The sequence below is a fragment of the Miscanthus floridulus genome, chromosome 12, assembly GCF_019320115.1.
Source record: "Miscanthus floridulus cultivar M001 chromosome 12, ASM1932011v1, whole genome shotgun sequence".
Taxonomy (NCBI): domain Eukaryota; kingdom Viridiplantae; phylum Streptophyta; class Magnoliopsida; order Poales; family Poaceae; genus Miscanthus; species Miscanthus floridulus.
The window spans coordinates 63081024-63153112 of NC_089591.1; the positions used below are offsets into that span (position 1 = coordinate 63081024).

Consider the following 72089-nt stretch of genomic DNA (forward strand, 5'->3'; position numbering starts at 1 on the left):
CAGTGGGTGAGTTCTTTTCTATTTGGGACAATTAGTGACTTAGAGATTCAGAGGGAATAGGAGAGAGAGAAAGGAAAATGTAGGAACATCTGACCGTCGGAGGGGTTGGAGGAGCTCCCTGTCTTCAGCTAGTTCGCCGGTGATGATCTGCGCTAGGGCAGCGACGGGCGATGAAGTAGCGGTGGAGACCGGCGGTGGTGGTAAAGGCAGTGGCGCTTCCCGCCGCTGGCGGTGCCACCCTCTGGATCGGATTAGGGTTAGGACCGTGGGGCTGTGGCGGCGGTGAACCTCGTACCGAGAGCCATTTGCCCCACCTCCTTTTTATAGGCACTGTGCGACGGGGGCCCACCAATCAGTAGTTGGCTGGACGTCCCCGATCAGGACACGGTCAAGGGGTCCGTCTTGACCGTTGGGTCAAGACGGATGAGATCAATTCTAATATTCTCCCCCTTGATCTCAACTCATACTTTAACTTTAAACTTTGACTTTAATCCCTTTCACTTTTATTTGTTCCATCACGGATTAGTGCATAGAGCATGCTTCATCGTCACGGTCAATCGCCGATAGACTTAACAGCTACAATATACGTCTCTGTTCTGAAACAGATTCTTCATCTTTTGGGCCCTTTATTGTCCGGAAATCATAGGTTATACCATAAACCCATGTCGACTGTGTGTTCTCTAAACACACTGGGTGGTAAGCCTTTTGTACGCGGATCCGCAAGCACTTGCTTGTTACTTTTATGTTCAATACTTTTAGTATGATTCCGGACTTTCTCCTTCACAACGTATAACTTTAACATCAATGTGTTTGACAGCACATTTGACCGTTGTTATAGGAGCGAACTACTTAAATGGTTATTGCTGTTGAATACCATTATCAATTCCGGGTGTAAGTTCTTTTAACCATTTCGCCTGTCCTTAAGCCTCATAACAAGCTATACCATGGTTATGCATCTTTGATGACACCACAACTGTTTCTTTAGAGCTTTTCCACAATAAAACTCCAACTGCGAGTGTTAGCTACTATGTGGGTTTCACTAAACATCTCGCCAAAATTTAACTTTTATACCCACAACTATTTAAGAGTACTTATTCTTTCTTACTCACCATGAGGCCTATAAATCTTTGCACAATTGCAAAATATTCTCAACTCCATTCCAGTGATATACCTCTGGACTGGACTTCTGCCAAAACATCCCGGATACATAAACTGTGTAAGGGTAAGTTCTTGCTTATAAGCATTCAGTAAGCTTCCAACAGCTGAAGCATATATGACGTCCATTTGATCAATCTCACATTTATTCTTGGAACACTGAAAGTTCCGAAAACTATTACCCTTGACTATAGAAACAGGCGTAGGTCTATTCACATATATACTTTATTTCTTTAGAATCTTCTCTAAGTATACACTTGAGATAGTTCTAATACCCCTTTTCCTTTTATCTCGGTAAGTTCTAATTCCTGGAACGAATGATGCTTTACCAAGACCATTCTCATTGAAACTTGAGGACAAGAACTGCTTCTTCTCCAACAGTAGATTAACACCACTACTAGCGAGTAAGGTGCTACCCACATGCAGGATTAGGAAAATAAATTTTCCATGTTTAAACTTTGCATAAATACAATCGTCCTCTGCATTCTCTTTAAAACCCAAACTTTCTTATTGTACTGTCAAACTTTAAGAACCACTGTCTTGAAGCTTGCTTTAATCCATAAATGGATTTCTTTAAGAAACATCCCTTTATGTTCTTTTCCTTCCACGACAAAATCTTTTGAGTTATGCCATGTAAACTTTTCCATACAAATCCCCGTTGAGGAATGTGTCTTTACATCCTTCTGATGTAACTGTAAATCGTAATGTGCCACTAATACCATTATGATTCTAAAAGAATCCTTGCATGCTCATTATAATCTATTCCTTCTCTTTATGTAAATCATTTCACCACAAGTGGCGCTTTATAGCTTTCCATATTCCCTTTGGAGTCACATTTGTCTTGCAGACCCATTACAACCTACTGTTTTGGCTCCATTGGGAATTTCTTCTAAGTCCCTAACATCGTTGGTATTTATCGATTTCATTTCATCTTCCTTTGCTTCTTGCCATTTAGACGAGTGAACGCCTCTCATTGCTTCTTCAAATGAGGTGAAATCACTCTCTATTTGAATTTCTTTCTTAACATTGACTCCTTAGTCACCAGAAATATCTGATTTTCTTATTCTTTGAGACTTTCTGGGGCCTCGTGGCACTTCTTTCATATAGGGCTATTATTACTCTTCATTGCCAAAAGGCAATTATTCTATAGCCTCCTATATCACAAGATCCTTGTTTACTTATTCATCTTCTTTAAGTATGTCATACAACATCAACATGTATTAAGCAATTTATTGCTCTAAAACACTGTAGTGGATATGTAATCCCACTTCTATTCAAGCTTTAGGTATCTACATACCATGCTCCCCTAGATTACTCCATCCTTTTTAAAGATGGTGTATCTTTAAATTTCTTATTTTGGGTTTAATTTTTCAAAACTCGAATGGTGCTTTAAGCACCGCCTTAATAACTTTGAGACTCGTCCAGTATGAATACTAGCCGACTATGTATCGGGACTGTAAAAGGTCCAGGAATTTAGCTATTTCTTTACTTTAGGGGTATCGTTATTATGACCGTCTTACTCCCTTAACGATCACATTCATCTTTTATAGATCACTTTTACCTTCAATGCATAGTATGCATTGCATTATCTGAAGTATGGGGAAGTATCTTTCTTAATTGTCTTTCTTAATTAATCTTACATTTCTCTCCCTCGAAATGTGGTATGAACTTTTCTACCACAATTTCGAAACATTCAGAACTCTTGTGAATGAGGAAACTTTGATTACTTACTTCATCCACATGATTACATCATGCAAACAAAATTCGTATGGGAGTACATTTTCCTCATTACACTTCAAAACTCAACATAGTCTATTATTATCAATACTTCTGCAAGTCACACTTGCATATCATTCTTATCTTTTGGTTCACATGCAACTTTCTTTTGTTCTTAAACTCATTGAGTACTTAATGACCATGACACAATCAGAGTGTACGGTCAATACTAGGATAGCATAAAAGCTACCTCAAACTTCTCTCCATGTGCGGGATACACTTAGAGCACATGAGTCATCACATCCTTCTTCCGCCATGCGGGATAAGTACTATGCCAAACTCTCCCGCCATGCAGGATTGGTTAACATATGTACTATGCCAACTTTACCCCACCATGCGGGTATTTTCTCAAACTTTTCCCGCCATGCGGGTACTATCACAAACTTTTCCCGCTATGCGAGATGATTCTCTTGAACAGACATAATTGCCAGGATTGGCTCGTGTTCAATCATCAAATTCAGAAATAAATCCGAATATTCTTTTAACACACATGTTTAATCCAATGTTAGTCAAATTAAACATGTATATGACTTTTACAACTCTCATAAGTGAAACTGAAAATAAATTCTTCTCCACAGAGAGTACATAAAAGACATTTCTCAATGAAGACTCTCATTGATCTATCTCTTTTCTTGGATCAATATCCTAGAATTCTTTTCTTTTGAAGCCATTCTTCAAAGAGAACACAGTCCCTTAAACAATGGTATTCTTTCATACATAACTTGCCCTTAGGTATTTCATCATCTGAGTTACAAGTACCCAGCTCATTTCTCTTACTGCCTTCAAGAATGAAAGCATGGAGGTCTTTTGTCTGAAAAATATTCAACAATAATGCTCATTAAACTTTAAAAACTTTATGTTCTATTCTATATCACCGTTGGGCAGAAATAGAATAAAACGTCATTCTTCTACATTAATTCCACATCACCGTTGGGCAGAAATGGAATAAAACATAGAACTGCTCCTCAAAATTAAATTCTCCCGTTGGTTCGAATTTAATTAGAAGACAATCAACTCCATTGCAGCGGAAACATAAAAATACATTTCTCTAGTTTAAGAGCATTCCTTGATCTTTATCATTTCTCTGAAAAATTGATCACTTTGATGCAAAAATTCATCAGAGATTTAAACTTTAAACATAAGACTCATAGAATTATAATATTGTTATTATCAACGTTGGTCAGAAAATAACAATGCTATAATTTAACTTTAAACTATCAACCGACTATTCCTCCAATTAAAATTTTTCCGTTGGTTCTAATTTTAACTGGAGGATCAACTTTTCATCATTTATTGAATAACTATAACTGCTCTTTAAATTAAATTCTCCCGTTGGTTTGAATTTAATGAGAAGACAATATTCTTTAACTTTGTAGCGGTAGCATGAAAATTCTTGAAAATAATACTAATTCAGAAGCATTTTTACTTTACTCATCTGTTCTCCAAACAAATTATCACGTTGGATCAAATTTGAGTAGAGATAAAACATTTAAACTTAACTTTATTCATTCAAAATAGCTTCTGAAAAAAATAAACTGAAAACATCTCCTTGTTCATTTGGCCTGGAGGCATGCTTGGCCCGAAGGCCTGATTGCTTGTTCGGCCCAGCAGCCGCTCGCGCAGCGCGCACCCGCGCCCAGGCCGCAACCTGGGCCTAGGGCGGGAAAGTGGCATCCCGCCTGGGCCGCTTTCGACCCGACCGTGCTCAGCCGTCGATGGAGATCGGACGGACCGTCCGCGCCCAGCGGAGGATCAAAATGCACCTGCGGCCGCCGTTCCCCTAAACCCTAGTTCATAACTTCCCTCCCCTTCTCTCTCTCGCGCCGCACGCTCGAGCTTGTCCGGCTCCCTTTCCTTTCTCTCCACTGCGCCCCAGATAGTAGCCGCAGCAGCCGACGGTGAACCGTACGACGATGGCGGCTCGAACTCGCGACGCAGGAGGAGATGGCGCCACCGTGGCGCCCCTCGCCGGTGCATGCGTGCGGCCTGAGCCGCGCGCGGCGCCGTCGAGCGGTACCGTGGTGGTGCCCTTTTGGGACCCCGAGCTCGTACGCACGGTGCAGCGGAGCGCCGACGAGGTGGCGGCTCGGCACTTTCTCTTTGCTCTCGCACACACAGACACTACGGTGACCCGAGGCAGCGACGACCACCCGAGGCGGCCGGAGCGGCAATGGCGTCCGCGCGTGGTGACTCGGCTCGATCCGCCCGCGCGATGGCGGGCCTTCTTACCACTCTACGGTGGTTCTCTCCCGCGCTACGGCGGTGGTGACGGGGTGGAAGAGACTCGCGTAGGTCCCCTCCCTTCCGTCCTTCCATTTCTTTCTTTTCTTTTAGGGTTAGGATTCTGATTCGCTTTCGGATTTGATTCGAGATCGAATCCCTTCTTTCCCAAGCCTTTCTTTTCTTTTAGGGTTAGGGTTACGGGTACCCCTCCCCTTTCTCTCTATTCTTTGCTTTTGATTCGGAAAAACCCTAGATCTACACCCTAGGGTGGCGAACTGCTAGGGTTAGGGTTCTTTGGGGTAATCCGAATCGAATTCGAATCCCCTTCTTCCTTTTCTTTCTATCACCCGATTAGGGTTTAGGATTCGATGAACCCTCTGTATTTCTTTTCTTTCGATCCGAACCGGATCTAACCTATCTTTTCTTTTCTAATCGTTTTCTCGCCCCTGACAAGATCCACGCCTAGGGAAAACCGGCTCCGATGCCATTGTTAATAACTTTGGATCATCTAGGTGCGGATCCAGTGGGTGAGTTCTTTTCTATTTGGGACAATTAGTGACTTAGAGATTCAGAGGGAGTAGGAGACAGAGAGAGAGAGAAAGGGAAATGTAGGAACATCTGACCGTCAGAGGGGTTGGAGGAGCTCCCTGTCTTCGGCTAGTTCGCCGGTGATGATCTGCGCTAGGGCAGTGACGGGCGATGAAGTAGCGGTGGAGACCGACGGTGGTGGTAAAGGCAGTGGCGCTTCCCGCCGCTGGTAGTGCCACCCTCTAGATCAGATTAGGGTTAGGACCGTGGGGCTGTGGCAGCGGTGAACCTCGTACCGAGAGCCGTTTGCCCCACCTCCTCTTTATAGGCACTGTGCGACGGAGGCCCACCAGTCAGTAGTTGGCTGGACGTCCCCGATCAGGACGCAGTCAAGGGGTCCGTCTTGACCATTGGGTCAAGACGGATGAGATCAATTCTAACAAAGAAAAGGCCACCATCGCTGTTTCTGTATCTATCAGGAAAAAAAAAGATCTTGTGAATAACGTCAGCAACGCAGCTTACGTATCCTACCGGCGTTTGTGAGCCGGGGCGATAACACCTTTCACCGTGACGGTGGTACCTCATCAACTGTGTAGGTCGACGAGAGAAAAAGGAGACAGCCCCGTTCAGATTTCAGAGGAGGTGCATGCCCAATCAACCCGCTGATCATCTAGCATCTCACTCTGACTCGGAGCACAATCAGCCGGCAGGGGAAAGCAGAAGCAGCCGTACCATCTCGACCTAATTGCGCTCAATAATAGTAAATATAAACCGAACCGATAATGCGGTCGCTGGCCGGCCATCCACACGCAAAGCGGCGCCGGAGGCCCGGCCGCCCGGGGCAGTGACCCAAAAGGCCAAATACCTAACAGCTGAGCTAGCTTATCAGTAAATCACTCCACTGATACTCTCGTTTGGGCCATCGATCTCGCCGGTCCCTGTAGCCCACCACCGGCCCCACCGGCCCCACAGCATTTCTCGCTAGTAACCACATGCGTTTGGATTATGCAGGGCCCTTACTAAATATCTGGATAAGAGGCAGCCCAGCCCCTCGTCCTCGTTGGTACTGACGACGATACACGCTCCTGCACGCTGTCAAGTTAGTAGTATCAGTCTCCGTTTTAGTCATTGCTTTCGTATTACTGCTAATGGATCGATTAGCTGATGCAATCGCGGGCTCTTACTGGCCGTTGTTAATACGCGGGAACTCGAGTTGATCGGTGTCGTATGCCGGGACGCCGACGTCGCCGGGTGATATTCCGGCGGAATTTCTAGTAACCCGAGCCGCTCCGCTGCGCGGGAGGAGATCTTCTTCTTTGCGCGCTCCGGAACGCGACAATCCCCAGGCATACGGCGTGTCCCGTGTCCGGCCACCGCTGCCCTCCCGACCTTGTGAGACTGACGTGGACCCTCGCGGCGATAATTTATAAGCCCCCGGCAAGCGTCGTGTGGAGCTCAGCCATTCGCACGACGGTATCCGAGCAGGTGGTTGGTTCAGCGATCAGCTCAGTGCCCAGCCCAGTAGGCAGACACAATCACACAACGGCTGTTTCGGTATCGCAGTAGCTAAGCTAGCTTGTAGCTAGTATCTCAGTGTTCCCAGCAGTCTGCTGCTGCCTCGAGCTCTCGTCGCGGAGTGTCCAGTCTCGAGTCCAGCGGAGTATAGAGAGCAGCTTGGTCGACACCGTCGCGGCTGCCGGTCTTTGCCCGGCGGCGGCCGCGCGCCGCCGCGCCGGGAGCACGGCCAGCTTCCTCAGCTGCTCCAGAGGTACGTGCATCGTTTAGACACCGCAGTTTGTTTCCGGATTGGTCTCTGGCTTCAGCTTCAGTGCTTCACCAATCGTTCTTGGCTCGATCTCCCTCCAGACTGCAGGGTGAGCGCGTCGTACTCCCACTCCATCAGCCGGATGCTGAGCGGGGTGCGGTCGGCGGCGCGCAAGAAGCTCTTCCAGACCGACCCGGCGGCCGACCTGCTGGGCATCGCCAACTGGTCGGATGAGACGAGCCGCGGCGACGGGGGCCAGCAGCAGCAGCAGCACTGGTGGACGGCGCTGGAGAACAACTTCGTGCTGGAGGCCACCGACGACGAGTACGGCGGGGTCGTCGTCGACGCCGACAGGCTGCCCGACGACAAGGCCGCCTTCGCGCGCTCGCTCGCGGCGTCGCTCTCTTACTGGAAGTCCGTGGTACGTACGGCTCGGCCCCATTTCTGATCTCTCTCTCGTCCATCCAATCGATCAAGAAACCTTCGGAAGGTTTCAGTGTTCAGTGCTGAAGGAAGGCAGCAGTGTCATTTTGCTGATTTGCTACGGTGTTTACGGTGCTGCAGGGGAAGAAAGGGGTGTGGTTGAAATTACCGGTGGATCGAGCCGAGTTCGTCCCTTTAGCAGTGAAGGTACAAATCTGGTCTTCAGAATCTCAGTCCCAGTAATGAGTTCTGCAATGCTTTCCGACATGTGCAACGGAGACTCCAAACCAATAGAATAGAATCCAACTTTTTTTTTTCTTTACACAGTAAAATTCAGAGTTTTTCTGTCTGAAACTGTGTCTGCAGGAAGGTTTCAAGTACCACCACGCGGAGGAAGCCTACCTGATGATGACGTACTGGATCCCCGATGAACCGAATATGCTCCCAGCAAATGCTTCTCATCAGGTTGGAGTTGGGGGTTTTGTGATCAATGACCAAATGGAGGTGAGTGGGGCCCATGTATATACATGCTTCTGTTTCGATGGGAAAAGACAGACAGCTGAAAAAAAAGCTAGCTTTTGTATTTCTGAACTCTGATGGCATTCTCTTGAACAATTTCATCAGGTCCTAGTGGTGCAAGAGAAGTATCGCGGTTCGTCGCTGGATGGCGTGTGGAAACTCCCCACAGGCTTCATTCTTGCGGTAAGAATACATGCCCAAGGTCGTCAGCGATTGGTGTGTGTACAGTTTTTTGTTACTGAAATCTTGTTCTGTCGCAGTCAGAGGAAATCTATACGGGAGCCAGCAGGGAGGTGAAAGAGGAAACCGGGGTAAGAAAATGGAACTCGCTGGAAGAGTACTAGAACCCAGTAGATTCTTTCCAATCCATTTTCCTCCTCGTAGGGATCGATTCTCACAAGTGCTGTGATTGCGATACCCTATGCAGGTCGACACCGAATTCGTTGATGTCGTTGCTTTCAGGTAGTTAAGTTACCTTCTTTGTTTCGGTGATTATCCCGATAGCTGTATCTTAGTATCCTCGAACTGTAGGCTGAATTTGTCCTACGTATGGTTTGTTGCCAGGCATGCCCACAACGTGGCGTTCCAGAAGTCCGACCTTTTCTTCATCTGCATGCTGAGGCCTGCGTCGAGTGAGATCAAGATTGACGAGACAGAGATTCAGGCAGCAAAGGTGCGTCGTCATCTTTCTTCAAAGGGGATTTTTATGTTTCCTGAAACGAGCCTGCAAACTGAAAAGAAAAACATTTCAGACTCCATTTCACGATATTCAGAGCATGAAGTTCGAGACTGCGAACACAAGGTTGACAAGTACCCTTGTGTGTTCGTTTTGTGATGAGTGATTGTCAATGTGATCCACGAAGTAGGTTGAGTGGTGACTAATCCTACCATGGCGAAAGCTATGTGTGCGACATGTCTTTTGGCTTGTGTTGTGCAGGTGTGGAGCTCGGATGCGGTGGTCGACGGCGAGGTGAAGGTCAAGGAGGACGTGCCATGCCGACAGACCGGGAGCGGTGAAGGACGGACGTGAGGCTTGGACCGAGGGACCCAGAGGCCGGGTGACTAGCCACAGTGGCTGACACTTGGGACATCGACAAGTGCAAGAAGACATGGAGTGACGGTGTTGACCGGGTCAAGACGGCGGACGCGTGAGTCGAGCGAGGCTCAGGAGGACTTGGCGGGCCGACCGGTCGAGGACGGCGGTGATACGCGTCGGATGGCGGGGGACGCGTATGGAGTACGCTACTCGCGGACGGTTTGATGGTTTGGACCTCAAAACCATCGGATGGACGGTTTACGGGTTTGGGCCTCAAAACCCGGGCGGAGGTTCCGAGGAGGGACGGACGGCACGTGGCGGCATCGGGGAGTTCGCGTCGAGGCGAAGCTACCGGTGAGAAGGCGCGGTGGCCGTCGGATCAAGATTACACCGGGTTGGACAACAACGCCCATAGGTACAAAGTGGGTTTACAAGAACAAGCAGAGTGAGGATGGGGTGGTGGTGAGAAACAAGGCAAGATTAGTGGCTCAGGGTTTTTGCCAAAAAGAGGGAATAGACTATGAAGAAACCTTTGCTCCTGTTGCCCGTCTAGAAGCCATTAGGATTCTTTTAGCATTTGCAGCTTCAAAAGGGTTCAAGCTGTATCAGATGGATGTAAAGAGTGCCTTCTTGAATGGGTACATAGAGGAAGAGGTTTATGTGAGGCAACCCCCTGGCTTTGAAAATCCAAAGTACCCCAACCATGTTTTTAAACTCCACAAAGCCTTGTATGGTTTGAAACAAGCCCCGAGAGCCTGGTATGAGCGTTTGAAAGCTTTCTTGCTTGATAAGGGTTTTAGGCTGGGTTCCGTAGATAAGACTTTGTTCCTCCTCAAGCAAGGCACAGACATCCTTTTGGTTCAGATATACGTGGATGATATAATCTTTGGTGGCTCTTCTCATGCTCTTGTTGCCAAGTTTTCAGATACTATGAGCAGGGAATTTGAGATGAGCATGATGGGCGAATTGACTTTCTTCCTTGGGCTGCAAATCAAGCAAACTCGTGAGGGGACGTTCGTGCACCAAGGCAAGTACACCAAGGACGTGCTCAAGAAATTTGATATGGGTGAGGCCAAGCCTCTTTCGACGCCCATGTCAACCACGACGGCCCTGGATGAGGACAAGGAGGGAGAAGCCGTGGACCAGAAGGAATACCGAAGCATGATCGGGTCCCTGCTGTACCTAACGACGACGAGACCAGACATCCAGTTCGCAGTCTGCTTGTGCGCGCGCTTTCAGTCTTCGCCGCGCACGTCTCATCATCAAGCCATCAAGCGGATCCTCAGGTACCTTCGTTTCACACCCGAGTTTGGTCTTTGGTTTTCAGCTTCCTCCTCTCTTTCTCTTTGTGGGTATTCTGATGCAGATTATGCTGGTTGTCGTGTTGAGAGGAAGTCCACTTCGGGGACTTGTCAGTTTCTTGGATCTTCTCTTGTGTCTTGGTCTTCTCGCAAGCAGTCTAGCGTCGCCCAATCCACCACAGAAGCTGAGTATGTTGCTGCTGCTGCTTGTTGTTCCCAGTTGCTTTGGATGATAGCTACTCTGAGAGACTTTGGGTTAGAGTTTAGGCGAGTGCCTTTGTATTGTGACAGCACCAGCGCCATAAGTGTAGCCAAAAATCCAGTCCTTCACTCAAAGACAAAGCACATAGAAGTTCGCTTTCACTTCTTGCGTGACCACTATGAGAAAGGTGATATTGATCTGCACCACATTAATACCCAAAACCAGCTCGCAGATATCTTCACCAAACCACTTGACCAAACCCAGTTTGCTCGCTTGCGAGGGGAGCTTGGAGTTTGTTTCCCTTTTTAGAGGAGGGGAACTTTGGTTGTTGTATTCTAGTTTTGCTTTTCTTTGTAGTTTAGTCTTTGTTTTTGTTTTTATATCATACTTGCATATCATATCATCATGTATCATATTGCATCCTAAGCTTCATCCTTATAGTAGCTAGATTGACACTATGCTCTTGTTGGGGATGTTATGGATATACATGATGTGCTTTTGGCTTAGGCTCCTCTTGATCAATTGATGCATGTTATGAGCTAAGCTTATTTTCCAAACTGTGAACTTGATTAAAACTTGTTGAAACATGAAATGTGTTCACCACTACTTGTGGCACTAGCATGTGTAGAATGTGTTGAGATCTTTTTCTTGCTTCATGTATATGCTTAGTTGCTACGGCTCATACTTTGAGTTACACACTTGCTTGAGAAACTTGAATTTGTGCTAAAACTTGAAAATCAAACTAAGTGAATTGAAAAGATCGGGATGGGTCTGTACTATCCTATGTCAGAGTATCGAGACAGCTCCAAATTGCACTTATTGGTGAACTTGAGCTCTGTAATGGATACCGAGATCATTGTCTTAAGCTTCTGATTGCTTTTGGCATAGGCTTGACATGGTCGCTAAGTCAGGTTTTGGTGGCACAGATAACCTCCCGCACACACTTGTCTGACAAACTTTGGTAATAAGCTGCATAACTCTGATAAATTTCAATTGGTGTCTAAAATTTGATCAAACCACAAGTTTGTCTCATGACATGATGTGTGAACTTTGTTTGGGGTAGTTCACTTTGCATACATGTGTAGCACAAGGTCGATCTCCTGTCTATTTTTGCTATGTGCTCCTTTGGTGGTGAACCCTCTTTTAAAATTGCTCAAACTTGATCAAAATTGCTTAAATGCCATATTTCGTCTCATTTGGTCACCTTGAGCATTTGCTAGCACTTGTATGTGTTGCTATATATACATGACAGCATCAACTAGAGCCTCTTTTCAATCTACTTACTATAATCTTGAAGCTTCTGCATTCGTGCATTTCTGTATTCATAGCATAATTTGAGGGGAAGATGCAATCTTTGGGCTCTAGCTGGATAAGTGCATGTGTCAACAAGGGGGAGAAGTTTCCACACTCACAATGTCACCTAAAGTTGAGCGATATGCATTCATTTGAGAGAGATTGCACTTGTTCAGGGGGGTTGCATTTGAGGTGTTTTGCTAGATGTGTTGAGCCTTTGCCTCTTCTGGAGGGTCTAGCAGTTTTGCATTTGAGGTGTGTTGCTAGATGTGTTGAGCCTTTGCCTCTTCTGGAGGGTCTAGCAGTTTTTCGGCTTTTCGAGCTTTGCTAGTGGCGTTGAGCCCGTTGCCTCTTCGTGAGGGCTAGTTTTGTTTTACTTGGTTGCGTCGAGCCATTGCCCATGTCTTTGGGGACCAAGTTTTTGCTCACCTTCAAATGACCCAGTTTTTGGCTTTTCTTTGGCTTTTGGTCATTTGGGTGAGTTCTTTCTTTTCTCTTCTTTTTCTTTTTCTTTTGCTCAAGCTGTTCGTGTATTGGTGTTGACAATGCACTCATCAAGGGGGAGACTGCGAACACAAGGTTGACAAGTACCCTTGTGTGTTCGTTTTGTGATGAGTGATTGTCAATGTGATCCACGAAGTAGGTTGAGTGGTGACTAATCCTACCATGGCGAAAGCTATGTATGCGACATGTCTTTTGGCTTGTGTTGTGTAGGTGTGGAGCTCGGATGCGGTGGTCGACGGCGAGGTGAAGGTCAAGGAGGATGTGCCGTGCCGACAGACCGGGAGCGGTGAAGGACGGACGTGAGGCTTGGACCGAGGGACCTAGAGGCCGGGTGACTAGCCACGGTGACTGACACTTGGGACATCGACAAGTGCAAGAAGACATGGAGTGACGGTGTTGACCGGGTCAAGACGGCGGACGCGTGAGTCGAGCGAGGCTCAGGAGGACTTGGCGGGCCGGCCGGTCGAGGACGGCGGTGACACGCGTCGGATGGCGGGGGACGCGTATGGAGTACGCTACTCGCGGACGGTTTGATGGTTTGGACCTCAAAACCATCGGATGGACGGTTTACGGGTTTGGGCCTCAAAACCCGGGCGGAGGTTCCAAGGAGGGACGGACGGCACGTGGCGGCATCGGGGAGTTCGCGTCGAGGCGAAGCTACCGGTGAGAAGGCGCGGTGGCCGTCGGATCAAGATTACACCGGGTTGGACAACAACGCCCTTGGGCTTAGTGGTTCAACTCATTTGTATCCAGGGGCAAAACTGGGAATGTGTAATAGCCCTGTTAAATAGGATGAGGGAGCCCCCATCTCCCTCACCTCCTCCAGTTTTCATTTTCTCCTTTAGGGTTTCTTCCTCTAGTTTGCTTCCATGTATGAGAGAGGTCCACAACTCAAATTGTGACTTGGTTTTGAAGGAATCGGTGGCCGTAACCACCGTATGTCCTCCAGGATTCATGATTTAGTTGTGTTCTTGATGTGATTTTGGTGTTCTTCACGAGCTCCTTTTGTCCCTTCTTGTTTCCCCTCTCGTTTCTTCGATTTGGGACGGTTTTGGTTTGTTCTTGTTGCCTTGGATCGATCAGTGACATGAGTAGAAGCTTTCCACCGAAGGAAATCCACTAATTCCTCACGAGATCGCAGATCCGGGCAATTTTAGTTCTTGACCTATTTCTTGGGGGTTTTCTTCAATTCCTTCGATTCACGGAGTTAGAGTTTGTCTCGGGCTATGATCTTTTAGAGGTTGCCTTTCTACTTGCTTGTGAACTCTTGTGCAAAATTTCAAGTCATTTGGAGTTGATTTGATCAAGTTATGGCTTGATTTAATTTTTCCCGAGAAACTGCTCGTTCATACCGGACGTGTCCGATATCATACCGGACGTGTCCGATATTTCTCACTTTGGAGTTTTGAGCTGAAATTTTGTGGAGACCTTCCCTTGGTGTCTAAAGAGCTATGGTTAAAATTTCATGATTTTTGGACATCGTTTGATGGGGTTTTGGATTTTTCTCTTTTGGTCAGCTTGCTGCTGAAAATCCCGGACGTGTCCGATATCATACCGGACGTGTCCGGAAAATACCGGACGTGTCCGATATAATACCGGACGTGTCAGATATTTGCAGGAGCAGTGCTGTTTTCTCTTGGGAGTTTGCTCGTTTGGGCTTTGATCTGTGTTCCGTTTGCTCTGTGGTGACCCACTGTGTTCTGAGGGAGCATCCACCCTTCTCTAGGGTCGTGGTCATCAAGTATTTCGTGTATGCTTTTTGGGGATTGATGTTGGGACAGTGGTCGAAGATTTCGAAAGAAATTTGAGGCTCCCATTCACCCCCCCCCTCTGGTCGCCGTTTCCGGTCCTTCAATTGGTATCAGAGCCGGTTAAGGATCATTCCACCTTAATCGGTCCGTGATCCACGAAGGCGACATGGAGCGTGGTTCTGGCAAACCACCGCACTTCGATGGGTCAAACTATCCTTATTGGAAGATCCGCATGTCTGCGCATCTCCAGGGGATTGATTGGCTCGTCTGAGAAATTTGCGAGGATGCTACTTACGTTGTGCTCCCTACCGCGGCCCGTACCACCCAGGATCACAAGGATCGACACAACGCAAATAGCAAAGCTCGCAGTGTGCTTTTCTCGAGTCTTTCGCTTTCTGAGTTCGAGCGTGTCTCCGATTGTACTACAGCTCGAGAGATCTGGGTGAGGCTTCAGAGCTATCACGAGGGGACCACACAGGTCAAGACCAGACTCTACGAGACGTACAAGCGCGAGTACGAGAACTTCTCTCAGCTTGATGGCGAGTCCATCGATGCCATGTTTTCCCGCTTTCAGACTATCGTCAACAAAATGAAAGCGAACAAGGCCAACCTACCTTATAGTGATCATGAGAGGGCGCTCAAGCTTCTCTATGCCCTTGATCGAAAGGTATGGGATGTGAAGGTGTCGGCGATCATCGAGTCCGCCAACTACGACACCCTCACCGTTGATGAGCTTTTCAGCAAGCTCAAGTCCATAGAGATCGACTACCAAACCCAAGCCAAGCTCAAGAATCCCTCTGCACCAACCATGGCTTTGGTCTCAGGTAGTGGTTCAAGTTCATTGACTAACCCTTCACAAGCTTCTTTCTCTTTGTCGTGCTTGATGTCAGTCACAGAGGAGCAGCTGGAGTCTCTTGGGGATGATGAGTTGGCACTCGTCATCAGTCGGTTCTCTCAGTTTCACAACAACCGTTTGAATCGCCGACACAGTGGTGGCCCGAAGGAGGGATGCTATGGATGTGGAGATCCAGACCACTTTGTCATGCACTGCCCCAAGAAGAAGCCCTTCATCAACAAGTACGACTCCAGCAAGCGCAAGGATAAGCGCGACTACACCTCTGGCAAGCACAAGGCCAAGGGCGGGTTCGACAAGGAGGCGATCAAGAAGGCGTACCGCAGGAAGGCCAAAGCTCAAGAACGCGCCTTCCTCGCCTCCCTCAGCGACCTCGACGACGACTCCGATGATGATCACTCTTCTTGTCCCTTGACCGACGATGAGTCCGAGAAGAAGCGCGAGGACAAGCTCAACGGTCTCTGCTTTGTCGCCGGTGCAAACCGTGGTGGGTTTTGCACTATGGCGGTTGACGGTGGAGCAAAGCTCAAAAAGGACGTCGACGTCGACGACGACGAAAACGAGGTACCGCCCACACTTGACTCACTTATGCTTGAGCTTGATACTATGAATGATACATTGATGAGCCAAGATAAGTTGCTTAAGCGTGCTGCCCGCGAGAGGAAAGAGTTTAAGGACCAGCTAGAGGTTGCTTTGAAGGAGTTGGAGCTTGCCAAGAGTGGTGTAGTGGTGTCAGAGGAGGGGGAGTGCGATGAGTGCGCTATACACATGTCTAACCTCTCTGACTTGCAATCCAAGTATGCTGTTTTGCTTGATGAATGTTATGAGTTGAAGTCTCGTTCTGGGTTGCTCGGTGCGTGCAAGTCCTGCTCAGGCTTGCAATCTAAGTTGGCAGAGAAGGTTGCCAAACTTGCTAAGTTTGAGAAGGCCAACTTAGATAGCATCACCACTACATGTGTTCGATGTGAAGCTTTGGTGTTGGAGCTTGAGTCCTGCAGGCACGACAAGATGGGAACCGAGGAAGAAAACACACAACTTCGATCCATCTTGAGCTGGGTGTCATGCAGTGAGCCCCAGTTGGGCATGATGGTGAGCCAGTTCAGGCGGGGAACTGACTCATCGGGAGTAGGCTTTGCTATAGGTGGGAAGGGTGAGCATGTCTATGGCAAGGTTGGTGAACATAGTGGTTTGAACCCAAGTGAGAAACCCACCAACACTCCCAAATTGATCAGGATCCCTCCACCAGAGCCTACCAAGCCTATGATCAAAGATAGTGTGTTTGAAGAACCACCAAAAGCTCCACCATCCAAGCAAGTTTGGGTTCCCAAACCGAACCACTTTTGGAACTCACTCGATACTCTACCCAACATCTCTAGTGCACCCCTTCCTAAAGCCAAAAAGCCTCAGAGAGTAAACCACATCCACAAGAGAGTGAGTCAACCACCATCCAAGAGAGAGGTGAGGTACCACTGTGACTATTGCCATAGAGATGGTCATTTGGCTGAGTTTTGCTTTAGGAGGAAGAGAGATGAGCGGCGTGAGTACGAGTTGAACAACCAGAACATGTACCGTCCTCCCCATGGCGTACATGTACCGCCTGTTCAGAGGCACAGTGTTAGGCCTAGAGGTGCAATGCCTCAGGTGGCGAGACCACGTGGTGGTCGTGCCCGGCGTGGCCCAAGTCATGATCTATATGACTCTGGACCTCGCGACGGTGGCTTTTAGTCCCACACTCCTAGCGGACTACGTTTTCCCCCACGTGGTGATCGCTTCTCTCTAATGGGACATGGCATGTATGGTGTTTTTCCTAACACTTTTCTAGGGCAAATGACTCAACACTGGTATTCTCCTCATTTCACTAACCCCAGTGTTGTGCCATTTGCTCACCCCCTGTCTTTCTATTGATGTAGAGCAGAGGCCTGGAGAACACGTGGCTTGTTGATTCCGGCTGTTCGCACCACATGACCGGAAGTTCCAAATGGTTCTCCAGCCTCGACCCCATGCAATACAAGGAGTACATCACATTTGGGGACAATAGCAAAGGTAAGGTGCTGTCTCGTGGGACCATTCGGGTCAATGAGTCTTTTATCTTGAAGGACGTTGCTTTGGTTTCAAGCCTGCATTTTAATTTGCTCTCTGTTTCGCAACTCCTTCAAGATGGGTTTGAGGTGCGCTTTAAGACTGGACTTTCTCGTGTGCTCGATTCTCAGGGACATCTAGTTTGTCAGATCGTTCCTTTTGGCCGAGTTTTCAGAGCTGATTTCTCTCAGTCTTTCGGTTCTCCTCGTTGTTTGGTTGCTGGATCTTCTTCTGATTTGTGGAAGTGGCATAGGAGACTTGGTCACTTGAGCTTCGATCTCCTAGTGAGGTTGAGTTCTCTTGACATGATCCGAGGATTGCCCAAACTTAAGTTTGAGAAGGATCTGGTATGCCATCCCTGTCGCCACAGAAAGATGGTGGCTGCTTCCCATCCTCTAGTGACTCAGGTCATGACCACGAGACCCGGTGAGCTACTCCATATGGACACTGTTGGTCCGGCTCGGGTTCGGTCAGAGGGAGGGAAGTGGTACGTTCTAGTGATCGTGGATGATTTTTCTCGTTATTCTTGGGTGTTTTTCATGGAGGGCAAGGACGAAGCGTTTTCTCATGCTCGTGACTTGATCTTGAGGTTGCAAACTGAGTTACCAAAGAATGCCATACGAGCTATCCGCAGTGACAATGGCACTGAGTTCAAAAACTCTCAGTTTGACACCTTTTGTGCTTCCTTGGGTCTTGAACATCAGTTTTCTTCGCCCTATGTCCCTCAGCAGAATGGTGTTATTGAGCGCAAAAATCGGACTTTGGTTGAAATAGCCAGGACGATGCTCGATGAGCATAGGACTCCTAGGCGTTACTGGGCCGAAGCCATCAACACCGCCTGCCATGTTTCAAACCGCATTTTTCTTCGTGCTTTCTTAAAGAAGACATCCTACGAATTGCGGTTTGGGCGTCCACCCAAGGTGAGTCATTTTCGAGTCTTCGGTTGTAGGTGCTTCATTCTTAAGCAAGGTAATCTTGACAAGTTTGAATCTAGATCTTCGGATGGTATATTTCTCGGTTACGCTTCTCATTCACATGCGTACCGTGTGCTTAATCTTGAGACTAACCGTGTCGTGGAGACTTATGAAGTCACCTTCGACGAAACCATGCCCTCTTCTATTTCGGTCTTTGAACATGCAGGTGATGAAGAGATGGGTGATAGCATTTTTGTTGAGGATGACGATGACGTCGATTGGGATGATCCCAAGCCATCTCAACCGGCTGCCCCGATCGAGCCAGCTTCGACCACTTCGGCTCATGGCCCCGAGCCCTCCACCTCTACTTCATGGGGTCCGTGCGAGCCGCTTCCTCAATCGACTGAGGAGGCCCCAGCTGTGGATGAGGGGGAGGCAACTTCGTCTTTGGGTGCACCTCGACATATTCAGCGACGCCATCCTCCTCAGACCATGATCGGCGACATCGACGAAAGGGTAACGCGTTCCAAGTCTTATCATATTTCCCATTTCGCTCATTCTGCTTTCGTAGCTTCTTTTGAGCCTCGAGATATTGGACACGCACTATCTAATGCCGATTGGGTTAATGCTATGCACGAGGAGTTAGAGAACTTTGAGCGGAACCAAGTGTGGGTTTTAGTTCCACCTCCACCAGAGTGCCACCCCATAGGTACAAAGTGGGTTTACAAGAACAAGCAGAGTGAGGATGGGGTGGTGGTGAGAAACAAGGCAAGATTAGTGGCTTAGGGTTTTTGCCAAAAAGAGGGAATAGACTATGAAGAAACCTTTGCTCCTGTTGCCCGTCTAGAAGCCATTAGGATTCTTTTAGCATTTGCAGCTTCGAAAGGGTTCAAGCTGTATCAGATGGATGTAAAGAGTGCCTTCTTGAATGGGTACATAGAGGAAGAGGTTTATGTGAGGCAACCCCCTGGCTTTGAAAATCCAAAGTACCCCAACCATGTTTTTAAACTCCATAAAGCCTTGTATGGTTTGAAACAAGCCCCGAGAGCCTGGTATGAGCGTTTGAAAGCTTTCTTGCTTGATAAGGGTTTTAGGATGGGTTCCGTAGATAAGACTTTGTTCCTCCTCAAGCAAGGCACAGACATCCTTTTGGTTCAGATATACGTGGATGATATAATCTTTGGTGGCTCTTCTCATGCTCTTGTTGCCAAGTTTTCAGATACTATGAGCAGGGAATTTGAGATGAGCATGATGGGCGAATTGACTTTCTTCCTTGGGCTGCAAATCAAGCAAACTCGTGAGGGGACGTTCGTGCACCAAGGCAAGTACACCAAGGACGTGCTCAAGAAATTTGATATGGGTGAGGCCAAGCCTCTTTCGACGCCCATGTCAACCACGACGGCCCTGGATGAGGACAAGGAGGGAGAAGCCGTGGACCAGAAGGAATACCGAAGCATGATCGGGTCCCTGCTGTACCTAACGGCGACGAGACCAGACATCCAGTTCGCAGTCTGCTTGTGCGCGCGCTTTCAGTCTTCGCCGCGCACGTCTCATCGTCAAGCCATCAAGCGGATCCTCAGGTACCTTCGTTTCACACCCGAGTTTGGTCTTTGGTTTTCAGCTTCCTCCTCTCTTTCTCTTTGTGGGTATTCTGATGCAGATTATGCTGGTTGTCGTGTTGAGAGGAAGTCCACTTCGGGGACTTGTCAGTTTCTTGGATCTTCTCTTGTGTCTTGGTCTTCTCGCAAGCAGTCTAGCGTCGCCCAATCCACCACAGAAGCTGAGTATGTTGCTGCTGCTGCTTGTTGTTCCCAGTTGCTTTGGATGATAGCTACTCTGAGAGACTTTGGGTTAGAGTTTAGGCGAGTGCCTTTGTATTGTGACAGCACCAGCGCCATAAGTGTAGCCAAAAACCCAGTCCTTCACTCAAAGACAAAGCACATAGAAGTTCACTTTCACTTCTTGCGTGACCACTATGAGAAAAGGTGATATTGATCTGCACCACATTAATACCCAAAACCAGCTCGCAGATATCTTCACCAAACCACTTGACCAAACCCAGTTTGCTCGCTTGCGAGGGGAGCTTGGAGTTTGTTTCCCTTTTTAGAGGAGGGGAACTTTGGTTGTTGTATTCTAGTTTTGCTTTTCTTTATAGTTTAGTCTTTGTTTTTGTTTTTATATCATACTTGCATATCATATCATCATGTATCATATTGCATCCTAAGCTTCATCCTTATAGTAGCTAGATTGACACTATGCTCTTGTTGGGGATGTTATGGATATACATGATGTGCTTTTGGCTTAGCCTCCTCTTGATCAATTGATGCATGTTATGAGCTAAGCTTATTTTCCAAACTGTGAACTTGATTAAAACTTGTTGAAACATGAAATGTGTTCACCACTACTTGTGGCACTAGCATGTGTAGAATGTGTTGAGATCTTTTTCTTGCTTCATGTATATGCTTAGTTGCTACGGCTCATACTTTGAGTTACACACTTGCTTGAGAAACTTGAATTTGTGCTAAAACTTGAAGATCAAACTAAGTGAATTGAAAAGATCGGGATGGGTCTGTACTATCCTATGTCAGAGTATCGAGACAGCTCCAAATTACACTTATTGGTGAACTTGAGCTCTGTAATGGATACCGAGATCATTGTCTTAAGCTTCTGATTGCTTTTGGCATAGGCTTGACATGGTCGCTAAGTCAGGTTTTGGTGGCACAGATAATCTCCCGCACACACTTGTCTGACAAACTTTGGTAATAAGCTGCATAACTCTGATAAATTTCAATTGGTGTCTAAAATTTGATCAAACCACAAGTTTGTCTCATGACATGATGTGTGAACTTTGTTTGGGGTAGTTCACTTTGCATACATGTGTAGCACAAGGTCGATCTCCTGTCTATTTTTGCTATGTGCTCCTTTGGTGGTGAACCCTCTTTTAAAATTGCTCAAACTTGATCAAAATTGCTTAAATGCCATATTTCGTCTCATTTGGTCACCTTGAGCATTTGCTAGCACTTGTATGTGTTGCTATATATACATGACAGCATCAACTAGAGCCTCTTTTCAATCTACTTACTATAATCTTGAAGCTTCTGCATTCGTGCATTTCTGCATTCATAGCATAATTTGAGGGGAAGATGCAATCTTTGGGCTCTAGCTGGATAAGTGCATGTGTCAACAAGGGGGAGAAGTTTCCACACTCACAATGTCACCTAAAGTTGAGCGATATGCATTCATTTGAGAGAGATTGCACTTGTTCAGGGGGGGTTGCATTTGAGGTGTTTTGCTAGATGTGTTGAGCCTTTGCCTCTTCTGGAGGGTCTAGCAGTTTTGCATTTGAGGTGTGTTGCTAGATGTGTTGAGCCTTTGCCTCTTCTGGAGGGTCTAGCAGTTTTTCGGCTTTTCGAGCTTTGCTAGTGGCGTTGAGCCCGTTGCCTCTTCGTGAGGGCTAGTTTTGTTTTACTTGGTTGCGTCGAGCCATTGCCCATGTCTTTGGGGACCAAGTTTTTGCTCACCTTCAAATGACCCAGTTTTTGGCTTTTCTTTGGCTTTTGGTCATTTGGGTGAGTTCTTTCTTTTCTCTTCTTTTTCTTTTTCTTTTGCTCAAGCTGTTCGTGTATTGGTGTTGACAATGCACTCATCAAGGGGGAGATTGCGAACACAAGGTTGACAAGTACCCTTGTGTGTTCGTTTTGTGATGAGTGATTATCAATGTGATCCACGAAGTAGGTTGAGTGGTGACTAATCCTACCATGGCGAAAGCTATGTGTGCGACATGTCTTTTGGCTTGTGTTGTGCAGGTGTGGAGCTCGGATGCGGTGGTCGACGGCGAGGTGAAGGTCAAGGAGGACGTGCCGTGCCGACAGACCGGGAGCGGTGAAGGACGGACGTGAGGCTTGGATCGAGGGACCCAGAGGCCGGGTGACTAGCCACGGTGGCTGACACTTGGGACATCGACAAGTGCAAGAAGACATAGAGTGCGGTGTTGACCGGGTCAAGACGGCGGACGCGTGAGTCGAGCGAGGCTCAGGAGGACTTGGCGGGCCGGCCGGTCGAGGACGGCGGTGACACGCGTCGGATGGCGGGGGACGCGTATGGAGTACGCTACTCGCGGACGGTTTGATGGTTTGGACCTCAAAACCATCGGATGGACGGTTTACGGGTTTGGGCCTCAAAACCCGGGCGGAGGTTCCAAGGAGGGACGGACGACACGTGGCGGCATCGGGGAGTTTGCGTCGAGGCGAAGCTACCGGTGAGAAGGCGCGGTGGCCGTCGGATCAAGATTACACCGGGTTGGACAACAACGCCCTTGGGCTTAGCGGTTCAACTCATTTGTATCCAGGGGCAAAACTGGGAATGTGTAATAGCCCTGTTAAATAGGATGAGGGAGCCCCCATCTCCCTCACCTCCTCCAGTTTTCATTTTCTCCTTTAGGGTTTCTTCCTCTAGTTTGCTTCCATGTATGAGAGAGGTCCACAACTCAAATTGTGACTTGGTTTTGAAGGAATCGGTGGCCGTAACCACCGTATGTCCTCCGGGATTCATGATTTAGTTGTGTTCTTGATGTGATTTTGGTGTTCTTCACGAGCTCCTTTTGTCCCTTCTTGTTTCCCCTCTCATTTCTTCGATTTGGGACGGTTTTGGTTCGTTCTTGTTGCCTTGGATCGATCAGTGACATGAGTAGAAGCTTTCCACCGAAGGAAATCCACTAATTCCTCACGAGATCGCAGATCCGGGCAATTTTAGTTCTTGACCTATTTCTTGGGGGTTTTCTTCAATTCCTTCGATTCACGGAGTTAGAGTTTGTCTCGGGCTATGATCTTTTAGAGGTTGCCTTTCTACTCGCTTGTGAACTCTTGTGCAAAATTTCAAGTCATTTGGAGTTGATTTGATCAAGTTATGGCTTGATTTAATTTTTCCCGAGAAACTGCTCGTTCATACCGGACGTGTCCGATATCATACCGGACGTGTCCGATATTTCTTACTTTGGAGTTTTGAGCTGAAATTTTGTGGAGACCTTCCCTTGGTGTCTAAAGAGCTATGGTTAAAATTTCATGATTTTTGGACACCGTTTGATGGGGTTTTGGATTTTTCTCTTTTGGTCAGCTTGCTGCTGAAAATCCCGGACGTGTCCGATATCATACCGGACGTGTCCGGAAAATACCGGACGTGTCCGATATAATACCGGACGTGTCCGATATTTGCAGGAGCAGTGCTGTTTTCTCTTGGGAGTTTGCTCGTTTGGGCTTTGATCTGTGTTCCGTTTGCTCTGTGGTGACCCACTGTGTTCTGAGGGAGCATCCACCCTTCTCTAGGGTCGTGGTCATCAAGTATTTCGTGTATGCTTTTTGGAGATTGATGTTGGGACAGTGGTCGAAGATTTCGAAAGAAATTTGAGGCTCCCATTCACCCCCCTCTGGTCGCCGTTTCCGGTCCTTCAGAGACATCAATCAAGCTTACTAAGTTACTAACCCACGAGACATTTGTTTCAGTGGATGGCGCTGGAGGAGTTCGTGAAGCAGCCCTTCATCCAGGAAGACCACATGTTCCAGAAGATCATGGACATATGCATACAGCGCCTGCGCAAGTGGTACTGTGGCCTGACGCCGCACCACCTCGTTTCCAAGTTCGACGACAGAACGTCCACGCTCTACTACAATGTCGCCGAGCCTGAGGACGTCAACTGCAGCGCTGCCTGATTGATTTATATGATGGGAGGGATAGCCACCCAGCATCTAGTCTAGCTTTTGCTGCGCAAAGTTTCATGATGCAGCAGTTGCGATTGCTGAGAGTGAAATACTAGTAACAGATTGCGCAAGGCAACAGTACTGTTGCCGAGCCTGTACATAAACGTGTAGAGCATAACTAGAGAGAGCTGTATATCGGTAGCTCTGTCGCGTGTTCTGATAAATGATGGAGCCATTTGATCTGTTGCGACTTGCGAAACGAATTCTGCATCTAATCAAACGCAGCACTCGAACCACCTTCTGTCCTCCTGGCCATCCTCGCCGCTAGAGGCACTAGAGCCGAACATCACCATGCTAACAAGTTTTGTTTGTTTTGGTAAAACCGATTATGTGGCATCACGATTCACGACTATACCTAGTTAATACAACAAAAGAACACTCACGAAAGACTCCATCCATCCAAGCGATTTCTAGACAAAATAAGAATCTTGGCAAATACTACCTTGCCCCTCAGTAATTAGGATGGACTGATGGAAGGACTAGTTCAGTAATTATTTTCTTTAGTTACTCGTTGGCTGTCTATTTTGGATGACACCAAGTCTAAAGTGATCTCAATATTTTCTAAAGAAAAGACAAAGGAGAGAGAGAGGAGGTTGAGAAACTATAATACCATGTATTTTGATATACACTACATCCCTTATATTTTAGGACAGAGGGAGTGCAGCCGAAAACGTAAACTTAACATAATGCTAATTTCAGTTACAGTTTATCAATGATACTATTAACTTGGACAAAAATACCATGGAACGTTACCACAGAGCACTCAACAATAGACCACAGCAAGCGCTGTAGGGGCGCCAAAGCTAGATGTCATGGCATCAATGGAGGTGATGGGGTTGGATTTATTTTTTCTAACCTGACATTCCGATTCTGGACCGAATTTCTAATGCGTGTCATTAAATCATGTCTAGATTGTACATAATTTTTATAGACTTTACAGGTTCCTAAAATTTCATCCTAACCGAAATTTTTGAGAATTGTCTATCTAGCACAATAACAACTAGTTTTGGAAGGTTGGGTATTTATACACCCTCATGCTCTTCTCTTGCTGGTGCTCTTCCACCATCGAAAAACGCATTTGTAGAGGCCAAAGAAACTCTTCCCACTTCCTCTTACTGAGAATTGATTTATTCTTGTGAGATATGGATAGATGGGTTGAAAGATTGGGTGATTGATAGTAAGAGAAAGCATTCCATCCTTAAGTATTTGTGGATTTCGTTAAGCTATTAGTGAAATGTTGGTTACTCTTGGGATGAAACCTCCTAGATGGCTAGGCATTACCCAGTGAGCTCTCAAGTTTGTGGTGAGACACGGGAAGTTTGTGAAGGTTTCGATTTCGCCTCCGCAAGGGAAGAAATTAAAGTGAAGGGCAAGATCGATCTTTGGGGTCTCTTTGGTGAGGGTAAATGGTTGACAGGTTGAGAGGAACACGACGCCTTTGGGAGCTCCTCAACAAAGAATTCACAAAGGTGAATCTTTGGTAAACAAATCGTATGTCATCTTTACTTGTTTTTGTGTTCTTATTGTTCAAATTGACTTCTAGATGATTGGCTCTGATCTATTTATTCTTGTGTTTTTTTTGGAGGAATCAACTCACGATATGTCTAGCAACCCTTAGTAACAAAGTAGAACCAATTAAATATGCGTAATCTTTGCTGACCTATGATTTCACGTTACCCAGTCCAAGAAATTCTGGTCAAGACAAGAGATATTGAGTTTGGTCTAAAAGTGTTAGTCCTTTAATCAGCTACCGTCGGGGACCTAATACCGGGGTACCCAATGAGGTGGAACTAATAACCATTGAACGTTGACACTTTCGGTCAGACAAGAACGCTACTGCGCTTCTTGTCCCGAACGACGGAAGATTGGTTCCACCTCGCCCGACCACCAAGGGCTAGACTCCGCCTCGCCCGACGTCCAAAGGGCAGGCTCCGCCTCGCCCGACGTCCGAGGGCGGGCTCCACCTCGCCCGACGGCTAAGGGCTAGACTCCGCCTCGTCCGACCCCCGAGGGCTAGACTCCGCCTTGCCCGATGGCTAATGGCGGGCTCCGCCTCGCCCGACGGCTAAGGGCTAGACTCCCCCTCGCCCAACGACTGAGGGCTAGCTCCGCCTCGCCCGACAACTGCACCCTGATCCTTTATAAAGACGAGCACAGGGTACGACAGGACATTCGAGTCAATCGCGGTATCGAGGGGCATGCCCTGTACGCATGTGGGAAGGCACCGCCAGGAAACGATGGGATAGGCGCTTTAAGCCCTTTCTAACCTAACAGTGCCCGAACAGTGTTGTAGGCGCCGACTTTTGTCCCACAGTGTTGTGGGCGCCGTCATCAGTCCTCGGACGCGGATACTAACACAAGCTTGCCACAACCACTACGATCCAAGGCAGAATTCACATCGCCTACAGTGACGGACGTAGGGTCACTTCCCCGCCTACTCCCCGAAGGGTCACAGCTTGGCCCTCTGATACGCCGCACCATCCGCCGACGAACGATGGGACGCACCCACTTGCTGACAGAAGCCAGGGCATGGCCCTATAAGGATCGGCGAAACACACCATCTCTGACACTGGTCTGCCATGTTAGTAGGGCAGGCAAACGGGAAAAGGAAGACCCGGCTCCCCCGAAGGACCTTCTCTACCTTTGGTTTTTTCCTCTTTCTCCCATCTGTAACCCCTGCTCCCCCTTGGTCTATAAAAGAGAGGGCAGGGCACCCCACTAAAGGGACCAACTTTTTGATAGATTAGTTCGACACACAACACATCACTCATACAGCCAAGCAGCGGCCGAGCTCTTGGTGCCCTTTCGACCATTCCATCAGAGACTTAGGGACCTGTCCCTCTCTCGACCATTTGTACCCCCTACTACGAACCTTTTTTGGTACTAATAACATGAGCAATAGCAGAATGGACGTAAGGACATTCAATCCGAACCAGTATAAACCTTGTGTTCTTTAGTGCACCATCCGGGCCTAACGCGTAACAATTATAAATTTACTAGCTGATGTTTGTTCGAAACACCAATAGTTGGCGCGCCAGGTAGGGGCCTTTGCGCGTTCCAAATCAAGCCTCGGATGGCTAGCCACGCAATCAGCTAGGTCCCGAGCGCATACGTGCGTTTTGGTGACCTAGACTTCATTGTCACGGTGGGAGGAGAGTTGGCGTTGGCCCACGCCGCCATCCAGTCTCTCCCCTCCGTCAGCTTCAACTACGGGAAGCTTGAGTGCTAGCCCGGCATCTCCCCTGGACCCTAGCCATCTAGGGAGGACCCACGCCACCTCACCCCCTCTCCGGAACACTCCGCACGGAGTGCCCCGATGGCGCTTCCATTTGGTCTCCACAACGCCGCGGCGACCATTAGCCACCTTGTGGCACAACGCATGATCCCGCCCCCCGTGAACAATGAGTTCGTGGGGATGATCGAAAAGCGTCATGGAATCCCTCCATGGCCTCCTTGTGGAGGGACCAGGGTTGGACTCTGGCTCTGACTCTAGTAGGGGTAGCCATCACTCCTCCCAGGAATGTTTCATGATGGGTACCCCCGAGGGCCACGTCAAGAGTGTCTCCACGGATGACGCTACCCTGGCAGGCAACCTCGACGATGGAACCAAAGGGGGGACAGTGGCCCCACCTCATGTAGGGGTAGAGCAGCTAAGAGCCCGAAAGCGGGAGATAGACGAAGCCGGACAATAGCTTGTTTGGGAGTATGCGGAGGTCGACCAGGAGATCGAGCGCTGCGGAGACAGTGGGCGCGCACACGCCATGGCCCACGACGTGCACCGAAGGATCTTCGCCAATGATGAAACCCTTCCTCACTTCACTCGGGCAAGCCAGAACATCACCGCAGCAACAGCTTTGCTCCATGGCCTTCCAGAGGCCGCAACGCCCGACGATCGTCGGGCCCACCGTGAAATTCGCACGCTACTTGAGTATGCGGCAGCGCAGCAGGCAAAAAACTCATTGTCTCGGCGACACGAGCTCAACACCAGCCAGCGTACGCCCTCGATGCATCCCGCCAGGGACGCATCAGTCCACCAAGCACCACAAGGCGGTGGGAAGCGCGCTACGATCCTAGTACATTAATGTCTCGGCTGCAACCGCGACGCATGCAGCACCATCGACGCCAGTAGACATGCCTGCAGCGACCCAAGGGAAGGAGCCTGCCATGGCTATCATCCTTGACGCGGCGGATGCTACGACAGTGGTGAGGACCGAAGCCCGAGCCCTAGCCTCCCAGGGCCTTAGGCCTTCAGTCGGCACATCCTCAACGCTGCATTCCCGCCAAGGTATCCACCACCTACCAATATCCCTAAATACTCTGGGGAGACAAACCTCGCACTTTGGCTTGAAGACTATCAGCTTGCTTGTCAAGCCGGTGGTGCGGATAATGATGACTTCATTATCCACAACCTTCCACTGTTCTTGGCCGATTCGGCCCGAGCGTGGTTGGAACACCTGCCATCCAACGCAATCTAGAGTTAGGCGGATCTGAAGGAGATCTTTGTGGGAAACTTCCAGGGCACGTACAAATGCCCTAGGAACCCATGGGACCTTAAGAACTATCGTTAGAAGGCCAGGTGAGACCCTCCACGGGTACATCCGGCGCTTCTCTCGATAGTGCAACGAGCTCTCCCAACGTTGTCGATGTCCGACGTGATAGGAGCTTTCCTGTCCAGGACGACCTGCGAGTCCTTGGTTCATAAGCTAGGACAGCAAAGGCCCACTGAACCACCAAGGAGCTGCTGGACATTGCCACCAGCCACACCTCAAGAGAAGAGGCGGTCGGAGCGATCCTTCGATCACCTCGAGGGCAAGTCAAGGAGGGACGAGGGTGACAGCGAAGGCACCTCTAATCGTTCCACCAAAAGAAAGAATAAGAAGCAATGGCACGAGGACTCGCTCAGTGGCTGCTGTAGACCGCAAGGGTGGTTGGAAGCTCACGGAGGGCGCTCTGAACCACTTTGAAAAAAATGCTCGAGGGGCCATGCCCAAACCATGCCTTTCCCATAAAGCATCCGCTCAAGGACTACAGCCTCATGCAGAAATTCTTGTCTGAAAGCTCCAACAAAGGGGAGCAGGGGAAGGAACCTACCCCCACTACTGACGATGCCGAGGAGAAGGACGACGACTTTCCAATGCTAGATGGCTGCCTCATGATCTTCAGAGGATCAATGACCTACGACTCCAAACGTCATCAGAAGGTCACACGCCACCAAATCTACACTATCCAACCAGCCACACCTCCTTTTCTCTGGTGGTCAGAGTCTGCCATAACCTTCGATCGGACCGACCATCCGGATGTCGTCCCGCACCCGAGAAGATATCCGCTTGTGGTCGACTCGATCATCGGTCCAAAGCATCTCACCAAAATATTGATGGACGGAGGCAGTGGTCTCAACATCATGTACGCAAAAGACGCTCGACGTGATGGGCGTCGACCGAAACGCACCTCCGCCCAATCCGAGCGCCTTTCCACGACGTCGTTCCCAGGAAGCAGGCCATGCCACTCAGGCAGATCGATCTGCCCGTTACCTTTGGGGACCAGTTCAATTACAGGACTAAGACCCTCACCTTCGAGGTGGTTGGGTTCCCTAGAACCTTCCACATGATCCTAGGACGACCATGCTTCCTGAAGTTCATGGCCATCCCCAACTACACATACCTCAAGCTCAAGATGTCGGCCCCCCATGGGGTCATCACCGTCGGCACCTCCTTCCAGCGGGCCTACGAGTGCGAGGTCGAGTGCTGCGGCCACGCCACAACAATCGTCGCCTCCTGGGGAACTCGCCGCCCTCAAGGAGGAGGTCGCCGAAGAAGCGCTCGACATGAAGAAGTCGACTAGGTCAGTTCGAATTAACAGAGGGCTCCAAGGAGGTCCTCATAGATCCCAGTAGCTTTGAGGGTAAAATAGTACGCATTGGTACCACGCTCTCCTCCGAATAGGAAAGCGTGCTCGTCGACTTCCTCTACGACAACAAAGACATCTTTGTGTGGAAACCCTCGGATATGCCAGGCATTCCGAGGGAGGTCGCCGAGCATATCTTGAAAATCCATCTAGGCTCCAAGCCGGTGAAGCAAAGTCTACGTCGCTTCGATGAGGAAAAGCATAGGGCCATCGGCAAAGAGATAGCAAAACTGTCGGCCACCAGATTCATTAGGGAAGTACACCACCTAGAGTGGTTAGCTAATCCTATTTTTGTATGAAAGAAGAGTGGGAAATGGAGGATGTGTGTTGACTATATGAGCCTCAACAAAGCATGCCCAAAGGATCTGTTTTGTTTACCACGCATAGACCAAATAGTCGACTCTACCTCGGGGTGTGAAACCCTCTGCTTCCTTGATGCATACTCCGGCTACCATCAAATCGCGATGAAAGAGTCCGACCAGCTCATGACATCTTTCATCACCCCCTTCGGATCGTACTGCTATGTCTCAATGCCATTCGGTCTGAAGAGCGCTAGGGCTACGTACCAGTGCTGTATGCTTAGATGCTTCAGGGACCTCATCGGGCGGACCATTGAGGACTACATCGATGACCTCATAGTTAAGTCCAAACGGGCTGATCACCTCGTCGCTGATCTTGAGCAAACCTTTGTGAAACTCTGAGCAAATGGCATCAAACTCAACCCCAAAAAATATGTTTTTGGGGTCCTAAGGGGCATGCTGCTGGGCTTCATCGTCTTCGAACGTGGCATCGAAGCTAACCTGAAGAAGATTTCGGCCATCACAAGGATGGGCCTAATTCAGAACATAAAGGGTGTTCAGCAAATCATAGGGTGCCTCGCTGCCCTCAGTCGATTCATCTCACGCCTCGGCGAATGAGGTCTCCCCTTTATCGACTCCTGAAGAAAGCCAACAACTTTGAGTGGACGTCAGAGGCCTAGGAGGCACTTGACATGGTCAAACTGCTTCTAATAAGGCCTTCGATCCTAGTTCCTCCAAGTAACGGAGAACCCCTCCTGCTATACATAGCGGCCACCACGCAAGTAGTCAGCGCCGCCCTGGTAGTGGAGCGGGAGGAAGAGGGGCACGCACTTAAGGTGTAGCGCTCTATGTACTTCATCAGCAAGGTACTATTTGACTCTAAGACCTGCTACTCCTAGATCTAGAAGCTCCTATATGCCATCCTCATCACCAAGAGGAAGCTACGTCACTACTTTGAGTCACACCCCGTGACGGTCGTGATGTCATTCCCCCTCGGCGAGGTCGTCCAGAGCCAGGACGCCACGGGAAGAACCACGAAGTGGGCACTCGAGCTGATGGACCAAGGCATCACATATGCCTCCTGAACGACGATCAAGTCCCAGGTGTTGGTTGATTTCATCGTGGAATGGACCGAGGTCCAGACACCATCAGCGGTCGTCGATCAAGAGTACTAGACGATGTACTTCGATGGGTCGCTAATGAAGAAGGGCATCGATGCAGGGCTAGTCTTTGTATCACCCCTCGGGGTCCACATGAGGTACATGGTTCATCTCCATTTCCCCTCATCAAATAATGTGGCCGAGTATGAAGCGCTCATCAATAGCCTACGAATCACCATCGAGTTGGGCATCCTACGCCTCGACATCCTGGGGTGACTCCTAGCTGATCGTTAACCAAGTCATGAAGGAGTCGAGCTGCCACGATGCCAAGATGGTTGTGTACTACTAAGAGGTCCGATGGCTGAAGGACAAATTCGACTGGCCTCAAACTCAATCACATCCCAAGGCGCCTCAATGAGGTGGCCGACGCACTTGCAAAGGTAGCGTCCGGTCGAGAACCGGTGCCAACGGGCGTCTTTGCCAGCGACCAACACAAACCCTCAGGTGCGCTATGAAGGGTTAGAGCACGCTGACGATGGCCCATCTAATCTAGTCTCAGGGGATTGACCAACCGTTGGCTCCACTCGGCCCCGATGTCATGGAGTTTGAAGAGGATTCAGTGATAGAGCCCGACCCCCTGGATGACTGGAGAACACTCTACCTTGACTACCTCCTCCAGTGACACGCTGTCGATGGACAAGACGGAGGCTCAATGGCTTGCATGTCATGCCAAGTCCTTCGTTCTTGTAGAAGGCGAACTCTACAAACAGAGCCATACTAGGATCTTGCAGCTCTGTATCTCCATCGAATAGGGGAAGCTTCTGCTGGGTGACATCCACGGTGGGGTCTGCGGTCACCACGCTGCACCTAGAACCTTGGTTGGGAACGCATTTCGATAGGGCTTCTACTGGCCCACTATAGTAGTCGACGCTGAGCAAATCGTACGCACCTGCGAAGGGTGCTAGTACAATGCTCGACAAACTCACCTCCTGGCCTAGGCACTCTAGATGATCCCTATCATGTGGCCCTTCATAGTCTGGGGGCTCAATCTAGTTGGGCCTCTCAAAAAGGCATTCGGGGGCTACACCCATCTGCTTGTCACCATAGACAAGTTCACAAAATGGATCAAAGCTCAGCCAATCTCCGCAATCAAGTCCAAGCAGGCTGTGCTATTTTTCCTCGACATCATCCATTGCTTTGGAGTATAGAACTCCATCATCACAGACAATGGCACACAATTCACTGGCAAGAAATTCATTCAATTCTATGATGAACAACACATCCGGGTTGATTAGGCTGCCGTCGCGCACCCCCGAATGAACTGGGCAAGGTTGAGCGATGCAAATGGCATGCTCCTATAGGGCCTTAAGCCTAGGATCTTCAACCGGTTGAACAAGTTCAGCGCACGCTTGGGTTGTTGAGCTCCCTGTGGTGCTATGGAGCCTGAGGACAACTCCCTAGTCGGGCCACCGGCTACATGCCTTTCTTCATGGTCTATGGTTCTGAGGCTCTCCTCCCAACCAACCTCGACTATTGAGCACCAAGGACCAGAGCATATGACTGGACAGGGAGCTGAGGCATCCCACCAAGATGCCATGGACCAGCTAGACAAAGCTCATGACATCGCCTCTCCTCCAGTTCAGCCAAGTACCAGCAGGCGCTACGTCGGTACCACAACCGACGGGTGCGGGACCGAGCCTTCAACGTCGGGGACCTAGTTCTCTGCCTCATGCAGAGCAATAAGGACCGTCACAAGCTCTCCTCGCCCTAGGAAGGGCCATACATCGTCATAGAAGTACTCTGGCCAGGCATCTACAAGTTGAAAACCATCGACTGGCGAGGTCTTCACCAATGCCTGGAACATTGAGCAGCTACTGTTGTTTTTACCCTTAAATAAACGAATACCTTTTTTTATCAGTTCTTGTCTTCAAACAATCCCCTGATATTTAGTGACATCCGACCCCTACAAAGCGCTAGGGGTCGGACCTCACTCAGGGGCTGATATAAGTACGTTTATCTTTGCAAACATTCTCTGTGTTTTCCCCCTTTTCTCATGGTAAGTCCTAAAGGCTAGAATTTCAGGAACAAAATATGAGTATAACTGGTAGGACTATGGGAAATCCATGCCTCGGTGGCTACGAACCTCCTTGCTCACCAGTGTGATCAGAGTTGGCACTCCCGCACTTCGAGTTTTTTGTGACCTTAACTATGAGAAGGGTCAGAAGGCACCAAAATCTCTTTTACAAAAAGTGGGAGAAAAGCCGAAAAGCTGTTTGCCGTAGCGAAAGTTGAAAACTTATTCATTTTTTCACACAAAATTCATTGCTTACAAAGTGATTTCATCACGAAAAGGTCTAATGTATTCATAAATACAAAAGACTGTTCACTCGGGGGCTCCCCCACAAACTTATTCGATTACAGTCTCTGATCACCTCTACTACGAGTACTACTATGGTCGCCGCGCCACTGCTCCCCATCGGCGATGTCCTATCACTCCATGGGATCCTCGAGGGTGCCCATCATCTGCAATGTCAAGCACCATGTCGGTGACTGTGGTGCCTCCACCAAGGCATCCAGGGACTGCACCATCAGTCATTAGCCACTGACCCTAACAACGGCACCTTCGCTGGGGCGTCCAAGGACTACGTCATCGTCATCAGCCATAACCCTAACAACGGCATCTCTGCTGAGGCATCTAGGGACTGTGCCATCATGATCAGCCACAACCCTGACAATGGCATCTACGTGGGGGGTGTTTCCCACCAAAGAAATGCCACCACGAACGACGGCAAAACCGACGACACTCAGCACTCTCTGGTCCACCTCCTCCTTCGGTGGAGGTGGCCCCTTCTTGGCAAAGGTGGCCAACACCATCTCATCTACATTGGATAACCTCTAGCTCGACATCATGCTTTGGATTCATGACCAGATCTGTGAGTTGTTCTCTCCCTAGCATTACCCTCTCTCACTTAGGAACCACCGCGACGCACGAACACATTCGGTGGAAAGGAAGAAGAAGAGGTAGCAGCTCATAAGCAGGCGAAGGAATGGGATGAGAACTCCCTCCCCCTCCCTATTTAAGGAAGGGGCGCAACAGTTGAGGAAAGGCGAAAGGTTGGGACGAAAACTCTCCTTCTTCCCCTATTCAATGCAAATGGGAAATCAATGTTGACGGGAATCCGAGGGGACGCGCCTAGACCGATGGGATGCGCTCTGATCAATGAGACATTGCCTGGTCAAAATAGGACATTGCTTGGGCATGGCCCACCACTACCACGTGCTGGGCATGAGAATCAGGGCGCACTCACATGCAGGCGACTCTCCGCTTCCCTAGGCAAGACCATGGAACGACCCAACGACGGAACCCTCGTCTAGGGGGGGCCCAACGGGCCTCCTAGGTCAATCGGATGACCTAGGCAAAACAACAAACGAACGACCACTGAAAGATAAGCACCTCTGTTACCTACTTCGCATGTTAATTTCATTACCGAGCGTCCAACCCCAGCAATGGTAGGGGCATGGACATTGCTCGAGGCTACCGAGGGTGTCTACCTGTGTAGACATCCTCATCTCCTGACCCCTCCTTACGTTTAAAAAACCAGAGACGCGGGGTGCGGGTGTAGAACTTTGAGTAGAACTGGACGAACCGCTAGACCCTACGCCCCGACGGCTACGGTGTTTTTGTTCACCAGCATAATCGAATTCATAGTTCCCCGTACTCTGAGCTCCTGTATCCACCTTCTTGAGAGGGGTTCAGAGGGGTCCGCTTGTAGAAACTCCTTCAAGGAGAAGCTGTCAGGTCGCTTAAAGTCAATCGAACGGCTTGAATTGCCATCAAGAGATGAAGACGGAAAATCGTGATGCTCGTGCAAGTCACGCCGGCCCCATCGCAAATGCCGGACTCAAAACCCACATGGACATGTCCGGTAATAGCTTCTTGTCGCTCGTACCACTGAGGTAACATTACCGACCCCTGCTTTCATTTCAATTAAATCGCACATTAATCCCATTATCCAAACATTGCATATGCGATCTTCGCATCTCAACACTCCGTGTCGCGCCACGAAGTGGTGCCCCGCCTCATTCAATATGAGCGGCAACTGACCAAGGTTCAAAGGCTAGCCCGCAAAGGGCTCGAGGCTGCCTTGTGTCAAATAGAGCCAGGGGAGAAAAATCATGATGAGCCCTAGCGGCCTTGCCTGACCCCGCTCAAAAGCGGACAGGGACATCTCGACCTTTCTCGTTCGATTCTAACCCTGAGCCAAACCCACAGAATCTCCATCGAGGAGAGGCTAATGGGCCCCCTGAGCCTACCAAATGGCTTGGGCATCTACCAGGAGGCAGGTTAAGAAGTAGTGGAATGCCACATGAGGGCTCTGCCGACCTCGTCAGCGAATGATGGACCCAGATTCCACATGAACATATCCATTAGCGAGCTCATTGAGCGCGACACTCGAGCTGTCGAGGCAAGTGTCGTCAACTTAGCCCCTCTAGTTGTAGAAACCGAGGATGGGGTGATGCGCGAAACACGGCCGACCCCTATCAGACCCTATTGGGCTCGGGGGCTCAAGCTGCTTGGTCCAAGATCGAGAGACCGAGGTTCGAAGGTTGACCCACGAAGGATCTGAGGTCGCCTCGCGTCAAACAAGAGCTAGGGGAAAAACATAGATGAGCCTCAACGGCCTTTGCCCAACCCACATTGAGGCGGATAGGGTCATCTCAACCTTCTAGTTCAATCTAGCCTCTAGCCGAGCCCATAGAATCCCCATTGAGGGGGAATCTGTTGGAAGGTGGGTCAAGGAGCAATAGAATGCCACTCGGGGGCTTTGTCGACCCTGTCACAAAGCAACAAGATCGAATTCCGTTCGAACATCCCCGTTAGCGAGCTCATAAAGCGCGTCACTCGAGCCATCGAGGGAAGCGACATCGCCTTAACCCCTCCAGTTGCAGAAACCATGGGCGGGGCAACAATCACAAAACAAGCTGACCCTTGACTGAACCCCCTCCACTCATGGGGGCTCAGAGAAGGTCAGGCCAGCAATGAGACCAAATGCACGGTCACGTAGCGATCGCCAAAATCCTAAGTAAGGGGTACATGCGAATGCAAGAGTGAGTTCGCTACCCTTGCTCCGATCTCTAGTAACATCCAGCCCTAGCGACCGCATGGGTTCAGATCTCACTCGAGGGCCGATAAAGGTATGAATACCTCCTTTCTTTTTTTGAAACAGTCATTACATCAGACCTTTTCCTCGCGTCGAGACTGGCAGCAAGGTTCGGGGGAACAGATAGGTAAGACTGTAAAAAGCCCATGCCTAGACAGCTATGGTAATTTTGCTCACCAGCACAATCAAAATTTCCCCCTAAACACCTCGGACCCTACAGTCTTAATGAACAGAAAGATCGGATCGCATAAACCTTTTTTCAAATGCAAAAGGGGAAAAAGTAAGCTCAAACAAACGAAACAAAATTGCAAAACAAAATCTTGAATCTGTTTTTAGACACGAAAATACTGACACTTGTCCACATATTACAGATAAATGTTTATCAAACTTATTCAACTAACTACTTCCTTGAAGGAAGAACCATGTCTTTCAGCCTGTTCACTAGGTTCCGTGCAATGGGAGTCATCACCTTCTCAATCTCATCTAGCTCAGAGTCTTCATAGCTAGGCATGAAGCCAAGGCTCATTACCTCCAAGTTGATCTCCCGATCATAATGAGAGCAGGCAACAGTGAAGGCTTGGGTGATCCCGATGTGAAAGGCGTCCTCCTCAAGCTAGCCCACCGGTGCCATGATACCCGCGGCATGAGCTGCAAGTGAGCTGGTTTCCTCTAGCTGCGCCACCCCCAAGTCATCAAAGACCACCCCAATAGCGGCGTGCAGAAGATCGTGCTCATCACTCTCAGCTTGAAGAATCCCCCACACTTCGGCGAGCTCCTTGCCTAGCCCGGCGGAGATGCTCTCGGCCTCCAACCTTTAGGTCACCATGACTCCAAGATCCACCCGGAGGGAGTTGACCACCTGATACGCCTCATCGCGCTCTTGGACGGCCCGGTCATGCTCCTCATGGACTATGCCATGCTCCGAGCGGAGCCTTTCTGTAGTCTAGAGCAGCTCGTCTCGCTCCCTGTGTAGTCGGGCAATCGCCTTGGCATTCTGATCCGCCCTTCGCTGTAGCGCCGCGGACCTATCCTCGGCTTTTAGCTTGAGATCCTGCTCTGCCTCTAGCTCTGCCAGGAGCTCGATGGCCTGCTAGCTAGCCTTGGCATCCTTCTGGAGCAGCTCGTCCCGCTCCTTTCAGACCCTGGTGGCCGCCTCTTCATCCTGCTTCACCCTCACCGACGAGAATGTTTTGGGGACGAACCCCTAGATCCCTGCTCCAACTCGATTGGACGGGACAATTTTGAGCTTGTCCCCTGCTCCCGGGTAGGGGAGCTCATCTCCCTTATCTCCAAGGGCACGGCAGCAGAGCCACCGCTCTCTGTCGGTACCTTGGGCGTGGCGGCAGGTCTGCCTGTGCACATCGGCTCATGGGGCTCGGCAGCGGAGCCACCCCCCCTCCATCTGTGCCTTGGGGGTGGCAGCAGATCTACCTCCCCCCATCCACCGATCCTCCACCTGCACCCTAGGTGAAGCGGCGGATCCTCTGGCTCCCACCGGCCCCAAGGATGGGCTGATGGTTTGGCCCACCTCCGCTTGCCTCACGGACTCACTTTCCCCATGTGGAACGGGAAGGGTCCCTGTGTGGACAATTGGGTGCCTATCAGCGAATCCTCGCCCACTAGGACATCCTAATCCACATCGGCAACTACCTCGTCGTTGTTGTCATCATCATCATTGTCGTCACTGCCTGTCTCCTCCCCTTGATCTCTGAGCCTGCCATGACACACCACCGTGTCATGTCGCAGGATACGCGTCCACGATCCCTATCCTTTCCCACCAAAATCGTGCCGGACGGTTCACCTTCCCAAGTGGACTAGACTCTTTTCCCACAGAGGGGATACGGGTCAAAAAGCTTCTTCTCTAGCCTGCATGGGCCCAGGGGTCCAAGAGCCAGCCCAACAGTCTCAACGGCCGTCCCAACGAGGGATGGGCCTACGAGCGACCAGAACTCAGGTACATGAGCATTAGTGGGGCCTCAATCCATAGTCGAGCCCCAGCTAGGCTGACCCTAGATGAAATCCCTACAAATGGGATACCAGGGTTCCCTTAAAGCTATCCAGTTGATAAAAACCAAATCTCACAGCCCTACCCACGGAGGGCCCGAAATTACCCCCTGAGCGATTCTACCCGAATCACTCGAGGGCTCGAAGGCTACACCCTCTAGTGAATCAAAATACCCCCCAGGCGATTATGCCTGAATCACTCGAGGGCTCAGGGGCTACACCCATTGGGTGTGCTCACGCGCACCCTCTAGCAAGACGAAACACCCCTGAATGATTCTACCTGAATCACCCAGGGGCCCGGGGGCTACTGTCGGGGACTTAATACCAGGGTACCCAATGAGGTCGAACTAATAACCATCAAACGTTAACACTTTCGGTCAGACAAGAACGCTACTGCACTTCTTGCCCGAATGACAGAAGATTGGTTCTGCCTCGCCCGACCACCAAGGGCTAGACTCCACCTCGCCCAACGTCCAAAGGGCGGGCTCCGCCTCACCCGACGTCCGAGGGTGGGCTCTGCCTCGCCCAATGGCTAAGGGCTAGACTCTACCTCGCTCGACCCCCAAGGGCTAGACTCTGCCTCGCCCAACCCCCGAGGGCCAGACTCTGCCTCGCTCGACCCCTGAGGGCTAGGCTCCGCCTCGCCCGATGGCTAATGGCAGGCTCTGCCTCGCCCGACGTCTAAGGGCGGGCTTCACCTCACCTGACGGCTAAGGGCTAGACTCCGCCTTGCCTGACGCCTAAGGGCGGGCTCCGCCTCGCCCAATGACTGAGTGCTAGCTCTGCCTCGCCTGAAAACTACACCCTGATCCTTCATAAAGACGAGCACAGGGTACGACAGGACATTCAAGTCAACCGCAGTATCGAGGGGCATGCCCTATACGCTTGTGTCAAGGCACTACCAGGATACGATGGGACACACGCTTTAAGCCCTTTCCGACCTAACAGTGCTCGAACAGTGTTGTAGGCGCTGACTTTTGTCCCACAGTGTTGTGGGCACCGCCATCAGTCCTTGGACATGGATACTAACACAAGCTTGCCACAACCACTACGATCCAAGGCAAAATTCACATCACCTATAGTGACGGACGTAGGGTCACTTCCCCACCTACTCCCCGAAGGGTCACAGCTTGGCCCTCTGACATGCCGCACCATCCGCCGGTGAAGGATGGGACACACCCACTTGCTGACAAAAGCCAAGGCATGGCCCTATAAGGATCAGCGAACACGCCATCTCTGACATGGCTGCCATGTTAGCAGGGCAGGCACATGGGAAAAGGAAGACCTGGCTCTCCCGAAGGACCTTCTCTACCTTCGGTTTTTTCCTCTTTCTCCCATCTGTAACCCCTGGTCCCCCTTGGTCTATAAAAGGAAGGGTAGGGCACCCCACTAAAGGGACCGACTTTTGAGAGATCAGTTCAACACACAACACATCACTCATATAGCCAAGTAGCGACCGAGCTCTTGGTGCCCTTTTGACCATTCCATCATAGACTTAGGACCTATCCCTCTCTTGACCATTTGTACCCCCTACTATGAACCTTTTTTGGTACCAATAACATGAGCAACAGCAGACTAGACGTAGGGACATTCAGCCCGAACTAGTATAAACCTTGTATCCTTTAGTGCACCATCCGGGTCTAACGCGCAACAATTATAAATTTACTAGCCGGTGTTTATTCGAAACACCGATAGCTACAATGTTATATTTTCCAAGAATGTCTATCCAGCCTCCCTCTTGTTGACACAAAATGTGACGTACTGTGCCTCACACACAGCAAGCCGAAAAGCGTGGCTTCAATTGGGTTCCCGGGTGTTTCGTGATCCAGAAGCGTGCCAGTCAGTTTGACCTGAAAACTACCAAGGGATAAAACAATTAAATGTCAAACCGGAACATGTCGGGTAATACTGGACAGTTCCACATGTACGGCCCTGAAGCCACTTACAACGACATACGGCTATAGAGAGCTGTCTGCCAACAAATTCATAAACCATTCAGCTAATCGTAAGGTAAATGCACGTAAAAACCTAATTGCCGAATGCATGTGCATGGGAAGACACGTTTGAACAAGTGAAATTAATTATGAGTTAATGCATAACCAAGCTCGGCAATCCAACTGAATTGGGATCCATGAAGAAGGAACGTATAAATAAAAGCGATTAAACTAAACTAAAACCTGCATCTGCCGCACGATACCTAGTTTCGTTAAAGCTTAAACGTGATTAACATGCATGAACCCGCAACATGTGACAATCTAGATTAAGACAATTCGGCCACTATGAGCATGTTATCTATTTTTGCAAGGGTAATATAAGAATAGACAATGATCGTTGAAGCACGAGTAAAACCACAAGAGAAAGAAGTCCGAACAATATCAATCTAGATTGGGCAGAAGTGTGTTACAAATATATAAGAGGTTTAAAACATGCAACACTGGATAACTTAATGAATCTATTTAGATTTGCCATATCTAATATAGAGCCGATAACTATCTCGCCTTCACTAAGCATATGAGTAAACGCCTACCGCACGGTATCTACTCATAAACGAAGCATAAGCAAAGACTTCTTGATTATCAAGCAAAGATCCACCGCATGACCATTGAAAACAAACAAGACTGCTTGCACCATGTCTAAATCCACCGCATGATACTAAACATGATAACAAGGTTGTCGGAACTTATGGAGGTCGATGGATCGATGATTCCTCTCGAAGAACTCGACGACACGACAAGAGGACTCGAAAGTTGGCACGGGGCCGGTTGTATTGATTTGGTTGTGAACACTTCTTACAATGGTCGAGGGTCAACATTTATACCCTAGACAAAATGTGAGTCCTAAAGGACTACGATTTACAAAGGAACTTCTAAACAAACTTGGAAACTTACGATTCCTTACCCTAAACTTATAGATTCCTTTATTAATACAACTCTCATCTTTCCGATCGGTCTTGCCTGCCATCTTCTGTTTTCCCGAATGGAGTTACCGCCTTCCAGAATAACCGACCGCACAAGCATTTAGCCGACCGCTTGCGTTGTTTGCCGAACACCCTTCTTCCCGCATGTGGGTCTACCTGTCATCTTCCAGAATTGACCAAAATCCAGTGTTAACACATGCCCCCTCAATTTCGGGATAAAAGTTGTTTTATTCTGAAATTGACCACAAGCTCTTTCATCCTCCTAGGTCATCACCGTTCAAAACCGCAGCCGCTGCCCAAAAATTCAAGCTTTCAGCGCAACCTCGGACCTCCTTCCAATCTTCAATGGCGACCCAGGACGAAATTCCAGAGGTAAACTTCATTTATATTTGGCAACTTTCATCTCATCCTTCTGCTCCTCTTTTGATTTACTCCCCTCTGATTTCAATCATCTTCTAAAGGAGTACAAGAGCCAGATTTTGATCCCTTATGCTGCCAACCCTGACTCCTATTTCCTCGGCCCAATGGGAAATCCTGACCCTTCTGAAATCATTGAGAAGGAAACCCAAAGAATTCCTTTCAAGTCTGGGATTACCTCACCAAACCGATGGCCAAACACATTCAAGAATTGGCCATTTCCCCCAATCACCGGATGGCGTAACTGGTACAAGAGAATGTTGGAGAAGAGCAGCAGCCACTGGGAAAGTCAGGACATCAGTCATTGTCTGGAGTTATCTTTAGCAGAGACACCCAGGAAAGATTCCCTTCTGATAACAGCTTCTCACTTTTGGTCTGATGCCACCAATGCCTTTATCTTTGGTCATGGTATTATGACCATCACTCTAGCCGACGTATTCATGATGACTGGTTTGAATGTGTCATTGCTAGTATATCCTTATAAGTACAAGAGCAAGAGTAATCAAAGAGCCGTTAGTTCTGGATGTGGATGGATCAAACATATCCAGAACTATATGAATGCATCTGGCACCGTTTTTGACAAAGAGTTGAAAGCCTTCATGAATATGTGGCTATGCAGATTCATCTTCTGTGGAAAATCCAATGAACCAACCCTGAATCACATGGTAATGGCTGAAGACTTAGCTGCAGGCACCCAGATCCCATTAGGCAAATATCTTTTAGGGTCTGCTTATCATATGATGCATCAGATCACCCTTCAGATGCGCCACGGTGGAGAAATTTCTTGTGTAAATGGTCCCTGGTGGCTAATTCAAATGTGGCTCCAACTATATATGCATCAGATAACCCCTGTGAGCCTCTTCAACCTAAGTTTCCCCTCAGTTAACTATGCTGAAGGCAGCACAGCAAAGGTTAAGGCTTGTCAGACTTATGGGGAAGCAGCAGCATCTATAAGCATTGATATAGACATTGGTCATCTCTTCAAGCTATTTTTCAAAGGATTCGGCAATGTGCTCTGGTTTCCTTACAGAGAGAATGAAGATCTGACTTTGCCCTGCAAGTTTAGCTATGAAATTGGTTATTTAGGCCAAGAATCCACAGAGATTTTCAACTCCTTTATCAAACCTTGCACTTTGCCAGCCGAATTTCATCATGGGAGATTAGTACAATCCACCTATGAATTCTATTATCCAAACATGGTGGCCAGACAATTAGGATGCGGCCAACTGCCTCCAAAATTCCTCTTCTCAACAATCAAGGGAAGTACTAACAGAAGGAATGGAAGCCAAGAAGGTCTTTGAATTAGGATGGGAATTACCAATATACGAACCATCTCCATTTGGGCTAATAGATGCTGCTCACCCTCTCTTTGTCTCTTGGTGGCAAGAATGGCATGCTCATATCTTCAAAATATCAGTTCATTCTTTATGTAAAAACTTGCAACCCGATTTTGCTTCTGACAGTGAGGTAATTTCACTATACCCATCATTTCTTGTTCTTGAATCCATTTCTTATTTTAACATCTGGTCATGCACAGGATCTTGAGTTTACTCCCCCTGCCAAAGCAATTCAGTACTATCCGGCTGGCCCCAAACCTGCTCTGGGGTTTGATGCTCCAAACTTAAAGGAATTCATAAAAACTTCTGCAACTTTGGATTCAGCACCTCTAAAGGCACTCATGAGAACTCCTGCTACTTTAACTACTGCATCTTCCAGAGGAAAAAGCAAAAGGAAAACACCTGAAAGTTTCCTCTTACCCAAGAAACCAAGGACCAAGAAAGCCAGATCATCCCTTAAGGCATGAACCTTTTGTTTTCTTATCAGTTCAACCATCTTATTTAGCAGTAAGCCTGACTACCTCTACACTCACTTCTTCCATTGCAGCCACAAGTCAAAATTCCCATACTGGGTAATACCTCAGCGCCTGCAGAACCAACCCCTGAAGTTTCTACTGAAGATGAAGAAATCCATGATAGCGAAACTTCAGAGACCCATGAAGCTGAAGGTTCAAAGGCTCATAAACCTGATGAGACTATAGGTAACACTGTTCAACCAATTCTCCTCTCCTTTCTCTTTAACAACATCTATCTCTTATGCTCATTATCATTTACTTTACTGAGAATAGATGAGATCTTAGATGAACTGGCAAGGGAAACTTCTCCTGATCAATCTCTAGACCCATCTCTTTTGAACCTTCAATCAAGTCCTCCAGCAAGCCAGGGTATAACCCATCCTGATGACCAATCAGCCCAACAGGTAATGTCTTGTCTCATACTATATTTTAGCAAAATTACCCAATCGGCTAACACCTTCTTTCTTCCTCTTTGTCTAGAAGAACATCACTAAACCGACCACTAGTTACTCCTTCTCTATTGAGGACTACATTATTGAGAAAGGTGAAGAGATCACTTCTCATCAAACTTTATCACTGGAGAATCAGGCTCGACTAAAAGAAGTGATTATTCTGCTGAATAAGGATACCATTAGTCTGGTTCAGGATGCAGACCAGATAAAAGACCTCCTTGAACTCATTGATCAAGATATCCCTTCTGCTCTCAAGGCTCCCCTAGAATCTGCAGCCCATCTTGATGATCACTTTGCTATGGTGAGAAGGGCAACCAAGAACATATCTTCGAGGGCCGCTCTGCAGAAGGATAGATCTTTGAAAAAGCTGGAGATTAAAGATCTTCACTCTCATATCCAGACTACGAGAAATTCCTTGGCAACCTTGGAGCCTGAACTGAAATCCATGGAGGATGAAAAAATCAGACTAGAAGCTCAACTAGCCGAACTGAATGCCAAAATTCAGTCTCACAGGGCCCATATAGCCAACCTGCCGAAGAACATAGAAGCAACTTCACTAAAGATAGCTTTGACCATCAAAGAAGACTAGCAGATCAAAAATAAGTTATCCAGCATCCAGAGTTCCGAAGATGAAGATCAAAAAGTGCTAGATAATGTTAGCCGAATCAGGACCGAGGCCATACAAGCAATCAATCATCTTCTGAACCAGTAGACATTAGGCTTGTAATAAACTTTAAGTGTGATACCCTTTTTTCCTTGATTAAACAACTTTATGTTCACTTATTTTCATTCGTTCGGAAAAAAGCAATCGGCCATTTTCCCTTAAATTACTCGATTAGAATGTAGCCGATTGTCTCCATTCTTCCGATAACCGAATGAATCCAAGCCAAATACTGTGAGGGTATAGCCGAACAATGTTGGCTCCAATAAATCATGGAGATATTCAAGCGATGTTCGACTTAACTCAGGCCTGGCCCAGTCCAGTAACGGCCCAGCCGAAAGGGAACAAACCTACTCCGCCGTTCGGGATTCTCGCCCCACAACCCCGTGGAATTCGCCACGATCTTTCGCTTCGGCTTATAAATACACCTTTCCATTGGCCTTCATCACTATCTTTGCCTCAGTGTTCTCACATCCGTCTCTTCCACTTCCTTCATTCGATTCATTCCAGAAGGAAACCCTAACCTCCACCAAAGCAAATGACGAACAGTGGCAACCGTGGCAAGCGTCCTGCCGACGGAGAGGCTGAAGGAAGCAGAGCGTCGCGCTGCCGGCGTCGTGGGTATGATTCAGTTCTTTGCCCCCTTTGCAATCTCCTCGTTCATCTATTAATTCCGATTTCCCCTTCCTCATTCATCAGGATAAGAGTCATCAGCTCCAGCCAATACCATCTCCTTCCTCCAGTGTCGGCAACTCAACCGGGAACTCCATCATCCGGCTCCTCCGGATCTTCCAGCTCCTCAAGCTCTTACCATTCCAACCCTTGGGGTTCGGCAGAGCCAGCAGATGCACACCATCCATACTCTCACGAGGAGGCACTCAAGTTTCGCCAGGAGAGGGACGAAGCCCGGGAGGAGCTAGGCGACATATCCAAGAAGTTCGGCATCGATCAAGCCGAATGGGAGGATCAGCGGAAACAATTCTGCGACGCCATCACCGATTTGATATCCTCACTTAGTTTTATCATCCTGACTTCCTTTGCTTGCCGACCCATTTCTTCTTTCATGCCCAGCTCTTTCCGCGGAGAATGACCGCTTGAAGATGGCGGCGAACAAGATTGCCGACAAGGTGAATGCTCAGGGGGAGACATCCGAGGCACGCCTTGATGCTGTGGACGGCCGCATTGATCAGGCCGTCATCCAAGGTGTGCACCTCGGCGCTTCTCTTGGGCTGGCGGCAATGACCTCCCAAACCAACGAGGACTACTCCTCCCAGCCAGTTGGCTTCGTTGGAGGATGCCCGGACGAAGTCGACGACATCGATGAGCGTCTGGAGGCCTACGACGATCATGCTGCTGCCCTTGCCGAAATCACAAACCCCCAATCCATCCTCAACAAGTTATTTGAGGAGTAGTTTGTATTAGGATGAACTTTATAAACAATCTCGTCTTTTGGAATAATATTTACTTCTTTGATTCTTTTCGGTAAAATTCCACTTGCGACTGTCAGAAAAAATGCTGAAAACAACCCAGTTTTAGACAAACATTTTTTTGTGCTAGAGGCGATGCAAACTGCATCGGCTATTTTGTGCTAAAGGCGATATGAATGATATCGGCTATTCTCAGTCTTGTATCTGATTTTTAGGCTAAAGGCAATTTTTTCCTTGTCGTTTTTCTGATCTACATTCACGAACCAACCTCAACATTGGGATAGTATTTCTTAATAAATCTTCCATTGATAGCTCTGGTAAACTCTTCCCCAAATAAAGTCTTCAATATGTATGCATTGCCAGGTACACACTCTACTATTCGGAAAGGACCTTCCCAATTTGGAGACCATTTGCCGAATGCTCTATCCTTTGTTCCAACCGGCAATACAGTTTTCCACACCAAATCTCCTTTTGCGAATTGCTTCAGCCTAACCCTTTTGTTATAATACTTGGCGACGCGTAATTTATTTTTCTCAATATTTTCTAATGCCTTAAGACGAATCAAATGTAAATCTTCCAACTCATCCATCATCAGATTCTTATAGTTTTCTTCTGCTAATTCTTTCTGTAAAATAACTCGCCTTGATCCTGACCGCAGTTCCCATGGTAACACAGCATGATGTCCATAAACCAGTTCATAGGGAGACGTTTGAGTGGACCCATGACAAGCCATTCGGTAAGCCCACAATGCTTCATTAAGAACCAAGTGCCATTTCCTTGGTTTTTCATCAATCTTCTTCTGGATAATTTTAATCATAATCTTATTTGATGCTTCTGCCTGACCATTAGCTTGTGCATAATAGGGAGAAGAATTATACAACTTAATCCCCATACTTTTGGCAAAGTCACAGAATTCTGAAGAAGTAAATTGAGTTCCTTGATCAGTTGTTATAGTCTGAGGAATCCCAAATCTGTAAACTATATGTTCCTTAACAAAACTGATCATATTCTCTGACGTTACCTTCTTCAAAGGGATAGCTTCAACCCACTTGGTAAAATAATCCGTGGCCAAGAGCACAAATTTGTGTCCCTTACTAGAAGGAGGATTGATCTGACCAATTAAATCTATACCCCATCCTCTGAACGGCCAAGGCTTGATTATAGGATTCATAGCAGACGCTGGAACCTTTTGAATATTGCCGAATTTCTGACAATTGTGACACCCTTTGTAATATTCAAAACAATCTTCCAACATAGTTGGCCAAAAATAACCAGTTCTCCTAATTATCCACTTCATCCGATAAGCTGACTGATGTGCACCACACAATCCTTCGTGAACCTCATACATCACTTTCTTGGCTTCTTCTTGACTTAAGCATTTGAGCAATACTCCATCGATGGACTTGTAATATAACTGATCATCAAGAAACACAAATTTGAGAGCTTTGTACCTGAGTTTTCGGGAAACCTTTTGAGATGGATTTTTCAGATAATTGGTAACTTCGTATCTCCAATCACCATCTACTTGATCAGTATTTAAAACATCTTCTTCTATAGCAAAAATCTCCCGATTCTCTCGATATCCAGAAGCAGCTTGAGCTAACTTATTTGCTTCTTCATTGCACTCTCTAGGGACATGATGCAAGGTTACTATCAGAAAATTCTTCAAAAGTTCTCTACATTCCTCATAATATTCTCTTAACACATTGTTCTTGCATTCATACTGACCATTCAATTGATTAATCACCAACTCAGAATCCCCAAAGATTTCGACAGCAGCGGCCTTTACTTCTATAAGAAGCCGAAGCCCTCTAATCAATGCTTCATACTCTGCCTGATTATTAGTAACATGAAATTCAATAGGAACCGCGTATTCAAAAGTCTTTCCTTGTGGGGAAATCAAGAGAATACCAGCACCACCACCTTTGTTACAAGATGATCCATCGAAGAACAAAGCCCAAGGCACAATGCTTACCACTTCAACAGAAAGATCCCGATGTTGGGTAATAAAATCGGCAATAATTTGACCCTTTACCGCCTTTGCCGATTCATATCTTAAATTAAATTCCGACAACGCTAAAATCCATTTGCCAATTCTTCCATTCAAAATCGGCATTGATAACATATGCTTGATTACATCAAAACTAGAAACCACCACGCATTCGGAATTCAACAAATAGTGCCGAGATTTGGTACATGAGTAATATACACATAAGCAAAGTTTTTCTGCAGCCGAATACCTTGTTTCCGGGTCTAACAACTTTCGGCTAAGATAAGCTATGACTCTTTCTTTTCCTTCAAACTCTTGCATAAGGGCCGATCCTATCGTTAGGCTATCGGCCGCCACATATAACTTAAAAGGCTTGTCAAGTTGTGGAGGTACCAGCACAGGTGGTGCTTTCATATATTGTTTGATCTCATCAAAAGCCTTTTGTTGTATGTCACCCCATACAAATTTTTGATCTTTCTTGAGCTTCAATAAAGGGGAAAAGGGTAAAACTCTTTCTGAAAGATTGGATATGAATCTTCTTACAAAGTTGATTTTGCCTAACAATGATTGCAATTCTGTGAGATTAGTTGGCGGCACAACTTTGTCTATTGCTTCCATGCTCTTCTTACCAACTTCAATTCCTCCTTTATGAACTAAAAATCCCAAAAACTCACCAGCCGAAACTCCAAAGGCACATTTGTTTGGATTCATCTTCAAGCCATGCTTTCTTGTGCACTCCAGAGTCTTTCTTAAATCGGCTAAATGTCTTTCATGATTTCTAGACTTGACTACTACATCATCGATGTAGATTTCTACAATCTTGCCGATCAGCTCGTGAAAAATATAATTCATAGCTCTTTGATAAGTTGCACCGGCATTCTTTAACCCAAACGTCATGACTATCCACTCGAACAAACCAATATGACCAGGACATCTGAAAGCTGTTTTCGAAATATCTTCTATTGCCATAAAAATTTGGTTATAGCCAGCATTACCATCCATAAAACTAATGACCTCATAACCTGCTGCTGCATCTACCAGCAAATCGGCAACTGGCATTGGGTAACCATCCATGGGAGTTGCCTTATTAAGATTTCTGAAATCTATACAAACTCTCATTTTTCCATTTTTCTTGTATACCGGTACTATATTTGAAATCCACTCTGCATACTTGCATGGCCGAATGAAGTTTGCTTCTATTAATCTTTCAACTTCCTTCTTTACATCGGCTAATACCTCCTCTTTGTATATCTTCCGTGGAGGTTGTTTGTAAGGACGAAATCCAGGTTTAATGGGTAATCAATGCTCAACAATGGAACGATCCAATCCAGGCATTTCCGTATAATCCCAAGCAAAACAATCTTTAAACTCTTTCAACAGGTTTATCAACTTTGATTTATATTCTGGGTCTAACTTTGCACTAATATACATCGGTCTTGGCTTAGAATCATCACCAACATCAATTTCTTCCAATTTATCAGCCGACATAAAACCACGTCCCAACTTTCCTTTGTTGCCATCGACAGGATTTCCCATTAAAAATTACTATGAGAGCCGACTGCTTGGATCGGCTGTTGGTCCTCGCTGAAAACATTCACAGGACCTTCTTTCCACACTTTTCCGGAGAAACAATCAACGCCTTCATATTCCCAATAGGTAGACTCTGTAGCAGCAACACTTACCGAATCATCAGCATGTACAATTTCAACATCATCTCCAATCCATTGAATGAGAATTTGATGCATGGTTGAAGGAATGCAGCAATTAGCATGGATCCAATCTCTGCCCAAGAGTAGACTATATGCCCCCTTGCCATCAATGACAAAAAAGGTAGTAATCAGAGTTTTCGATCCAATGGTCAACTCGACATGGATAGCACCTCGGGTATCGGAAGGATTGCCAGCAAAGTCTCTGAGCACCATGTCAGTTTTCAACAATTCTTCATTAGTCATCCCAAGTTTCCTAAAGGTAGTATAAGGCATGATATTGATAGCAGCCCCTCCATCGACAAACATCTTAGTTAAAGGCTTGCCATTGACATATCCCTTTAAATAGAGTGGTCTCAAGTGACGATTCTTGATTGGTTTATCAAAAATAGCCTGCTGTGTTAATACAAGCTGAGCCATCAAATCCTGACATTCACTTTCATCAAAATCAGAGTACACCTCTTCTTGGACATCTTGGCTTTCGGGAGCTATAAACTCTGATGGGAGGAAGAAAGCCATGCAAGCATTAGCCGAAGGACCACATCCATCAGGCTTCTTTTTAGGACGCCATATTTGCTTTGTTTCGGCAACTTCCAATTCCAGCTCCCTATTCCTCAACCGTTGCACTCTTCTTTTCTGACTTTTCCTCAGGCCTGGAGGACACCACTGTCCTTTTTGCCATACGTATTTATAGAAGTCAGCTTCCTCATCATGCACTCTATTATGAATCCAACCCGAACCTGCAACTCTTTTCCTTTGCTGATTCTCAAAGCCACCTATCTTTAAACGCCAATCATCTTCAGGAACCTTTGTTCCAAGTCTTTCATAGACGGGACGGCGGTTGACTCGAGATTGCCTATACTCGGAGTACTGAACACTACACTCCAGACAATTATTTCTTGCAGGCAACCTCAAACCTTCATTCCAACAATGCCTAAAGAACGAACAACCCCAATGAGACTGCTCCTGTTCTGTCATGTATTTTTCTTGCTCCCTTCGGTATACTTCTTCCTCATACCTCCGGCATTCTCCCATAAACCATTGCTTCTTACAGTATTCCTTCTCTTGTTCCCTCTGCCACTTGTTTAGCAAAATACGTGATGTAACTCTGGGTTCGGAAGTTTGACCTTTTTCGGTTCGGCTATTCTGAAACCGAATTCGTTGCTGCAGCTCTTTACTGGTGACTTGCCGATCCGGGTCAACAGCACCACTCTCCTTTGCTCTATCAGAAGTCAACACCTTCACCTTGCCTTTACCCTTGAGATCATTGGCAGAGACCATATTCACAGAGAAAGAAATCACATTTTGTGGAAAAGGCTGATCATCAATTTTCATCTTACCATCAAACCTCAAATGTCCCTCTTGGATAGCTTTCTGGATTCGTATTCTGAATACTCGGCAATCATTAATAGAATGAGAATTAGTGTTATGGAAACCACAATACTTTTTGTCTTTCACTCCTTCAGGACGTAGCATAGGATGTCCTTCTGGCAGCTTGATGTGCCCTTCCTTTATCAACAATGCAAAAAGTCTATCTGCCTTAGTAACATCAAAATCATAGGTCCCCTTTTGTTGCTTCAACCAGCGTTGACTAACTTGAGTGGGTTCCTTTGCCCAATTTAACTCAGCTGCAGCTATCTCATCTTCATCAATATACTCAGTCGCTTCATCCAGAAAACCTTGATACACCTCATTAGTGGCATTGTTCTTCTGAAAGCGATTATCTCTCCTAAATCCTTGGGCTTGGTTACTCATAGCTGCTAAACGCTGTGCAAGTTGACCAAGATCATCAAACTCCAAACCGAACAACTTCTCCTTGATATTCGGTAACATTCCTGCTATAGCTATTCCAGGTAGTTGATCATCTGGTAAATTTAAAGAATAACACATATTCTTGGTCTCCCTAAATCTGCGAAGATATTCCAATGGTGTCTCATTTGTTCTCATCCTCAGACTCATGAGATCAACTAACTTCTTCTCATTAGTACCCGTATAGAAATATGAATGAAACTTCTGTTCTAGTTCTGCCCACGTACCAATGGAATGAGCTGGTAGAGACGTGAACCATGTGAAAGCTGGTCCTGTAAGAGACAAAGGAAAATATCGAATTCTCCAAGCTTCATCTGAAGCAGCTTCTCCAAGCTGCATTAAGTATCGACTGACGTGCTCTATGGTACTAGTATCATCTTGACCAGAAAACTTAGTTAAATCTGTCGGAGGCTTCACCCTTGGAGGTAACGCCACTCTGTTGTACCATTCTGGATAAGGAGACTTGTATGAATAGGATTGATTCTTTGGCTTCAAGCCGAACTGATTTTGCATCATATCGGCCATCCTGTGCATCAAAACATCAATGCCTGGATCCTGATTTCCTTGTACTTGCACTCCAGAAGGCAATCCTGAAACACTTCTATACCCTGGATTTGGCATAGCATTGATAGCACTGTAATCAGTAAATTCTTGATACCCATCACCATACATATTCTTTTGCAATCTGTTTGATATTGGAGAAACTCTATAAGCCGAAGGTGGCACTTCCCCTGTGGTACCAAATGTCACCTGGCCATAGGTGGGATGTGATTGCTTTTCAGTATGAGTCAATCCACCTATATTTGAAGGCGACGCTACTTCTTTTCCAACAAGCCTCTCTTGATGCTTTGGAACATTGAAAAGCGTCGGCCCATTGAGTGGTCCAACATTTTCTTCGAAGTATTTATCAACCATTGGACCAAAAGTACTAATCATGATTGCCCGAAAGGTATTCAGAAAAGCTGTGTGATGGTTTGTCATGGTTTCTCCCATGACTTTATAGATCAGGGCTGCCATCTTCTGAGCATCTTCCTCTTCAGTGTAATCAGTTTGATGCGGAAGAAGAACCCTTGGCATTGACTGCTTTTGAAACACTTTATTGCTCTTGTTTTTGGAAAAAGACATCAAACACTTCCGTTGGTATTGCTCACATGCTTGTAGCACTAAATCCTTGTAATTATCTGGCAATTCTGCCATGCTTACGTCCAGAACATGATCATTGTTGATCTCAGATGCCATCTTGAACTAGCAGACGGTCTCACCGGGCGTGCCAAAAAGTGTGTTGACACAAAATGTGACGTACTGTGCCTCACACACAGCAAGCCGAAAAGCGTGGCTTCAATTGGGTTCCCGGGTGTTTCGTGATCCGGAAGCATGCTAGTCAGTTTGACCTGAAAACTAACAAGGGATAAAACAATTAAATGTCAAACCGGAACATGTCGGGTAATACCGGACAGTTCCACATGTACGGCCCTGAAGCCACTTACAACGACATACGGCTATAGAGAGCTGTCTGCCAACAAATTCATAAACCATTCAGCTAATCGTAAGGTAAATGCACGTAAAAACCTAATTGCCGAATGCATGTGCATGGGAAGACACGTTTGAACAAGTGAAATTAATTATGAGTTAATGCATAACCAAGCTCGGCAATCCAACCGAATTGGGATCCATGAAGAAGGAACGTACAAATAAAAGCGATTAAACTAAACTAAAACCTGCATCTGCCACACGATACCTAGTTTCGTTAAAGCTTAAACGTGATTAACATGCATGAACCCGCAACATGTGACAATCTAGATTAAGACAATTCGGCCACTATGAGCATGTTATCTATTTTTGCAAGGGTAATATAAGAATAGACAATGATCGTTGAAGCACGAGTAAAACCACAAGAGAAAGAAGTCCGAACAATATCAATCTAGATTGGGCAGAAGTGTGTTACAAATATATAAGAGGTTTAAAACATGCAACACTGGATAACTTAATGAATCTATTTAGATTTGCCATATCTAATATAGAGCCGATAACTATCTCGCCTTCACTAAGCATATGAGTAAACGCCTGCCACACGGTATCTACTCATAAACGAAGCATAAGCAAAGACTTCTTGATTGTCAAGCAAAGATCCGCCGCACGACCATTGAAAACAAACAAGACTGCTTGCACCATGTCTAAATCCACCGCATGATACTAAACATGATAACAAGGTTGTCGGAACTTACGGAGGTCGACGGATCGATGATTCCTCTCGAAGAACTCGACGACACGACAAGAGGACTCGAAAGTTGGCACGGGGCCAGTTGTATTGATTTGGTTGTGAACACTTCTTACAATGGTCGAGGGTCAACATTTATACCCTAGACAAAATGTGAGTCCTAAAGGACTACGATTTACAAAGGAACTTCTAAACAAACTTGGAAACTTACGATTCCTTACCCTAAACTTATAGATTCCTTTATTAATACAACTCTCATCTTTCCGATCGGTCTTGCCTGCCATCTTCTGTTTTCCCGAATGGAGTTACCGCCTTCCAGAATAACCGACCGCATAAGCATTTAGCCGACCGCTTGCGTTGTTTGCCGAACACCCTTCTTCCCGCATGTGGGTCTACCTGTCATCTTCCAGAATTGACCAAAATCCAGTGTTAACACCTCTACACAGCATCTCAATCTTTTCAGTGGTGTTGCCATCTTTGGCATCCCAGATCCTTTTAACCACCTCTGACAGCGACCACTCCATGCAAGGGCTAGTGTCCCTCCTCACCCGTCCATTTGGGCTCCACAACTATAACACCTCCAGTGTTACATGAGCCCATTTAGCACAAAACATGTAATTATTAACTTGTTAATAATAAATTAGAGCAAGACTAGAGTAGAAGAGAACTCAAAAATAGAATGAAATAAAATACATTATTAAATAGAACGATATATATATAGCTTTTGAATCTAATTTAAATTTGAGTTTTGTTGAAAATTTTCTTGTGCCTAGATGTTGCTAATTGTCTAAATTAGTAAACTGATAGAGATATATGTAGGGGACCGTGACGCCTAAGAGGGGTGAATTAGGCAACTTAAAATTCTAACTCTAAACTATGGCCTCTTTTTCTAACCCTAGCAAAACATATGCAATAGATAAACTATCCAAATATGCAACTATGGTTTTGCTAGTGTGTTGCTATCTCTACCACAAAAGGAGTAATACAATCAAGGTAAATGCGGAAGCTAAAGAGCAAGATAGAGATATGCAAACTCCCGTCGATGACTCTGGTATTTTTACCGAGGTATCGAGAAGCACGCAAGCTTCCCCCTAGTCCTCATTGGAACCCCTCGCAAGGAATCCCTCGCAAGGGCCAAGCTCCTAGTCGGGTAACTTCGTGGATAGCCTCAGGCCTTCCCCATGTGCAAGTGGGTCTTCGACGTGCCTTCCGACAAGCCTCTCCTGGATGCTCCATGCTGTCTTCACTATCAAGCTTTTGGCCAAAACGCCGTGGGCCTTGTTCTCCTTGTTGTGAAGGATGGTGATGATGCTTTCATATTTCTTTTGTGGTAGCATGGAGATGAACTTCCTCACGATGTCCGCATCATCTAGCTTTGTTAATCCTATTGAATAGAACTCATTGATAATTAGATTCAAATGAGAATACATATCATGAACAAGCTCATCATCATTCATTTTAAAGGAATCATAATTTTGTTTAGCTAGACAATGTTTTTGCTCATGAACATTAGATGTGCCGTCATGGAGCTCTTGAAGTTTTGACCAAATTTCATGTACCGTATTTAAAGTGAACACTTGGTTAAACACATCCATACTAAATGATTCAAACAAGCAATTCTTAGCTCTAGGATTGGAATGCATTTCCTTTTCTTCACTCTTTGTGGGTTTATCGGGATTCTTAATGGATTTCATCCCATCACGAGTGACTCTCCAAACACCCAAATCTACCGCCTTAAGGTAGCAAGCCATTCTAGCTTTATACTAGGGGAAGTTTGTGCCGTCAAAGTGCGGAGGCCCAGAGGTATCCATCCCAACCAATCTAAATAGCGTTGGCTCAATGACGGTTAAGCCAAAGGTCCAAATTGAGCCAACTGGCTCTGATACCACTTGTAGGGGACCATGATGCCTAAGAGGGGGGGGGGTGAATTAGGCAACTTAAAATTCTAACTCTAAACTATGGCCTCTTTTTTCTAACCCTAGCAAAACCTATGGAATAGATAATCTATCCAAATGTGTAACTATGGTTTTGCTAGTGTGTTGCTATCTCTACCGCAAGGAGTAATACAATCAAGGTAAATGTGGAAGCTAAAGAGCAAGGTAGAGATATGCAAACTCCTGTCGATGACTCTGATATTTTTTCTAAGGTATCGAGAAGCATACAAGCTTCCCCCTAGTCCTTGTTGGAGCCCCTCGCAAGGAATCCCTTGCAAGGGCCAAGCTCCCGGTCGGGTAACTCCGTGGATAGATTTGGGCCTTCCCTATGCACAAGTGGGTCTCTGATGTGTCTTCCGGCAAGCCTCTCCTGGATGCTCCTATCAAGCTTTCGGCCGAAATGTCGCGGGCCTTGTTCCCTCTAGTACGCGGTGGCAAGCCACACCACAACCGTGGTTGGTGTGATCTCGCAAGACTACAAGCCCTTCCAATGTACAACAATGGTGCGCGCATGCACCGAGTGATAAGAGGTATGCAAACCTCACTAAACACTAGGTCTAAACCTAGAGCAAGCGCATAAGCGGTGGTCTAATCAACCTAAGCACTTCGCAAAGCACCTACGCTAATCACCTAATGAAATACTAAGCACTATGCAAGCAGAGATCACTAAAATGGTGTATCAACACCCTTGATATGTTTCCTCAGCTCCACACTACTCATTTGGACGGTTGGGGTTGTATTTATAAGCCCCACTGAGAAAGTAGCCATTGGGGACGAAATCCCGCTTTTCTGCTAGTGACCAGACGCTGATCATGCCATGACCGGACGTGTCTGGTCAGTCTCGACCATTGGAGCCACGATCAACTAATCGGACACTACCAGCGTCTGGTCATATGCCACCGGATGTGTTTGGTCGCAATTTTGCCGCTCTAGAACCTTTCTGTACTCAATCGGACACTGTAGTCCTACATCCGGTCGATTTTAGTACTTAGCATCCAGTCGCTGCTACTGATGCCGCTGTTGCTGAGCCTCTTGATCGGAGCGTCCGGTCACTTTTCGCCAGCGTCCGGTCACTTCTGTGAGCTCGTTTCTTTGAGATCTTGCGTACGGCTTGGTTTCTATCTTCGTGCTTGGACTTTGCTTGATATCTTGGGTCTTCTCTTGTGCTCCTAGGGTCTTGCTTATGGTGTTGATCATTGGATCATCATGTCGCCTTCGTCCAAATCACGTCTTGCACCCTATTGAACTACAAAACAATCACTTGCAAATTCATTAGTCCAATTTGGTTGTGTTGATCATCAAACACCAAAATCCAAAGTAAATGGGCCTAGGGTCCATTTTCCTTATAATCTTCCCCTTTTTGGTGATTGATGACAACACGACCAAAGCAAGCAAATAATAGAATTTTGAAATTTGAAAACTACCTACTTGCTAGGATGCAATGCAAGGGGCAAGGTTATATGATGCTAAAAGATACTACTTGTAAGACTAAAAGATACTACATAAAAACTTAACTTGCCCTTGCAAATGTCCCCATGTGGCATTATGGATTTAAGCCTTGCTTCCTATAAATTTTCCCAATTACATAGACTAATCCATAATCCACTATTCTCCCTTTCTTGGACCGTTACCACTTGTAGACCATTACCATTTGTAAATTATTATGATCTAGCTTTTGGTCCTACAAATTAATGCTTGCTTTTAGTCCTCTAAATTCTCCCCCTTTTGAATCAAACACCTGAAAAGGAAGACATTAGTAGCACAAGGGAGGGTCAAACTTTATGATCCTTTTATGTGTAGAGTGGAATAGGTCACTAAAATTTGACTCTCACATTATATAGATTAAGCTCCCCCTAAACATGTGCATACATATGGTAGAAGGCAAAGCATATGCATAATTGGCAAATTATTGCTCAAGGGAATTTAATCTATATAATGCATGGAGAAAGCGTATAAATATCAAAATGAAATCAACATGATGATATCGGTTTAGAAATACCACACGTGGAAACCAATTTGATTTCTACCACTTGCAATAGGTGGTGGATATTTGAAGTATGATGCTTAACTTCGGGGACTGCATTTTCCTTGCAATGAGACTACTACACACATGATAAGCTTGAAAAGGTGTTAGTCTCAAAGCATCCAACTTGTAGAGTAACCTCCCCCTAAATTTGTGCACACAAGTATGGAATACTTGTAGGAAACATGCACATGGATTTTAGAATAAAAAATACCACTTGAAAGATGACATCACATGAATGTGGGAGTCATTTTCAAAGGTGATATTCAGGAGAAATTATCTACAATTTAGACTTTGGCACATATTAGATGAACAATCAAAAGACAAGCTATGTGCCGTGCTCCTAAACAATTTTAAACCATGTAGGTTTGCTCCAAGGGTTAAGAATGAAACTGAGCAAGCCTACTATAAGATATACCTAGTGTATGCATGACAAAAGATATAAGCATGCAAAAGCAAACCTAGGCATGAAGAGTAACTAGATGCTTAAAGATGTCACTTGTAGGAAATTAAATCTAGTACCACTTGAAGCAAATTGAATCTAGTTACCTAACATGGGAAGGGGAATTTGGGTCCATAGTATTCACTAACCCACTTGGCAATAATCTTGTCCATCATGATGTACCCCATGAAATGCTCCCATACTTTGCCAAGTCTCCAAATTCTTTGACGTCCATTGGACTTCTCACTTCCCTTTTGGGATCCAAACTTTCTTGGTGCTCTTCATGTTGGAAATGATCTCCTTTGCACCCAAAAGCGTTTGACCCCATTGTTGGCTTGCTTGTTCACCTTGATGGCCACCACCTTGTCATTTTTCTTCTTCTTCAAGAGATAAGGTGTGGAGGCTTTTTTGTCCACCTTGTTGGTGTAGGTGTTGGAGAGCTTGCTTGTTTGCTTTTTCTCTTTCTTCTTTGTTCCTCCCCCATTCTTCACCTTGCACTCATAGGACTTGTGACCTTCCTTATGGCACATGTAGCAAACCATGGTTTGTTCTTCATCAAGCTTCTTCACTCCCTTGATGGTGTTATCTTGATGAAGTTGGGCTTGCTTTGCCTTGCCTTTCACTTGATTCAAGTCCATGGTGAGGCGAGCTACTTCTTGCTTGAGTTGCTTATTTTCCTTTGCAACCTCTTGTGTGCATGTATCTACAACAACTTTCTCAACACAAACTTGGTTGCACAAAGATAAGTCTAAACATAAATCATTACAAGAAGTAGAGACATCCTTTTTAGACATGTTGAAGATAGAACTTTTCTTTTTAGATGCCTTGGTGGGGGTTGTACTAATGGTTTCAAGATTAGCAACTTTATTAGTTAGCTCATCACAATGTTTGCACATGGTTTCCATTTTACTATGCAAACTTTTATAAGCATCTTATGAGCTAGCTAACTTTTCTTTTAATTTTTCATTTTTCTTTACAAGTTGCTCATCATTGATTGTGCATGCATTTGTTGTTGAACTAGCCTCAAGTTGCTCAATTTTAGTAGATAGTTCAACATTGAGATTAGTAAAGTTCTCATATTGTTCAAGCAAAGTTTTGTATGCTTCTTGTGAACTATCTAGCTTTTCTTTTAATTTTTTGAGATTCTTTTGTTGACTAGTGCAAACTTTAGCATAATTAAGATTTTGTTGCACAATTTCATCATAAGAAGGCATTTTATCATCACTATCACTCTCACTAGAGGATGAGCTTTCGTTACCTTGTGCCATAAGACACATATGAGAAGAGCTTGATGATGAGTGCTTGCACCCTCGCCTCTTGTGATGGTGTTCTTCTTCACTTAAAGAATCATCCCATAACCTTATTGATGTAAGGGCTTGGTTCTTGCATGCCTTCTTCTTTGTCATGGGTGTGGGCTTGTTTGAACAAACTTCTACAAAGTGCCCCAACACACCTCATCCATAGCATTGTCTCTTTCTTTACTCATTTCTTTGATTGGTGAAAATGAGATCTTGGATTTGGATGGGCACACCCTTAACATTGAGCCTTTGAATCATCTTCTCCACCTTATTGATTAGTTTGATTAATTCTACATCAAGGTCGTAGGTGGAGGAGGAAGATTGATCATCTTCACTTGAATCTTCATCATCATTGTCGTCCTCATCTTCTTCTTCATCTTCACTTGAGGAGCTTGAGCTTGAGCTTGTCTCAACTTGCTTGCCCTTCATCTTCTTTTTCTCACCACATGCGAGAGCTTTGCCTTTGCTCAATGAAGAGGCTTCGCCATGACCCATCTTACGTGACATTTCAAATGCCACTATCTTGCCAATGACTATGCCCAGGGGTCATGGTGCTCAAGTTCTCCATGTTGTGAAGGATGGTGATGATGCTTGCATATTTCTTTTGTGGTAGCACAGAGATGAACTTCCTCACGATGTCCGCATCATCTAGCTTTGTTAATCCTATTGAATAGAGCTCATTGATAATTAGATTCAAATGAGAATACATATCACGAACAAGCTCATCATCATTCATTTTAAAGGAATCATAATTTTATTTAGCTAGACAATGTTTTTGCTCATGGACATTAGATGTGCCGTCATGGAGCTCTTGAAGTTTTAACCAAATTTCATATGCCGTATTTAAAGTGAACACTTGATTAAACACATCCATACTAAATGATTCAAATAAGCAATTCTTAGCTCTAGGATTGAAATGCATTTCCTTTTCTTCACTCTTTGTGGGTTTATCGGGATTCTTAATTGGTTTCATCCCGTCACGAGTGACTCTCCAAACACCCAAATCAACCGCCTCAAGGTGGTAAGCCATTCTAGCTTTATAATAGGGAAAGTTAGTGCTGTCAAAGTGTAGAGGCCCAGAGGTATCCATCCCAACCACTCTAAATAGCGTTGGCTCAATGACGGTTAAGCCAAAGGTCTAAATTGAGCCAACCAGCTCTGATACCACTTGTAGGGGACCGTGATGCCTAAGAGGGGGGTGAATTAGGCAACTTAAAATTCTAATTCTAAACTATGGCCTCTTTTTCTAACCCTAGCAAAACCTATGGAATAGATAAACTATCCAAATGTGCAACTATAGTTTTGCTAGTGTGTTGCTATCTCTACCACAAAAAGAGTAATACAATCAAGGTAAATGCAGGAAGCTAAAGAGCAAGGTAGAGATATGCAAACTCCCGTCGATGGACTTCGATATTTTTTTCGAGGTATCGATAAGCACGCAAGCTTCCCCCTAGTCCTTGTTGGAGCCCCTCGCAAGGAATCCCTCGCAAGGGCCAAGCTCCGGTTGGTAACTTCGTGGATAGATTTGGGCCTTCCCCATGCGCAAGTGGGTCTCCGATGTGTCTTCCAGCAAGCCTCTCCCGGATGCTCCCCACTATCTTCACTATCAAGCTTCCGGTCAAAATGTCACTGGGCCTTGTTCCCTCTAGTACGCGGTGGCAGGCCACACCACAACCATGGTTGGTGTGATCTCGCAAGACTACAAGCCCTCCGATGTACAACAATGGTGCGCGTATGCACCGAGTGATAAGAGGTATGCAAACCTCACTAAATACTAGGTCTAAACCTAGAGCAAGTACATAAGCGGTGGTCTAATCAACCTAAGCACTTCGCAAAGCACCTACGCTAATCACCTAATGAAACACTAAGCACTATGCAAGTGGAGATCACTAAAATGGTGTATCAACACCCTTGATATGTTTTCCTCAGCTCCACACTACTCATTTGGACCGTTGGGGTTGAATTTATACGACCCACTGAAGAAAGTAGCCAGTTGGGGACGAAATCCCACTTTTCTGCTACTGACTAGACGCTGATCACTGCCATGATTGGACGCGTCTGGTCAGTCCCTGACCAGTTGGAGCCACGATCAACTGATCAGGACGCTGCCAGTGTCCGGTCACATGCCACCGGACATGTCTGGTCGCAATTTTGTCCGCTCTGAAACCTTTCTATTCTCGAATCGGACACTGTAGTCCTACGTTCGGTTGATTTCAGTACTCAGCGTCCGGTCACTGCTACTGATGCCAGCTGTTGTCGAGCCTCTTGATTGGAGTGTCCGATCACTTTTCAGCCAGCGTCCGGTCACTTCTGTGAGCTCATTTCTTCGAGATCTTATGTATGGCTTGGTTTCTATCTTCAGTACTTGGACTTTGCTTGATATCTTGGGTCTTCTCTTGTGCTCCTAGGGTCTTGCTTATGGTGTTGATCATCGGATCATCACATCGCCTTCGTCCAAATCACGTCTTGCACCCTATTGAACTACAAAACAATCACTTAGCAAATTCATTAGTCCAATTTGGTTGTGTTGATCATCAAACACCAAAATCCAAAGTAAATAGGCCTAGGGTCCATTTTCCTAACAATATATATGCTATATATATACACTCACATATTTTGTTTCGGCAAGCATGTTGCTACATTAATTAAAGTAGTGCAGAAACTTATTTCTTCCCTGAGTGTATCTCTATAGATAAGTATACGTTTAAACATACAATAAATATATGCATGTGTGTATGGATATTAGTGATAAAGAAATAATGATATATTTGTAATTACATAATTATTTATATATTTTGGTAAAAGAAAAAGAAAGAAAAAGGGAAAACACACGCACTGCCACACACGTATACAATACACTCAGGGACGCCTGTGTGCATGCCTAGCCTTGTCGCCTGCCTTGTTGCGCGCTGGCCTCATCGCCAGCCTCGCCTCTGCGGCCGCGCTTGCCTACACCATTTCTCGACAGGCTGTCCCACTGCCGCTACCACTGTCCATCTCCTCACCGTGCCCGCCGAGTCATGTGCCATAAATACGCATGACCTGTTGTGACATTGTCGTTGGTGATCGTGGCGCATTCCTCATCGCTTGATCCATCTACCCCATCGTGCATCTATGCCACTTCAGCAGTCGTTCGCGTAGTGGCTGTCGGTTCTGGCTCCTAGGGTGATAAGTCACCTCACTGCCATCCTAATCGCTTGACGATGGTGGTGCGTCCCCCTGCTCTGAATCAATCATCTGATTTATTCGTGTCGTGCCGCGATGCCCCTATCGACCACATTGTGCCTAGGCCACCCTGCCCCACGCCGTGTTTAAGAGGTTGGTGGCGAGCACACATGGCTCTGTCCGCTCTCCCTCTCTCTCGCTCTACTGATAGTAAGTAGCCACCTTGCCGCGAAGCTCGAGCTCGCCACCGCTCGAATGCCTTCCCATGCTCGACCACTTGCTTCACCACATCCGCTCGCTCTCATGCTCACCTCTGCTTGCTTCTACCAATAGAGGCCACAGTCGCTGCGCCTCCTGCCTGCCATTGCCCAGCCATGGCACATGAATGTGCCCGAGCTGCATTGATCTCAGCTGCTCCACCTCTGTGCCACGCCCCGTAGCTGCCCCCGCCTTCAACTACGGCATGGCTACCCACAATGTGCGGCCAGAGACATCGATTGCGTCGCTGCCGTGCGCGATGGTCTACTCGCTGCAAGCACCCACGGACACTCTATAGGTAGCAGGCGGTGTGCAGTCGGACCACCGCGAGGCTTGTTGGCATGTCTCCTTTCCGTCGGTCTAGCTCGCCGCGCGCATGAGCTCTGTCACCTCTCCTGCCATGGCCACACATGGCCGCCATGCTGTGCCCTGCCTCGATCCACGCCGTGGCCAGGCCTGGGTCTGGTCGTGGTCCGCACACCTCCCCGCACCTGCCCTAGGACAACACTGCCATCCGGCAAGCCACCCCATTCGTCGGTGGAGTGCTTCCCCTACTGTGCTCTGCTTGTGAGGAGGGGAGAAGGTGAGAAAGCATAAATAGGATCTTTTCCTGGGGGCTAGGTGTGAAAACAGTGACTCATGTTAATAGTGTTGAATAGTGTGTAAAGTACTGTGGGTTGATTTAAGGAAAGCTCAAGGGGTCTCTTCACAAAAGTATCACCACCGCCTTGCCCTGGTCCGCGTGGGCTAGCTTGCTGGGCCGCTCAGCGCCCATGCGCTGGGTCGACCTATCACCACCGCGCCTGGGCCGCTCATGCCCGCGCGCTGGGCTGGCCTATCGCTACCGTGCTGTGGGCCACTCAGTGCCCCCACACTGCGCCCTGCCCCGCCTAGGCTGCCTTGCCCGATGGACCAGGCCGATCTGGGCTGCTTCGGGCCCAAGGAACCTTTTTCCTTTTCGGTGTTTTGTTAATTTTAGTAATCGACTGAATACTTGGAAATTCATAGTAAATAGTAGAAAAATCATAAAAATGCCAAACCAATTTTGTTAGTCTCCTAAAATCATGATCTATCAATTAGCGTATTTGGTTCATCTAGTTTCAAAATAGTTTCCTAGGGTTGCTCTAATTATTTTTAAAATATTTAATGTTGTTAAAATATGAAATTGTGGGAATTTTTATGATAAAATGGTGATAGTGTTGACCCTGAAAAACTTTACAGTAAATTCCTAATATTATTAGATGCTCACTGTAATTTTTATAGCTCCAGAATAATTAGTTTGCTAGATTGATAATGATGCCCTATTTTGAATAAAGATTAAATCGATAGAATAGAATAAGGAAACACCTTGGAATTGTATAACTAAAACACTTGTTGGGAGATGACACCTTTGTCAACGATGTTGATGTGTAGATTAGTACGTTAGTCATTAGAGCTAACTTGTTAGTTCGTAGCACGTACTCTATTTTAAGTGTTGTTGTTGCCTCAGTTAATTAACTGTTGCATCATCTCTGCATCGCATTGCATACCATAATAGGGACGATGATGGATCATGGAGTCATCTGGAGTAGCAAAAAAGATGGCATCTCGATGATCATGTCACCAAGATGGAATACTAACTTTTGGTTATATTTTACCCAGGCAAGCCCCGATGCATAACCCCTACTTTTCTACTACTTTAAATTATATTTGTGCATTAAGTTTTAAGGAGTTGAATGAAATCCACTTGCATATATATATATATATCTTTATCCTATGAGCCTTACTAGTATGATAGGATCATGTAGAGTGCTATGCTATAGGGCTCTGGTAGAAGTCGAGTGATTGCCTGTCACTCAGCGAGTATACTTGGCCATCGGGCTGGCCCAGCTCGGCATGGCTCGGGCACTGGGCCAGGCATGGCTCGGAGGATGTCGGGCTAGCACGGCACTGCCATGCCTCCCATGTCCGTGCCGCTGCAGGGCCTCGTGCCTTGCCATAAGCCCAAGCATGGGCCTGTGGGCCTAAATCCGTGCTGGACCGGCCTGCTAGGCTTGGCCAAATCATTCAGGCCGTGCTAGCCCGAGGCCCGTAGGTTCAAAACACATCAAAAAAATCATCTCAACAAGAAGTATTCAAATTTGAAGTATTTTTTCCTAGAAGAGCTTCAAACCAAAACCAAAACTATACACACAAAGAACAAGAGGAAATTAAAAGGATAACTGAGCTGTGTGCAATGCTTGCCTCATTAAAAACCTTTCTGGGTAAAACTCACCCTTATGAGAAACCCTAGAAAGGGAAAAAGAGTGCAGCATAACTCTTATAAGTCTTAAACATGTTCAAAGGTTTACATGATACATCATAGATACAGATCATAATCAAGTCTTAGGCTCTCAGCTCACCTCTCAAATCTCACACTCTCACTGTCTTAATCTCAACTCTCAACTCAAGAACCACTAGATGCAGAAGCCACAGATGCAGATGTGCTTGTAGAAGGAGCCCCAAAAGTAGATGCATCTTCATCAAGATAGAGATGCTCGAAGGAGTCTACCAGTTCTTAGTTATCAACATCATGCTACAGTCTTCTTTCACCCAGCTCCCTAATCTTTGGTGCAAGCAAGCATCTCCACATGTTCAGGCAATAGTCGACGGCGCCGCTCCTCAAGTATTCTTCTTGTCAAGCTGAAATAAGATTCTAAAGACACTGTTGAAACAGGAACTAACATAATGTCTCTAGCCATGATAGAAAGCACTGGATATGTTAGCTTATGGTCATGCTACCAGAGAAGTAGATCAAAGTCATCCTCATATGCAGTGACATTATTACTGTCTAGATAAGCAGATAGCTCACAAGCAGCAGCAGAAGTAGATAAAGAAGGACTAGGAGCAGAGGCAGGGGAAGGTCCAACAACACCAGATGCTCCAGGGCCTCCAAAAATTCTTCCCCATGCCTGCTTCCTCTTACCTGTGATGCTTGTAGGTTGTGCAGCCCTCCTTTGAGACCTAGCTGCACCAAACTTTTCTTCATACTTGTTAAACAACTTGAAAATTTCAGTTTTCACAATACCATAATAAGAACTATAGTCAAAACCAGTTTTTTTGTTGCATTATGGTAAGAACATTAAATAAACCTCTCATTTTACCTCTAGGATCAAGAATGAATGCAAATGAATACAACAGAGGTATGTCCTTCTAGTATTTTAGGTATTTAAGCTTCATAGGATAGACAATAGAAAATAGATTCTGAGCCTTTGAACTTTCATGCAAATGAGTTATAATATCTAGCAGATGGTGTAGAATAAGTGGACTAGTTGGATAGTAAACACCAGAAAGAGTGACTGTGGAGTCATAAAAAACTTCCAGGAATTCAAGTATTTTATCAGCAATATACTAGTGACTTGCAGTTAACAACGTTGAGCCATAGTTGGAATTAATGAACACAGAAAAAACATCCTTATATGGAAGCATGTGTTTAAGCATAAGATATGTAGCATTCCATCTAACATCCATATCCAAACCAAACTTTCTAGGTCTAACACCCTTAGTAATGCAAAAGTTCTTGAACAAAGCAATCCTTTGATTAGATGAATTCAAAAAGTTAATAGCAGTTCTAAAATCCTCAGTGTAAGGTTTGAACCTTTTTAAGCCAGATTTTACTATCAGATTAATAATATGGCAAGCATAACAGTTGATGCACAAGATGATACTTAACCTTATTAGGATCTGAAGGTGTAGGTGCAGGTTCAGAACCCAGATAACCAGCAAACTATAGGTGTCAATGTTTCCATAGCCTTAGCATTGGAAGAAGCATTGTCAAGAGTAACAGAGAACACCTTGTCAAGCAAACCAAATTCTTCAATCACACAAGCAACTTTTTCTATAATATTCTCACCTAGTATGTTTTATCTCAATCAAGCGGAGACCAATTACCTTTTTCTAGCAACTCCGAGTCAGCAGTCACATAATGAGCAACAACACTGATATAGTCTTCTTTTGCATTACCAGACCAAATGTCTGATGTCAGACCAATAGAAGAAGCACCTAGACAACATATAGTTCTTAATTATATTACTGTCATTCATTAAAAAGTTTGCCAAGATCTCTAGTGGTGGTCTGTCTAGAGACCTTAACAAACCTAGGATTATGAGCTCTAACAATGTATTCTTCCCTAAGCATCAGTCTCATCAATTCCTAAAGGCAGATCAAGCTTAGCAATCAAACGACATAATTCAGATCTAGCAACTTCAGGTTTATAATCCTAGTTATAAATAGAATCCATCAGGATTGTATGAAAGCCTAGATTGAACCCTAGCACGTTGATCAGTTTTAATCCTACATGATTTTTGGTGCCTTTTTAAGTGACCAGTGCCAGCAGCAGATCTAGCAGACAAGGTAGATTTGCACATCTTACAAATAGCCTTGGTGCAAATTCTAGAACCATTAATAACCTCATAGATCTCCTCAAAATCAGCCCACATAGGCGATTTGCGCTTACTATTGTTACCTATACTAGCAACCGAAGGAGCAGAGCCATTGGAGTTCACAGTCGCCGTCGCCCCTTCACCACCGTCTGCGTCCACATTGATCGGAGTCAGCAGAGCCATCCCCAAGATCGATACCAAACAACAAAGCAGCGTCGGCTCGAGTGTCATTGTCATTCTCGCCCTCTAGGGCCAGGCCAACCGGTAGGAGGCCATCCTCATCGGCCATGGCTGCCTCTCCTAGCCCCGTTCCTCGATAGTGCGGGTGGCCACCTTGCTCGCTCTAAGCCACAGCTAGAAGACTGATGCATCAGCTACCGACCTATGAATCAATGGAAGAAGAAGAAATCAGAAGCATACATTGAAAGAAAAAGAAGAAATTAGAACATGGTTAGGGTTAGGGTTAGGGTTAGGGTTAGGGTTTCACCTATGCAGCCGGAGCCCGGATGTCAGAGAAGACGACAAGAGAGAAGATGACACTCAGTCAGCAACGACGGTGGACATCGGAGGAGGGACAAATAGAGACAACCAACTCACATAATCAACGAGATCTAGAGGGGAGATAGGGAGAGGGAGAAGGGAGAGGCAGAGAGGGAATAGGGAGGGGATCAGGTAGGAGGAGTAGAGAGCTGCTCATCGACGGCAGGTGGATCGTCGAGGTCACCTCACCAGAGTCGGGGAGGACGGAGACTGTGAGACCCGAGAGCGAGGTGAGGCGAGGAAATGAGCAAGGGTTTGAGGTGTGAGAGCTGCTACGGCCATGGTGTGCGCTTATATATAAGGAGGGGGGAGGCATTGAGGTCACCTCATCGGAGTCAGGGAGGACAGAGGTGAGACCGCGAGGGTAAGAGCCACGAGCGAGGTAAGGCGAGAGAGATGAAGAAATGAGCTAGGGTTTAGGGTGTGAGAGCCATCGTGGTCGCGGCGTGTGGCTTATATATGAGGAGCGGGGGAAGGCGGGGGCGGCTGGGCCGAGCAGTGCGCTAGGCCACTGGAGAGGCCTAGGAGCGGGAGGGGAGGAGGCTAGGAGGGGGAGGGCCGAAGGGGGGGTGGCCGGACCGCTGCCGGGCTAGCTGTCTCAGGTCGAGCCATGCCGTGCTGGCCCACGGGCCTGAGTAGTGGCCCAGGGATGGCCTGCTCCCTCAGGCCTAGCTAGCCAGGCCCGCATGTCATTGGGCCGTGCCGTGCTCAGTGTCGGGCTAAAAAAACGGGCATCGTGTCGTGCCGTCGTGCCTCGGGCTACATGGCCAAGTATACTCGCGAGAGATAGGAAATATATTATTGTTGTTATTATATTATTATCACTCATGATAAAATAGTAAAAGGAAAATGGAGACCAGGGCAGAGATATGGTTTGGGTATTGGTGGGTGTAAGAGGTTGTGTCCTACGACCAACGGGGCATAGCTTGGTTACACTATTTTCCCTGTCTATGTCGATTAAGGACCGGCCATTGCATTGGGTTCTAGGCAGGTCACATACTTATTATCCCGAGCACATACTTATGTATGGGCACAGGGAAGGCTTGTTGCTCTCTTATCGTGGGTTTTGGTTCTTTTCAGACCGACTTTTAGGGTGGTTTTTGGGTGGAGGTCCTAGCACCGCACTGAGTCCGGGACTCAGGGATAGGGGCTTGGAGTCTAAGTTTGGACGGGGACCTAGACCCCATGACAGGAGGGTGGTGGGCTGGTCCTACTTGTGCCTAGTGATACAAGCGGGGCATGTATTTTGGGGTACCTAGCTGGGCACATTGATTCGCTGAATCACCGGGCGATCCGGTACGGCTTGTCTACTAGTCTAGCAACGTAGTAAGAACTAGAAGATGAAAGATGGTAAAAGGATTCTGATTGCTTACCACCTGCTTGAAAGTAGCATAGGAGCTTACATCGAATGGTAGTTAATGAACTAATGTTGACTGTTAATAAAAATTGAATATAAGGACGCCCGCTTAGTAATGCTTTCCTGCAGATGCAATAAACCCATAAGCCAGATAGCCTTGCATATCCTTGGAGTCTTTTCTTTCCTCCTATCGGGTAAGTCTTGTTGAGTACAATTGAGTACTTAGGGTTTTATTTCCCCCTATTGTAGGTGACAGGCGGAGGCTAGAGCTGACCCTTGTGTGTGGATTCCTCCTGGTAGGCTCAGAGAGGATTCCTTTATGCTACGATCATAGTTTTATTTATAACTCTCACTTAATGTTTTTATAAATGGAAGTTTTATAATATGTTGTAATAGTTTATATATCAATGCTTCATCATGTCAGGTATAGATATTTATTTCCGTTGTAACTCTGATCACATGTTTATATTCCGCTGTTAGATTAAATTATTCATAACTCTGATAACATGTTCCTATTCCGCTATTATAAATAATAAATATTATACTCTGATGTATATATGGAAAGTGATGTAAGAAATGGCTAAAATGTTGTAAGCTTTATTCTCTCATTTGTGATCCTGATGAAAAAAATGTGGATTTGGGGTTCTCCCCTTGGGTGTGCTCGATGGAACCACGTCATTTGGTGTCCTCCCTTGGGTACTTAGTGTCTAATAGAAGACGAGTACTCCTGAGAGGCATTAAATTAGGCAGTTCTGCCACAACAACCTCCTCTCACTTGAACCTAGATGTGCGCTTGGGGAGGCCACAGAGGCAACTATGAGTGTAGTGCATGTGTCTGAAAGCTCTAGTTTGGTTCTGGTTAATTGATGAAACCCTAAGTGCTAACCTAGTTTATCAAAGTGATTATGAGATAGGTGGCACATTCCAAGTGGTGAAGCAAATGAAGATCATGACATGATGATGGTGATGCCATGGTAATGATCAAGTGCTTGGACTTGGAAAAGAAGAAAGGGAAAAATAAAAAGCTCAAGGCAAAGGTGAAATTTATAGGAGCTTTTCAGTTTAGTGATCGAGACACTTAGCGAGTGTGATCACATTTAGGATTGATAGCCGTACTATTAAGAGGGGTGAAACTCGTATCGAAATGCGGTTATCAAAGTGCCACTAGATGCTCTAACTCATTGCAAATGCATTTAGGATCTAGTGGAAAGCTAACACCCTTGAAAATGTTTAGGAAAAAATGCTAACACACGTGCACAAGGTGATATACTTGGTGGCTGGCATATTTGAGCAAGGGTGGAGAAGTTGGGGAATCAAAGGAGGTGTTTTTCACTGTCAAACAGTGACCGGACGCTGAGTTCGAAGTGATCGGACATGGGGTTTTAGCGTCCGGATCAATTATAAAAGAAGGTGGTACTCTCGGCCTAAGACCGAACGCAGGTGACCGGACTCTAACTAAACATTGTTCAGCATTCGGTCCTGCTGATCTGTGGCAGAACCTCCTAAATTATAGGACCCACATGTACCTGTCACTGTCCAACGACCTTTGACGACTATGCATATGTTCCTGGTAACTCAAGAAGACTGTCGGGTGTCCTCGGAGAACCCTGAATCATCCACGATTTCTGAGCAGGATCACATTACAGAGTCATTATAGTATTACAACATTTATTCAAATATCTACATCAGAGTAAATTAGCGGAAGTCTTAAGATAACTTAGTTTACAAACCAGTTGTTTCAAACCTTACAAACCAAGTTCGATAATTATTATAAACCATAGTAGTAGTGGAGTGACATAAGTATCATAATACAAACACACAAAATAAGTATCCTACCCAAGGACCACATATTCACTTATCGTCATCGACCGGAACAACAGTCATGCAGCATGGTCCAAAACAGACCTGCTCATGAGGCTCACCTGCAACAAGGGTCAATAAACCCTGAGTACAAAAGTACTCAACAAGACTTAACTGGAATAAAAACTAAGAAGACTCAGAAATGCAGGCTCAGGGATTCAAGGTATGGCTTTAGCAATAGTCAAAGTTCTTTTTGCGTAAAAGCTCTCTAACAAGATTCTTTATATTAACATTTTTATCTTCAAAAGATCATATACAAAGCTGACACTGATCCGTAATGGGATCATGAAACTTCATATCCCATACTTTCTCAAACCTTACTCAAGTTCTAGTTATTAAACTACGATGGTGAATAGTGAGTTGAGTCTCCATAACCGAGGAGCAACGACGATTCGAACCGATTAAAACCTAGCTAGGAATTCTAGACCACACAACATATGTAGGTCCCTAACCTACATATACCAACCTACCCTTAGGTCCTCTAAAACAAGAACGGGTCCGCGCCACCCGAGAATACAGTACTCCACCAATCCAGCCCATTGCCACATGGGTACACGCTATTCTCGCCATCTCTTCACTCCCAGTGCGCGAGTAGCCATTCTCGTAATAAAATCGCCAAGTTAAGGCTTATCGGAGTATGTGGTTAGTACTACAAAGTCTCACCTCATGCAATTCAACAACGGACGGACCTTAATCGACATAGGCGGAAAGAAGCCGCTCACAAGACTTCCATGTCTTGTGGCTCTCACACACCGAGTCTGCCCGGTCTAGATTTATTATTCCACAAGCTCGTATCACATGATAACATAAGTAACCAAC

At 46.5% G+C, this 72089-nt stretch overlaps 1 protein-coding gene across 2 annotated transcripts; it reads left to right on the forward strand.

Moving 5' to 3' along the window:
- Positions 1-6758: 6758 nt before the first annotated feature.
- LOC136497191 (nudix hydrolase 8-like) lies at positions 6759-24258 on the forward strand. 2 transcript variants are annotated; one of them, XM_066492973.1, is made up of 10 exons: positions 6759-7450; positions 7549-7868; positions 8012-8077; positions 8237-8374; positions 8495-8572; positions 8650-8700; positions 8817-8851; positions 8954-9062; positions 9142-9174; positions 23769-24258. In XM_066492973.1, the coding sequence occupies exons 2-10, from the start codon at positions 7590-7592 to the stop codon at positions 24000-24002; spliced, it is 1023 nt and encodes a 340-aa protein (XP_066349070.1). In that variant the 5' UTR covers positions 6759-7450; positions 7549-7589; the 3' UTR covers positions 24003-24258. The 2 variants fall into 2 exon arrangements, with proteins under 2 accessions (XP_066349070.1, XP_066349071.1); XM_066492974.1 differs by lacking the exon at positions 9142-9174 and having other exon boundaries at positions 23821-24258.
- Positions 24259-72089: the final 47831 nt, after the last annotated feature.

Excerpts from the sequence above, each read along its gene's own strand:
- LOC136497191 (XM_066492973.1), top strand. The coding sequence starts at position 7,590 with ATGCTGAGCGGGGTGCGGTCGGCGGCGCGCAAGAAGCTCTTCCAGACC. Across the intron at positions 8,701-8,816 it reads AGGTGAAAGAGGAAACCGGG|GTCGACACCGAATTCGTTGA; the intron begins GTAAGAAAATGG and ends TACCCTATGCAG. Across the intron at positions 9,063-9,141 it reads CAGAGATTCAGGCAGCAAAG|ACTCCATTTCACGATATTCA; the intron begins GTGCGTCGTCAT and ends AAAACATTTCAG.